Source organism: Calypte anna, chromosome 1 (genome assembly GCF_003957555.1).
Source record: "Calypte anna isolate BGI_N300 chromosome 1, bCalAnn1_v1.p, whole genome shotgun sequence".
NCBI lineage: Eukaryota > Metazoa > Chordata > Aves > Apodiformes > Trochilidae > Calypte > Calypte anna.
In genome coordinates, this window is record NC_044244.1 from 45,505,967 (window position 1) to 45,567,169 (window position 61,203).

The following is a 61,203-nucleotide window of genomic DNA, read 5'->3' on the forward strand; positions in this document are numbered from 1 at the left end:
CTAATAATAGTGGACGGGTCCAGAAGACTGGAGTCATTTGGGGTAATTTATCCAACAGCATTAAACAGACAAGGAATGTAGCAAAACGACTGATCATGCCAGAACCCAAAAGTTTATAAAAAGGTAACTAAGAGTCCCCTGACTAGTAAGACAAACAAGAGGCACATTGAAGCGTAAGAAAATAGGCTGCCATTTTAATAGGGCTTGCAGTCAACTTCCCCACCCTGCCTTAGTGATGACAGAGAGACTTCTTCAGGCTCCAGCCCTTTTCTGTTTCACCCCTGAGCTCTAAGAGCATCCTTCCTTTTTTGAACAATTTACAGTATCTGGACTAGCAGGCATCAAATATTGTATGGTTTAATATGATCAAACTACAAGCTGCTTTTATACTGAAAAAAACCCAAAAGCTTGTCAGCATCAAACTTTTACCAGTTCAACACACCAGTACAAGTTAAACTCACCAACCAATATAAGCACAATAGTGTATTTATTCCACTCCTTTTCCAGTCTGGCTTGATGTCTTCCCTAGCATACCTCGAATTAAAAAAAAAAACCCTGATGTCATTACAAAAAGTGACTACAAGGAATCAATGTCTTGCACCACTGGCAAATCCACTCTTCCAGATCATGATCTGCCAGCAAGAGATCCATCTTTGAAGTCTACCATTCCAGCAATTTATCACAAAGCTTTTAGGTAATTACACGTTAATTCTCTTCGCATAGGATTAAGTTCATCTGAACAGTTAAAGTAGTTGATCTCACGTAATACAGAAGATACATTTTATACTGCCAAACACATAAATTTCTCTAGGCACTGCTTAAAAAACTGGTTTGAAAAAGTAAACAGAACCTGCCCCCTTCTTTGCAGGAGGCTTAGATTAAATGGGCTTTCCTTCAACAAAATAATTTTTTTAAATGCGGTGGGAAAAAACCTAAGAATTAATAAAGATGTAAAAATATCAGATGTAGACTATCTGAACAATAATAAAGTTTTGAGTCTCAACTTATTTTCGAGATAGATTTCTGAAGAAAGTTGTGCATCAGTGAAGAAGTTTCTCACCAAAAAAATCCACAGTATCACATTTGTGTTGTATTTCAGCACTTCTAAGTGTGGCTACTTTTCAGTAACACTTTTAAAAAGAAGCAGGGACTCCTGATATTTGTGGTGAACAAAAGCAAAATAATTTTAGATGTTGGAAAATATATTTTTATATCCACTATTAATGAGCTGAACTAACATCTCAAGCAGTTATGGATATAAAGAGGGTTGTAAGAAGCACATTCTCTCTCTTTTCTCTCCCTCCCATTTTTATGTCACAATATTGATCTTGGGACCAAATTGGGACCTTGGCTCGGGCATTATTTGGACAGAAATCCTACCAAAATCTGCAGGCACACCATGCCTAGGTGAGGCGGTTTGCTTCATCAGGAAAGAATAAGCAACCATTGCCGGGAAGTTTACTAAACCAAGCAGAAACAGAAACCAGATCTTCTGCCTCTGAAGCCTTTGCTGTCACTGGTGTCTTGGGAAGTTCCAGTGGAGCTGAGCTAGAGGGAAGGTGAGTCTGAGGCAATGCAGAGAACTGCAGCATCAGTGAAACACATGAAGGATTTTGATCAGTGATGTTGTGACTTACGACATCCTATGAAGAAACAAGTGATGGACACCTACAGAGGGTGTATATTTAACTTTATTTCCCTCTCCCCCTATTTGTCCTGAAAAACCTCCAGATAGAAAAGCTCATTTAGCACTGGAAACCTAATGAAGGTCAGCCTGGCAGGTCAGAATGGAAGGAAACTGGCAGACCACCTTTTTTATGCTTTTTATCTGTGAAACATTTGCTCCTTTTTGCTGTGGGTGCTCCTTTTCTGCGAAAACACAGCAGAGCTTCTTTTGTTGTAAGATAGCAAAAAAACCCTCAAACTGAAGCAAACAGGGGGGGAAAGGAAGAAAGCAAATGCAAGAGCAGCAGGATATGGTGACTTGTGGATTTTTACTCTTAAAAAATACAATCACTCGCAACACTCATCATCTGTGAGACTGACAGCTAAAACTTTGTCCCCTGTTATAAAAGAAACTGATGAAATACAGATGGCCGCCTGTGTATTGAGTTGGCTGCTTCATAAACTGTAATTATGGTGGATGCAAAATGGATCACCTCATCCATCTGGTATAAAAATGGGATAACTTGGCAATTTGGCTCTTACAGGACTCGCAAAGTATCTTGCCCATCTCTACTCTTTGGCATGGCAGGGGTTTAACAATGAAAGAAAAAGTACACAGAGCCCAGATTATCGTTTATTTACAGAAGAGATAAATTAACCACTGGAAAGATAAAACCTGCCCAAGCAATCATTTCTCCTCACTGACCTCATGCTTAGGCACTGCTTGGAATGAAATCAGCTTTGGAAAAAGTAATCCATAATTGAAAACAAATGGTGACAATGCACGAAAAAATATACACCAATAACTGACTTGTCACTTCAAGACAGTTTCCTAAGCACCATGAAAGCTTTAACCTTTCCTAACTAAGCAGCCAGTATCTAGTGACATATTTACCATCACTTGCCAGATTACTGTCATGTGCACATCACAGATCCACCTGAAAAAAACAAACTAACAAACCAGGAACATTGTGCTCCTTTTAGTTGTAAACACTATAGCAAAATAAATCTCACTATAGTCTACAGTAGACCATACAAAACAGCAAAGGACCGCAGAAACGTACATAATTTGGACTAAAATCACATCAAATGGCATCAGGTTTTGTGATACACATTCAAGTAATAACTTAGTTACTCAGTGTTTGCTTTTGTGCTTAATTTCAGGAGGTACCTCAGAGATAAACAAGTAGTAACCCAAGTTATAAAACTAATGTTCTAATATATAAAAATTAACTAGTGATGCCACTACTGTTGGGGGCAGAGAGGAGGACCACACAGAACAAAGGCACCTTACACTTTGGCATGGATGCTGACTAAATAGTTTGTAGGAACAGAAATAAAAAACCTTGCATCATGGATCCCAACCAAAAGAATCTGGTTTCTTCTGTAGCTTCTGATGAGCACCTTGCCACCTGGCTCATTAGAAAACAATTGACTTTGCACACACATGGCAAAACAAACAAACAAACAAACAACCCACCAAAAGACCCCCAAGATCCTGTGACTCATATCCCACTATCCCAATTATTATTTCTAGTTTCATTCAGTTCATCATCCAGTGCCTTTTACATCATGGCAGAACGAGCACAGAAATTCTACACTTCTGCTCTGGCAGCATCTTGCACCCATTGTGGATGACTACTGAACTGAACAGCAACACTGAATTTGACTCAACAGATTCTTCCATAGCTGTTTGCCAAAAAAATACAAACTCACGTTTACTAACTATTAAATAAAGAGCTGGATCAGCAGAAACAGAGATAAGAGGCTGTAAAAGAAACTGCCAGCTTACCACCTTCTCCATGCAAGTTTTTGCCACAGCAATAGCAAGACTGAAGTCTGGGTCAAGGGATCACCTTCTCATCACACTTACCTGCCATTAATATTCTTGCCAATTCGTAACCTTTTTCCTGTGACCAGGAATTGGAAAGTATGACCCAAGTGCTGATCTCTACTTGAGACTACAAAGAGTCTAAGACTACAGCCATGAGGACAGAACAACAGAAACTTGACAATAACATTGTCAGAGTCCCTAGAAAACTTCAGAGAGGGTGAGGAGAAGCTGGTTGCTTTCTGGTCAACTGCTGAATGAAGAAAGAGAGCTGCAACCAAAATATTTGGGATGAGGTAAGGCTTGGATTCTAGAATTCCCAGGTTGAATGTGGAGCCCCTTCACTGCCATGTTGTTCCACATCTGGCCACGCAAGGAAGTTTCTAAAACACCAGCTTAAGATGTCAGACTTGAAACATGGACAGACAATGTATGTCAGCAGCTCTGTATTCACTGCATTATCTTGCAAAAGATGGATGCAAAAAGATTCCCTTTATAACTGGGAAGAGAACTGCATTGCATCATTTATCATTTACTAGAGGATGAAGGTTATATGGGTGATTACTGCAAAACAATAGATGCACAACAAAGTATTGGGACACCAAAAGCCATTAGAAAACTTATACTAATGAAGAAATACAGCAGAAAGCCAACTGACTGTCACCACCTTTTAGAAAAAGTGCTTTCTTCAGAGAAGTTCTACAAACATCAGCACAAAGGTTTGGTACATCTCGCAGCCATCATTTCAGTGCTGCTGTTGAACAATTCTGAGGGAAATTCAAGTTCTGAGTTTATAAAATTTGATCGATTCTTGCCTTGTCTGTAGCTAGTCATTTTATGGACAAAAAATTCATTTTCCATCTGACAGGACTACTCAGATGCAAAAGAAAGAGTGATCCTGAATCTAGTAGCATTTTTATTTAATTTCCTCAAGTAAATACTAATTTGAAAGGGTTTGCAGTTGGCAGGAACTTAAAGCTGGGTTTTGTCTTGTTTTTAAATCCATGCTCAAATTGCCAGATTTTTTCACTTGGGAGAGGGAAAAAAACCAAAAACAACCTAATGCAATTATCTAAACAAATAAATTTACTTAGACAGTACAGAATTCTGCAAACATAATTCCAATCATGCCCCTTCAGAAAATCAGGTGGTCAAAAGTAAAATCTTGGGCACCACTGACAAAGAAATGGTAATTAGAGAAGAACGTGGCCAACCCCCATAATTACCCAGCCACGTTTTACAAAATTTAATATTCAAGCTTCTCAGCACTTAGATAATAAAAGATTTCTTTATAGCATTTTCACTTTTAGTAGTCATTTTTCTTAAAAGAGAAGGCAGTTTTGGATCCCCTCTGCAATACCCAAGCGATACAGACCAACCAGTAAGATAGAAGATTTTTAAAACAATAATATATAATTCCATACAGTATCAACAGAGGCAAGAAAATGCACATAAGGAGTTTATGGTTTAGAAAAGCAGTTATACACCAGAAGTAGTATCACTACCAAGTGATATATTACATTTATGTAGAGTCATAACGTGGTAGATTGCTGCCACCTTTTGGTTAAAAATTGCAATGAAATTAAAATTTGTACCTTAAAGATGCCTACAATGAAAATGCAGTGCGATGCAGGGGATCCTAGCATCCTGGAGAGAAGTGGGGTGGGACAGGAACAACATTCATGCTTTCTGAAAAAGGGAGTGTGTGGCCACACATCTTGGTATCTACTTGCAATCTCCCAGCTTAAAATTCCTTTGCATCTTCTACTGCTGAAAACAGCTACCATTGGAATGCATGCAAGGGTTAGCAAATTATGAAATACCTTCTAAGATTAAAATTGACAAATGTATTAGCCAAGAAAAAGGCAAAGAAGGACTCCAAGGATGTAAATACATCAGAAGCTACAATATGCAGTTTGCACAGCTTGGATTAGGTTACCCAGACGAGGCATTAGGCAAGGTAAGTTTTTTGGTTTGCACTTTTCCTCCACAATAATTCACCTGTGAACAATAACTGCAGTTTCTTCTAAGACAGAGGTGACCTTTCTTCCAAAAACCAGCTCTATGCAATTTTTACAGAATACATTTGGCTTTTATCTTCCTTTTTTTAATTTAAAGCTATTACTAACCAGACAATAAGAAGCCAGCCACACAAAAAAATTACTGCCAGCACACATTTGTTCTAGGCAGCCTATGTTACAAGTTAAAACTAGGTATATAACGTGTTAGCAAGCAAATCCCAAGTTTTACCCACAAGGAAAGTTATTTCCAGACTCTCAGATCTGACTATAATATAAATCCTCTCAACAACTGTGGCGGGAACAGCTACAACAAAACTCACAGATGAGCACAACACTATTAAAACTTCTTCATATCCATTACCCTCCTTTCATAAGGCTGTACAACCCAACCAAATGTTATCTGAATGAGACAGCGTGTCTGGTCAGTCAGGATATAAAATTCACAGATGACTGCACATCACTATGAAAAGGCAGCAATATCACATGATGGCTCCAAGTCCAGAGGCAGAGCAAAATTTTTAATAAATAATTACACATGAACTTGCTCGTTGTCAGCAGAAAGTCTCCACATCCTTTTATGTTCCCCCACCTCCCCACTTGTTTAAAAAGAAAGAATCCAGCTGCAGGCAACTGCTAATTAAATACTTTGGCTTTCAGCTAGAGCTGCTGTGTGCACACATCTGCTGCGTAATAAACACTGTTTTAAGTGTAATTGATATATTTTCCATGCTCTAGGAGAGACTATTTATGACATGAGGAAAGAAAAAGCAAGAAGGGTCCAAGCCCCTGCCTCCTTTTCACTAGAAAGTAAAACCTGCAAAGTATTTAAAAATTAAAATTGCTTAAAAATGCCTTTATTGCTTAAGGGTAGTCTTTCATCTCACATTCTGTTTTGCTCGCAAAAAAACCCAAACATTTTTTCTGATTTTTTTTGGCCTTGACATCATGTAAATCCAAACATATATTTCAGTGCCCAGACATGTTTAAGTGGATCATGTTGAGTCTTTTGGCTTAAATGAATCACAAGCAACATTGTGTTCCATTCTCCCCGATTTCACAATCTGGGTTTCAGACAAGAGATTTGAACAGAAGCAGACAAGTCAAATATCTGTAATGAAGTCTTTCTATAGTCAGTGAGACACTGGCCAGACTCCAGATGCCTGGACAAATCTCACTGAGCTATGTAAGCTTACACATAACATGACTAAAAACATGACAGAACAATGACATTCAGACAAAGGTGGTATTTGAGCTTGGTCAGTGGCATTAAAGGCCTAGTACTATAATAGAATTAGCTTTTAACTGTAAAGTTGTGCATTCCTAATACTGAAATATTTCAAAAGTCCCTTTGAAACTTACATTGAAAGATCTTCCATGCCTTTTCCTGGATACTGGTGAAAGTAGCTGTTTCCACAAGCATTACAGAAGGAGGAACATTTCTACTTCGTTTCACCTATCTCCTAGTACAGTAATCATCCTCCTTAAATAAAATGCAACCACACACTTTCAAGTAAAAAAAACAAAGAAACAAAAACAAGAAAGCAAACAAACAAAAAAAACCAGAAGAAAAAGCAACAAACCACAAATCAAAAAACCAAAACAAAACTGATCAGCACTAAGCTCTCATCTGGGATGAAATGAACAGATTAATCATATTACTTATTATTTGTTACTCTACTAGCATGAAGGATTTACACAAGTGAAAAGGGCCATTTTTTAAATTAGTAAAAACAAATAATGTAGCATAAATCAGAGTGTTTTAATCTTCACAAACAACTGCAAGAGTTGAATTTATCCATAACTGGCTGCCAACCAACAGCTCACTTCTCACATACCATCAACACAGTTTTATTCTCTTTGCATTTATAACTACATTTCTTTATTTTCTCTGAGTTACATTATGACAAAGACATCTTGATTTTAACACTTTTCTAGAAAAAGAATTAGAGGTAGAAGTACAAATACTTATGTGGAGAGGAAAGGGAAATGAACATGAGACACCTGATATGTAGGTGACAGGAAAATTGCACTGGATTTTCTGTTTTCCAGTATTTCAAGGAGAAAAAAAAAAAAATATTAATTAGAAGAGTTATCTAGACCACAGTTTCTTCCAGCCTAGAGATGAGCACAGTATTACTAACTCTAATTTTCAAAAGCTAACAAACTTAAAGTAGCTCCTTCTCCTTTTGTTCCCAGTCAGCACGGAAGGTGGAAAGTTCTCCTGGTCCGAGTTACTGTACTAACCCCAAGGGGAGAGCTCAGCCCAGTGAACCTTCCATGTATCAACCTGTAACTCCCAGTTCTGTTTTCACCCCTCTAAACGATGGTAAGGTGCTGTATGCTGGAACTGATACTTATTTTTAAGTCATTTCAGAAATTACAGACTCAAGTTCTTTTAAAAGAATATTAAAAGAATATCCTGGTCTTTCAACTGCAAAGACATTGATTTGATGGATGGACCACTTGGAGGATAAGGAATTGGCTGGATGGTGACACTCAAGGAGCTGTTCAGTGCCCAAGCAGCATCACTCAGGGGTTGGGACTGGGACTGGTGCTGTTTGCTGGTGACATGGACAGAAGGGTTGAGTGCAGTCTTGATCTGGTTTTTGCTTTGTTTTCTAGTCTGTTAGCTATAATCAGGGAAAACTAACTTATCAGATGTTTTTTATAAAATCCTTAACCTTCTAGGAAGGTTTTATTGTTGGTCAGATTTGAGTTCATCTTAATAGCACGAGAAGAATACAGCTATGAGTCGTCATTCTTTTAGTCTTTTTAGTTCATATAATTCCAAGCACACAAAAATTTAGAAAGGGGTTTTATTTAAATTGTATAAATAAATGGATATTCTTGATTTTAAAGTATTTTTTCTATTACATTACTTAGAACTTAAGTGCAGATGGGGCTTTTTTTCACACAAAACACATAATTCAGAACTTCTTATTTATGTTGAGGCAACAGTTTACCAAACAATTGTCTGGCTAAAAATTACAATATCTAAGATTTAAGGGCATCTTTAATATAAAATCTATGTGACATTAAGACCATCTTCTGCTGCTAGAATGCTTTGTTTATAGTATTCTGTCTTAGGGACCAACCTTTATTTTACTTTCAGTGACATGTGCATACAGGAGCCATGCACATAATTTTTACTTCACTTATAGAAAATGACTGAAAGAAACCACAGCTTAAGCTTCTTTTCTAAAAGCCTGCTTTCCCAATGGCATGATTCTGTTGCAGTGACAGGAGAAATAGTTATGACAGGATGCAAGTTTAAAATGTCAAGGCAAGAAAGTGTTAAATAAGGATATATGAACAAAATCAGCTGGAACTATTAAATAATACTGGTTTTCTATGATAGTTTAATTCACATGCTGCATTGAGAGGCTGAAACGAAGATAAACCAGACACTTAAATTTCTATTATTAAAATCAACGTAGATATAAACATAATTAACCTATTTATTCCCAAATGAACCTAGTCCAGCTTAATACATAATTTCAATTGCAAACTACTAACATAATCACTTAATAGAACACAGAAGTGAAGAAAATGAGTGTCATGTATTATGCAATTTAACCAAAATATGAAAAACTGCAGTAACTTCAGAGAAAGTTATATGTAATAGATTTATTTTAAAAGAACTGATGTTTTTCTGTTCCATTTCTTAAAGTGTTTTAGTAGATATAATGAAATACAGTATTAAACCATCAGCTATATTCTATGTCCAAATGCTAAGAAGTCTCCCCAGACAAAAATTTCTACCCACTTAACACAAAAGACAGGGATGCTCTTCATTCCCAAAACAGGACTCTTTGCTTAAAAGTCCTGTTATTCAGCTTTAGAAAACTAAATTCAAGCCAACACATACCAAAAGGACTGGTGATTTCGCTGAAAACCCTTCTGGTGTCACCCAACAGCAAAGGAGAAAACATTCCATCCCAAGCCCCTTTCTGACCCATATTCTCAAGCATAAGCATCTGCCTTAAGATGATAGCACCAGTGTAGTTCAAGCAGGTAGACGGCCAAAACAAACATAGACTGAAGCCCCAGTTACTGCCACAGCTCATCTGTTTTCAATTCAAGCAGCCCAACTCGAGTCATGGTCTATGAATGTATGAACAGCTTGCTAATGTGCTCTACATGTAGCTAAATGTGTCCTCCTGACTGAGCATGTGGGCTGGAAGTGAATGCTTAACTTGGTCTCTAATCACAGAAACACAGAACTCTAATTACATTTGTGAGGGACCTCAAGGGAGCAGCATCTTGTCCAATCTCCTCAGAGAAACACTTAACAACACTGAATCCAGACCAGTGAAAAAAAATCTTCCATTTCAACTTGCGACCATTGACTCTGATCATCCTACTGCGCAGTTTTAAGTGAGCAGTTTTGGCTCCACCATCTTGGTAACATCTTAGGTATTGGAGAGCTGCTCTTAAGTTCCAACAAAACCTTCTCTTTTTCGAGCTAAATTTATCCAGCTTCCTCAGAGGCTGCAACAAAGAGTAAAATAACTACAGGTTTGTCCTGCTGCCATTTCTCTACAAACGAAACAGACACTCCAGCTGGGAGGGAATACGTTCTGTAGCAATTTGCAATATCTATTTAAAAAAAAAAAATTCTTGAGGAAGACAGGAGAAAACTTTTGTGTTTTATCCTGAAAGAGACCATGGGACTACTCAGAAGTGGAAGGGGTAATTATTTCATTAAGACATTTTAAAAATAACCATCAGAGCACTAAGGTTTTTTCTGAACAAAGTGACCAGTGCCTCCCAGTATGCTGAGCCAGCTCTGTGTATCTAGTACTCTGTTAACAAATGGAATTAATTCAGGGACACACAAAAACTGAAACACAGTTTTTAGAAAGCCATGACTGTCATCTGAAACATGAACCATCACCAAGTAATTCCATAATTTGTAGAATACATACAACTTACAAGCATCAACAGTTTTAGCAATTCACTTTGACAACTTCAAGGTGAAAACCAGCTAAGAATCCACTTACCTTTTAACTACAATGGAAAGGTTAATTAATTCAAATGTATATTTGTTCACAAATGTTTTGAATTTAAACTGAGTTTTCCTTTCAAGACAGAAGCTGTGTCATGAAAATGGCTGATAATGCTTTTCTCAAACCCAAGAAAGTTAGTTTACATCAGCACAACTTGAATCCATTGATTCCCCACCTTGTTATGGTATGCATGTTACTTACTTTCCTTAGAGGAAATAAACAAGTAGTGACATTTTTTAATTTGTCTTTGAAAACATCATTGAAATCTTACAATTTTGAAGCTAATGCGGTTGGTTTGCTTTGTTTTATTAGAAAAAATACTCAGGCAAGGTCTACAATCATCTGTCAATAATAAATGACTTACAAGAAACTCATGAAGCAATAAAATTAAAAAAATACAAATACAAACTATATCTGAAACACTTCTATTTGGCAATTTTATAACAACTTAAAAAAAAAAAAACACAAAGATTACGGATTACTTTATAGGTACAGAAAAAGCAGTAGGTGAAGTGCTCAAGCAAAAACAAAAACAAAAACACTGCATTTTTTAAAAAATAAAAGTCACATCACTACAGATTTTATGAATAATACCCTTATTAAACAACCATTCCAGAACATCTTATATTAGTGGTGCTTTTAATCTGCACTTCATTTTGTTTGATAAGATTTTTCTTGTGTGTATATAAGTAACATTTTTAACCCACTGGAGCTAAGCAAGACTCTCATGTCAGTACCAATGCAGAATGCACTTGTATTATATTAGGATATGCTCACTTCTGCGACCAAAGGGTTACATTAAGTTTAATTTTATTTAATAAAAATTTTGTGTAAAAACTGCTGGTTATTAGTTCACTGTAGTATATTCCTCCCCAATAAGGAGGACTAACTCTGCAGTTTGACTGCATATATCCATACAAATTTTACATATTAGTTCCTTCTAATAGTAAGGAAGAAACTAATTTCATGTTCATTATTAGAAAGGAGTGCCATGAATTAATTATGGGTACTATTCATCCCTCTAAGATTTCTGGGAAGGATGTTCAAGGAATTTTTTTTTTCTTACAACAGATATTAACAGTAGTATATAGTCCCTTAGGTATGTAAAAGAAGATTTTTTTTATTGTTAAGGAAGGTGCTTTTTTTAAACAATTCTTCTGGCAGCACTAGTGAATTAACAATATCCTTCAATATTATTTCTACCATAATATATACATTTTAACTTTCATGCCTCTAGAAAAACATCTACAGTACATTTCATAATATAAAAATATATTACAAATCTGCTGAAATATTTACAAGCAATGTCCTAGTATCTATATGCGACATTTTTGTCTCCATACAAAGACTAACAGGTTAGACACATCTCTATTTGTCAGTTAAAAAAGTCCATGGCTTCTTGCTTATTAAGCAAGAAAATGATTTTACTTTATTTTTCAAAGCCAACTTTGGTGCATAAAGGATTGAATTTCTAGATTATTATTTTTTTTAAAAAATACCATTTTCTTTACATCTAGAAAACATTAGGCCAAATAAAAAAGTATACTTTACAAGTGAATGGGGATCCTAAAAGGGTCAAAAAAGTAAAATAAACACCAATAACACTAACTGCTTAGGTGGAGGTTTTTCAAAAACCATCCACTGATATGGAACACATAAAAGCAGATCTCATTACCATACTATACTACTCCTGAAAAGGGGGTCAGACATACTGCAACACTCTTAACATCTTTAAACCGTACTATATGTATTCAGAGTTGACTGGAAAAGACAAGCATTCCATCAACATTTGTTTAAACATTATAATCCAACATACTTCAGGTATCTGCAAAAGGACACGAGATTACAAATGACAAATGATTACGATTCACCATACTCAAAGGGCAACAGCATGATCCCTTGGTAGCTGTCTTATTGTCTGGCATGTGTTATATTTAGTTAACATTGATAAGAAACCAAATAGTTTTTTTTAACAGTTGTCCTGGAGTTGTGTGTAAATGGTGATGGTTACTTTTTCCTTTCATCAAATATAAACTACTGTATTTGCTAAAGAAAAAAGCAGCTTAAAGAAGCAAGCATGCAAAGCCTTTTAGTTGTTCCACTAAGTTGCCAGAAGAGTGTTTGCCCAGTCTCCCACTGTACCATTCCATGAAAATGTGGATATACAGTAATATATTAATATATTCCACGGAAGCATCAACTTCATTCACAGAATGTTTACACTAAGCATAAATATTTACTAAGAAAAAAAAAAAAAAAAAGGATGGGATTTGACTAATGTGCAACTTTCTTTCTAAATCCATTGTCAGTGACTAAGACTGCAGATGTCCCCACTTGCTTGGTTTTTACCTCTTCAACCTCTTCTGGGGCATTGTTCTGTAAAAGAAGATAGTACAATTTTACACAAAGACTCTGAGATATAAGTTTGAGTCAAATAGAGTATACTATGAAATCATGACTACATAAAATCTACCTTCACTTAATTTGATTTAAACTGAAAGCTATTTTGGATAATCCTGTATTAACATATATATCAGATTTTCTATTGGTGTTGTATTAGCACAACATTAACAGCTGTCACTGAATTCCCTTAGCCACTTTTCTCCCTTGCAGAGTTCTGGTTTTCAGCTTTATTTCTTTGTTTTCATGCACTTGGTCCCAAATCCATACTGATCTCTACTGCTAAAAATGTAGTATATTATGTAAGGGGACCTTAATCTTATTTGGGAGAGTGAGAAAGGGTTGCTCATATTTCTCCCGAGGACTTAATTAATAATCCTTAATTATTATTTTTAAAGGCGATGTTTTCTGTTTCAAACAAAAATAATTTCTACAAAATTCATTGATAGAAAGCAATTAACACCTAAATTAGATTATAAAAGTCACTATGTTAAGCAATTTTAAAACACACAAACCAAATTCCTTTTAACATTTTAAATATTTCCTGTTAACATCAGTAATTCAAATACTAAGTATTTTAAATATTTACATTTACAAAAATAGAAGATATGATTTATTTTCATATTGTAAACCAAGTTTTCATTAATCTGATTAGTGAAATAAACTGAATATTAAAGGTGAACTGAAAGGCTTAGTGCATATCAAGACCTCAGATTAGTGTTCTGGTTACTTCTTTAGACACTAGGCCACTGGATTTTAAGGAAGAAACAGACATACTGAACTTCCATTATGGAAGAACAAGCATTTTTTTTCCAACCCACTGTCATGAATTTTTGATATAAACCCATAAATATGTGTATTTGGACACTCAAAAACTTAAGAATGAACTAAGCATTTCAGATTACCTTTAAAAACCACAGAACTGTGGTACTGACAATTATGTGAGCACATTAATAAAGAGGGAGTGGAAAATCAAGAAATTATTAGAAACAAGATGGATTAGAAGCCAATCATTTTTGTGTCCTAACAACACAAATGTGAATGCATCTTAAAGACAAGTAACATGTACTGTCCCCTTCTGTCCCCTTCTAAAGAATCTTGTATTAAAAAATAACAGTACTTGCATACAAGTACAGATTTCCAGGTAATACTGCATGTATTACAGTTGAATGTAAAATGTGTAAAGATAAATTTGGACTTTAAAAAAATTGGTATACAAACCAGTATGTGATCTTAACAGAAGTGATCTTTCAGGATTCCACTGTATGTACCTCCTTTACTAGAATTTCTGTACACCAAGCACAAAAAAGTAAAATACACTTGGTAAATACACACATTCCCCATTTCTCAGTAACTAGAGTTCAGTTCAAGAAGTTAAGCAATTCTGAAACAACTTAAGACCTCAGAACTTAACTCCTGGACGCTGACAGGATCTTGGCTCCCTGGGTCTAGTGTATAGTGCATTAAAAGTCCTGATTTTCCAACGTCAAAAAGTTAAGTGAGGCTTAAGACTATATTTAAGTATAGAAAATTTCAAAATTAGGACCTCACCTGTATATGTTTGGATCCAGAAGCAAGGCAGTATCTTTTGGTAGTTTTGATAAATGAACTACTTTAGTTTTTAACTGATGTCGCTCACTTTCATTTACCCACACATCAGGCAGACTATGAACAAATAAATAAGAAAAATATTCAAAAAAGATGAACCATTTTTCTTACCATAAACCTATGAGGTAAACTAGTACACATGATAACCTCCACATTTCACTGGTTAAAAAGGATTGTCACTGGAGTGAGAAAAAGACAGCAAATCTTTACACAATACTTCAAAGTTTTTCAAGTTCTCAGTATGAAAAAGATATTAAACAGAACTTAGATGATTCTGCAAGAACAGAAAATCAAACATACAATTATAATTACACTACATTCTCTGTTTTAACAATTTAATGTGAAAATAGGTAGCAGGAGGAAAAAAAAATCTCTGAAAATACTTTACTGAGAATAAAATTCTTAGATGCTGTCAAAAACGTGAGTAAAGGGCAGCATACACTGCAGGCACTGAGCTTTGAGCTACACTTATTTGCTTGCTCCAGGTTCAAAGCTTTCAATCTCAAAATGTTCCAACTCTGATGAAGCTAGTAATCTGATTATCTTCTGAGAAAATCCAGGGAATCATCACAAAATATTCTGGCTATGTAACAGTTCTAATTGTGAGATGGAATCTAACATTAAAGAGAATCATTCCTTTCCTACATGAAATTGTACAAACTTTTGCCAATTAGTAAGCTGAATCTCTATTTAAGTTAGCTGTAATTCTAAATATATTTCTTGCATAAGCCATCCAAAAAAACTGAAGAACTTCTATCCCAGTAGGAAGAAGAGTTTCTCCAATAATGTGTTTACCTTTTCAGATGAGGGTGGAAGAAAAAAAAGAAGGAAAAAAAAAAAGAGGGCGAGACATGGGATGGACCCAAACCACCAGAGGAGACAATCCATATCTCTACTAAGGTACAAGTTGGATCATGAAAGGTGAAAAAAACAGACTTCTTTTTAAATCAAGTCAAAATCAGAAGCAACATTTGAAAGACATTTTTAGTAGAAGCTTTATGCTGAAGAAAAAAATTAGAAAACTTTTTACATTCAAAGACTATTTGAAATACATACATACAACAAATCAGTAAACTAAGAAGTACTGGCACAAATTAAAAATTCCTGCTCTAAAAAAACTTATTTTCCTCTTGTATAGGAAAAATATTGAAAACTAGTGTATGTTTCCTTAAGAAATGGTTAAGAGTACAGATAACCTGTATCAATTTATCAATTTCTCAAGATGACTCCAAGTAGAGAAACTCAAATCATTATTAATTACTCAGTCTGAAAGGCTGATGAACAACCCAGCCCAATGGAAATTATAATCATGACTGCGTTCAACTTTTCTAGAAGTGTGAGGACATTCACTGGCTGAGACAGATTGATGACATGAACTATGATACCTTCCCACTTTCTCTTTTTAACTGTACTAACCAAGGTGTAACTTAATCTACTGAATACTCAGTAAGTCAGAACTACATCACTCACTGCAGGAAATATACACTCTACCTAATCCAGCCAAGACAGGAGAAATAGTAATATAAACCACATCATTCCTTTGACCTGACCAAGCAAATCTACATTCTACTGGGGATGTATTAACTTGCTGAATCCTAAGAGGCAGCAAAAAGCTATGATATTTTCTACAGTATTTTAGTTATTCTTTCCCAAGTCAAATTAAAACTTGCAGTATACAAGTACCGCAATGAGCTGGCAAAACTGTATACAGACACTTCAGAATTGCACCAAATTAACAAAAATGGATGCAGGTAACTTACCAGCAACCCTAGTCCTCTGCAATTTAAGTTAAAATAGGTACACACTGCTAATAGGTCCATGCTACTGCATGAGACTAATCTGGGACACTGCAAACCTGAATAATTTAATCCACTTTACCAAAGCAAAGGTAAATTCTATTATGCTAAGGCTTTACATCACCATCCCATGCAGTCACTTAAAAGCAGTTCTAAGATCCCCTTGTTCTAAAAGTCATTTATATGAACTGTGACTGTTTCATTTGAAATTTGGATGCTCTTAGGTAATTAATTCTACCAGGTTAGAGATATCGTCGTTCTGGTAAAACTGAAGTTCCTTTAAAGAAAGGGCCTTTAAATCTGGAGTTCCTACATAATTATGCAGCTATTCAGCTTAGTGTGAGCTAAACATCCCAGTGACTGCAGGACTAAGGATCCAGGAATAAGATCAAAATATTTACATACAAATTATCTTCAGTGTCAGAAGACAGAGATGATATCTCAGCTATTTCAAAGTAACTAAATTTCTAATGTACACTTCCTACTTCATACATCCCATACCCACCCGAGGAACATACTTTTGTCTTGAATTGCACACAAGTGTACTCATCTGAAACAAGGTGGAAGTTTGAAAAAATAAGAGAAAAAAAAGCCAAACATGATGGAGGAACTTTACAGGCTTCAGTGAGAGAATCCAAAGAAGTGGCAATATGAAATGGGTATGACCAACTGTGATATTATACTGTTAAACTGTGGCACCTAGTCAAAGTCTGTTCTACTTCTACTGCTACACTGATGACTGCACATTTTTCAGAACCTGAAAGTATTTAGGGATCGTGACGGACCAGTAAATAAACTAAAGATGTATCAGTGACATCTTTCCTTACGTATACATGGCTGGCAAAACCAATCTGAACTCCCCATTCAATACAAAAAGCATCAAAAATACAACTTCAAATTTACCTGAACACATATCAGAGTCTAAAGATTGAAAGCTTAAGTAAAAATAAACTAAAGCACTGCCCATTATTTTTTTAAACTTCTAAATTAATTTTTTTTAGCATTTTTTTTAAAATGTGAGCTTTAAGCATTCAAAAACCTAACATAATTCAGTGACAGCTCATTTACCCCGCTGTAAATCCTTCCTTACTTAAACCCTGTATCGTAACACTAGCAATATACTCACATGTCCTCTGGTGTCCAATGAAGCAAGAGTTTTATTTTTCCAGAATCTTCTTTTCTTTTAGCTATTACCTGGTAATAATTACATAAATCATAATTAAAACAGAACCTGCAGATATTTTGCTCAAAAATTATCCATGTTCAATTTGGTCTGAAGATAGAGATGCATCACATATATTACTCCATAGGTATCCTTTACTGAATGCTTTTCAATACCTAAACTGAGCACTGAATGAGTTGATGGCAAAGGCCACTTGGGAGAACTGGCAGGCTTACACAGATTGTTTAACACATACATAATGGGGACCTTAGCACTTGCTACTATTGTTATGTGAACTACAAATCAAATGAAATGTCCAACCCTTTCAACACCTGACATAGTTTAAGCAGAAGGTATGCACTGGGGGGGTCCCAGACAAGAAATGAGAACTTCTGTCTTGTAATACCATAGAGTAGAGCAGGATGTAAGACACTCCCATAAGTTTTTAGGTGCAGGATCCTGAAGCTAGACCCCCACCTTTAGCTAAGATCAAAATAGAAAAAAACATAGAGGAAGAATAAAAAGGAATCTGTTCATTCAGGTAAAATTATGTTAAAACTAACATTCCAAAGCCATCCTGAAGACTTACAATACCCAGAAAAGCATGGAAAAGCTATTTGCTCCCTCTTCTACTGATCTACCCTCAGCTTCTCCTTCACTACACATCCCAATGCTTCATACAGATTTTACTATTTGCTTTGAACACCAATTCTCCTACCTTCTGCACCTCTGAGCATAAAATGCTTACTAAATCTTTGCAAGACTATACACAGCCACTGCAGACACTGTGAACTCAAAGAAAGGTCTCTAGAGAATCTTCAAAGCACAGAACTACAGAAAGCTGACAAGTGATGTTTATTTAAAAGGTTAAATTAAAATGTAGCATACTAAACTTAAGTGCTGATTTCCATAATCTGCATCAATCAAAGCAACTTCCCAAAACTTAATACTATGGCAAATTAAACTTAGTCTCAGCATTTCAAGAATTCATTAGTTTCTTTAAAGTTTTATTTTTACAACTATACAGTGATTCTCTACACAAAAATGATGCGGCGAGAAGTATCCATGTATTTAACAGCCAGATTATTAATATGAGCAGATTTGAGATACCTGAAAGTTTCAATATGCTTGTAGATGAGAACTGAAATATTATGTTTGCATGGCAAGCTTTTGGTAGTGGAAGGCTACAGGGGTGCCTTCTGTGAGAAGGCACTAGAAGGTCCTTTCCCAATGTCCGACAGAGCCAGTGACAGCCAGGTCCAGATGGAGCCACCACTGCCAGAGGCTGAGCCCACCAGAGATGGTGCTAACACCTCTATAACAACATATTTTAAAAGGGGAAAAATTGCTGTGCAGCAGCAATCAGAGACAGAAGTAGGAATATGTGAGAGAAACAACTCTGCAGACACCAAGATCAGTGAAGGAGGGAAGGAGCTGTTCCAGGCACTGGAGCAGATACTCCTGCAGCCTGTGCTAAAGGCCATGGTGAAGCAGGAGGTCCCCCTGAAATCCATGGAGCACTCCATGCTGGAGCAGGTGAATATGCCTGAAGAAGGATGGGACCCTGCAGAGGGCTTATGCTGGAGTAGGCTCCCAGCACGACCTGTGACCCCACTGCTTTTCCTCACATGTCTCTTGAAATTTTATAGATTTATGAAAACTTTTATGTTTTGCAAATTATATTTTATTGCAAATTATATATTATTTGCTTTTATCATAATTAGTGTCAGGAAAATCTGACCATATCCTAGGCAGGCTACAGTCAGAAACACAGCTGTGACACAGACAAATGCAAAATTGCAAAAATTTTGTAAAAAAAAAAAATTGAAAAAAATATTTGCTATTTTGACACTAATAATCAGAACGCTACAGTTAAGTCTGCAAGATTACACTTGAAATGGAAGAAATCTACCATATTTGAATTAAGGATGCTCTGGAGACCTAACACTTTTGTTAAGAACTTAACCCTATTTAGGTTTTCCATTTAAAAAATACCATTCAGCCTGTAGGTGAATGCTCAATGCAGCATTGTCTCAGAAACAAAAGAGAAATTTAATTTATTTCTGTGACAGAAATGTGCATCAAAGTTGTCTCAAATCAGAAATGGAGTTCTGCTGACCTCTTCTGGAAAAAGAAAAAAATGTCATCCTATAAATTGCTACACACCTCATTTTCACCATTTCAAAGTTTTCAGATTTCAGAACACGTATCAAAATGGGACCATTGAACTGAAATATCTTACAGAAAGCTAAAACCAGTGAAGAACAGTTAAAGTACTTGATTATTTTAGAGAATTATTTCTATTTCTAACCATTTCAAAAAGCTGGTGGGAGGTAGTGCAGGGGCCTGGGTAATCTATAAGCTATATTTTTACAACAGAATACTATCTGTTCTTTAAAATGGAGATAATTGACTTTTTCCGTGTGACATTTCAGAGAATCAAAGAACCATGAATTGTGACTTCAGTAAAAAATGAGGTAAATGAGTAAATGAGTAAAATGAGTAAAAACTGTAATGAGGTCAAAAGTGAACTCTGGATGGCAAAAACATTTCTTCAAAAAGATTTTCTTGATGTCTCCATTCCATAGGTTTCCATATACATACGAAGAAAAGGATGAGTTTCAAAATACAAAAGGAATGCTTTTTCCAGAGGAGATGAAAGCTATCTACAGTGACTGTTTAAAAATTCTCAGATTATTAATTCTTGACCAGAATATCCACCCAGTAAAATACTGTAATGGGTTCACATTATTCTTACGCTGCATTTAAAAAAAAATAACCTACATCATTTATGTCAGTTTGCAGGTGGCAAGACAGTTTTTCACCCTTCATCTCACAGAGTAATGCCCTTGTGTAAATAATTACACATATTTTTGATCATCTGAAGGTGGACCACGCATAATCACATAATGCTCACTAGCCATCTCCATTTAAATTTAATGGCCTATTGCTTAAAAGCTATGCAAAATGTTCTTGCATCTGAGGCAAACATCATCCACCTCATTGTAACAGTACATTCACACAACTTCTTTCTACTCTATCTTTTCTTTTTAATGCAGATTTCAGACTGAGTCTCATTAATACAGATGACATCCAGCACAAGCCCACACAGCTGTAGCAGCACACTAAAATAAAGTAGCAAAGAACTGAAATACATAGAACTGTAATCTTGGAGCAGTTCTCCCACTGGTATAGCTTCTCCCACAATTGAGGTCTGACCAATTTCTGATCTAATCAACTCCCTACCACCTCAAGAGATTTCATGCATGCAAGGATTTTCACCACAGCCTCCAAGTTAATTCAAACCAGTTTTAGAGTATGTTCCAACTCCATCTCCTTATGAAATTATTCCAGCAGCCAGAGGTGAGTTTTCACAACTGAGTAGTCTGTCTGGACTAACCTTTCAGATTAAAGCAAGCTGTGAATTGCAAGTGAATCTGTTTTTCCCACAGCACTGTAAAAATCTGTGCTGGCTAGGAAAACCAGAATGAGGTTTAAATACAGGAACAGCTAAGCTACCTGCAAATCTTTAGTTGCAGATAGTGCTCAATGCACACAAAAGTTCAGGAGTAATACTTTGGGGAAAACTTCTAATACAGGCCACAGGTATTTAAATCCTCAGTCTTGCAAAAAAAGACAAAATATGTTTAATGCACATAAAATCATCTTTATGGAAAGAGAACGACAGTTCAGCAGTTCCAATCACATGTTACTGTTAAGCCGTAGCTAAAGACCCAGCAGACAGCATTCCTTCCTTGAACTGTATCCTGGTTTGAGAGGACCAGGGTAGAACAACCTGCCTGGTATCCCCAGAAACTGCCCCACTCTTGATGTGCCTGTGATAATGGGGAGCAGACAATTAGTCAGATGACCCAAATGGACCAATCACAGTATGCCTTCCTGGGATGCCGAGTATAAAATGGCTCCCAAGAGCTCTGGTGGCTTCTCTGGCTGGTGTGCTTGCTGGTTTCCTCACTGGAGGAGATGATTCACCCAGACAGGTCACCTCCTGCCCTCCCCAGCAGGGGCTGCCTTGGCTGCTCTAGGACTGCTGCAGACTGAGACCCTGGACTTGGGCACCACCATCTGCTGCCCAGTCCAGTGTGGGACTCTTCCAGTTGGGAAATAATTACCACTTGAAGAGGGCAAGCTCCATATTTACATATTTTTATATACCTTTCTAATTTGCAACTACTACCTCATTAAATCTAGCCAAGTTTTTTGTTCCAACCTTAAAGTCTCTCTCCCTTATTGCCTTCTTCATCTTCCCCTGGGATGGTAGTGGGGAATAACAGAGAGCATCTGTCATCTGGTTACTGTCCACAGCTGTGACAGACTGCAGTTCACCTTGTCCTCGTCTGCCAATTTACAGAGCACCCCCTTCTCCTTTTGCCACATCTCTTGATTCTTTTCTTCATCTGAGCCTATCTGGAGAGTTTATGTGCCCATATCTCCCAATTTATTTTTTTTTTAAAACCAGATTATATAGTTTTTTAACTTGATCCCTATAAACAAATTCAGTGTTTTTTCCCATTTTTTATTTTTCTCAATTGATTCTGATGTCTATCCTATCCAAACACAAGTGAAATTAACAAAATAGGATTGGAAATACGACAAAAGACCAATCCCCCACCTGGTACTTGCCTCCTAGCAAGTCACTTTCATTTTGGTGCTAAGTTCATTAAAATTTTAAAGAGGACAACAATGCATTTATTTCTGATTATGTCTTTTAAATTGAGAAGAAAAAAACCAACAACAAACAACAACAAAAAAGAAACAAACCAGATCAACAACTTCAAATATTCAATTATACAATTACCTTCAAAATATTCCTTGTAATAAATTAGCACTCTCACTACTGTGGAAATGCCATCTAAATTACTTTATTATTTAGAAGACAAAACCAAATTTTTCTGCAACACATATTTGCTGTTAGGTATTTCCCAAAGTGTATGAAATAGGAAATGTTATAAGCTAGAACAGCTACTAACACTACTTTTAAGAAGTTACCTTGCTAATAGGCATGGACGTATTAACAATGTAAATATCCACTACTACTTATTTCTGATTAAACACCCACAGCTGTGAGAGGAAAATGAAAATCTTTAAGTACTATATTTTTCAGACACATAGGTAAACATATAATACATGCATAAAAGGCATAATACATATACTTACAGTACTATGAAATACAACACTGTGGCCTTTTCCTAAACTTTCTATATGTGCTGAGAGGTTAAAGCAGATGGCTCGATGTCTTATGGCATCCAGTGTTTGCGCATCAAAAAAGTCATGAGGTCTTGCTGGAAAAAAAGGAAGAGAGATTCTTGGTGTTGAAAAATTGAAAGCATTCAAACATATTTAAGCACATAAGTGTAATTAGTAAATAATTGTTGTGGCAGTAGCACTATCTTGTCTGAGTTGCAAACATTAATTTAACTAAGAGGAGAGACTCCAGAAAGAAACTCCAGACTCCGTTCATTTAAACTTGGTCAAACCACACCCCATGTAGATTAAATAGATATTCTGACAAGCTGAACTACAGTTTCTCACTTTTTAAAGTTTCTTCTCTCTTAATCTTTAAAATTAAGAATTCATTAATTTTGCTGAGTACTTCTGGGAACACCCATCTCTTACAAAGACCTCATTAAAAATATGAATCCTAATTTAATGCAAAGGCAGCTCAGTTAGGTTGTGATGTTTATGGGACAAGTCATGCACAAGTCATCCTTATAGGACAGTAAGTTCAATGTTACTTATGTGACTCCTTAAAAATTAGTACTAAAGGAACTTCAAAACATAACACTGCATACAAGCAGCATCTGGAACTGAAAACAAAACTGCTTGGTACTGCAGTGCTTTGCAAAGCAAAGCATTAAGAATTATTGCGAACATACAGAAAATACTAAATCACACATTTTTCATCTCCAAGCAGTAATAATGCTGAACAGTCACGTGAAAAACTCCACACTGCTAGATGTATTTCTTGTTGTGTACAAGTTGTCATTCCATTTTCAAGTATTAGCAAACAGATTCCAGATTCTTTTCTAGCCAAGAAGCATCAACTGCATTACATCTATGCTTCAATTTATGAGTACAGTGCAATTAACATCCATCTTGTATTTTACAAGTAGTCTAAAACCTGCAGGCATCAATAAATTTTTTTTCCTTTTAGAAAAGGGCTTTTAAAGTTAACTGCTTCTTGAACAGTAAACAAATTATTGAATTTGGATCTGGAGTATGAAGAAGGTCTATTAATTCTACAACAAAAGCACTTTAACTAAAAAATAACTGCATCTAAGTACATATTTGCTTACTCCTAGAAATACTTCACACAAACTTGAAAGAAATTTACCATATTGTAACAATAATATAATTACAGGAGAAAAAGTATGAATGAAAGTATTCAGATTTTTAAGCCTTCAGAGTACTAATCCTTGAAGTAACATGGTGAAATTAAAGCTAAAAATAGGAGTCGATACCACACTATCAACTATATATCATCCTGTAATCTGCAAAAACAGTGATTCAGAGTTCTATTGTCTTGATTTAAAGCACTTTATATTACCTCTTCACCAACATTATCTATCCATTATTTGAAAATAAAATATAAATTTCACTTAAAGCTAGTGTTTGCTACACTCGTGGGACTACCTGTTGTCAAGTATCCATCTGCACATTATGTTCTGTACTTACTCCATCTCAGTTCCATACTGCCAATTAGGCAGTCATCTCACTGAAATGTTTTCTTACTCTGTGGTAACACAGAACTGCAGCTCATGCTGCAGGTTGTCAGTAGTGCAAGAATATAAATATTTTATAAATAAATATAAGTGAAGAAGGAAGGGAGCGTAGAAAGAAAAAGACTATCCTAAATTTTTACTTTTGGTTTAATACAGCAAAATTCTTCAGGATTTACCGCTGTATAACATTCAACAGATGGGGAAGAAAGGGCACAACTTGTCAATGACATATGAATAGTTTTACTTATCCCTTATTGATTGTTAATCATGAATCTTTCGTACATCTTAAATCTATTGCCTCAAAACTAATTTCAGAGTAAGGTACTTCCCTTCCTGCTTAATTCAAGTTCCAATTACAGATCAATTACTGAAGTCAAATAAATTAAAATCTTCATAACAGTGGCCTAAGTGAAATCCTTAGTCTTAAGCAACTAAACCATTCTTACTATAAATTCCATGAACAGTAAGCTACCTTATCTCCCTTACACTTCTCCACTGAACTCAAAATCATCATGCTTGTTAACAGCTATAGTCTCATCTTTTCTACTGGAAAAGCAAGGGACAATATTGTAAATATAATCTGAGGCTCTGCAAAATTAAAGTATCTTCGGAATAGCAATACTTTGACCAGTTTTAGAAATACACTTGCACTATATTTGGGTCTATACCTCTCTATGGACTACATGGAATAGTGAAGGCCATCCAGAAGAGAAAAAGTTATTGACTGTACTCCTGAATTATTCTTCAACATCAACATTTACATGACAAATCATATGGTCTATACAGCACCACTAATGTAACCTGCTATAAGAATGTCTATATTAAAACATGCTTTCATCATAATTTCCAAACTTAAAAGAACTTGTGCTGCTTACAAACAGGTGAAAAAATGCAAGGCAGTTTAAAAACAACAAGATGTTATAAAAGAAAGGAAAAAAAAAAAACACATCAAAAACCAGTGACAGTGAGAATTCTCTTTATGGTCTAAGTTAGAATATCATGTTCTCCTCACATACAAAGGCACATGAAAGTCTCCTTATTTTATTTATGCCCTGATGTTTCTCAGAAGTGTATTAGCCTATAGATATAAAACAGAAAATAAATGTGTTGATTTGCTGTAATTAAACTATTACGAATTAATAGTATTACTATTAATAGTAATACTATTAATAAAATAGAATTAATAACTATTACGAATTAATATGCTCAAGGATGCTTCAATAGCAGCAAACAATTACCAACAAATACTTAGTACATCCCTTAACCAGAAAGATCATTTTGACAAAATCTTTTTGGAGAAAAATTGTGATGCCAAACTAGTATTTTATAAAGTGATTATGTGAGAGCAATATAAACATACAGTATCAAACTAGCATCTTCCTTTACACTTATTTGTCATAACTTCTTGTAATCCAATTTGCAGACTACCAACAATATATGTGCTTATGTTCAACACCTCTCCATTTCAGACACAGAGTAAATATAAAGCTATTTTCCTATTTCTATATACTCTAGACTTAAAACACTTAAATGCTGTTAGTTTGGCTTCTTAGATAATGCTCTTTGCCCTTCCCTATTCTTCTCTTTGAGACAAAATACACCAACTGGCATGGTTCGTTCTTTAATTAAAAGCAAAACTAAGCTAAGAAACAGAAAGAGAAGCAAAAATGTTTCAATCCTTAGTCAAGTTCACCTAAGCAACAATAATCCACACTAAGTTTTAAAGAAAAGCTACTAATACTCAGCATTATCAGAAAATGCCATCAACTTCAGATACATTTCTGGGTCACATACCCTCTGGAGAAATACATTACAGTAGTCAGTTTGCAACTCAGAGATGATTTTTGCCTGAAGGTAGAACTCTACAGCCAGCATTGCATTTGTCTCAAGAGGCAAGAAGATTTAAAAATTGCTCAAGCAGCTGTCATTTTTCTTCCTGCACAACACTTGATCAAGACACCAGACCATTCAGGTACTACAGCCTGGTCTTTAATACTCCCATACTATTTACTACTTATATTTTTTGCCATAAATTAATTCAGGAATTCTCACACCTACAACTTCTTAGCAGGTAGTTTGAAATTTTAACTATGACACTTTGATCTGAAACTTCTAAGTCAATTATTTTCAATTACTAATAAAATGCCAACCTGAAAAACTATTTCTGCATACAGTGGGGGGAAAAAATGAACAAAGAAGCCTTGAATGCTTCTGAGTCTTCTTAAAACCAAAAGGGAAGAGTACTAGTGATGGAAAAGCAGAACAGCCATTGAAAAGAACAGGGGCATTGCCAAAGCATTCAGAAATGTAGTTAGAAAAAAACCTAAAAGCTCAGCTCAAGCTGAAGTTGGCCAGAGATGTCAAAATTACAAGAAAGGGCTCTGCAGGAACATAAACAGAAGGAAAATACCAGCCCACTGTTAAACAGGAGAGGTGAATTAGACACCAACACCACTAAATGGCAAGAGGTTCTCAACATATTCTTCACCTCTGTCTTTAACAGCACTGTTGGGCCATAGGCCTTGTCAATGGAAACACAGATGCACAATCAGTGAAGGGAGAGCTGGTATGTGAACTGGTACAAGGGCCTGAACCCTACAGACCAATGGGCCCAGAAGCTATCCATGCAAGGGTGTTAAGAGAGCCAGCTGATGTTGTTGTTAGGCTAACTCTCCAGAATTTCTGAGAAGTCATGAAGACCAAGAGATGTCTCCCTCATCTTCAAGAAAAGCTTTAAGGAGGATCCAGGAAACTACAGACCCTTCAGTCTTAATTCAAACCCTGGGAAAGCTATGGAATGAATTCTTCTGGGAGCTAACAGAAGTCAAGCACGTCACTGCGAAAAGCCAGCACAGGTTCACCCAGGCCAAACTGTGCTTGACAAACCTGAATGCCTTCTATGATAAACTAACCTGCTCAGTTGATGGGGGACAAGTGGTGGACACTGTCTACCTGGATTTCTCCAAGGCTCTCAGTACAGTCCTCCACAGCCTCCTCCCAAAGAAACTGGTATGTTATGGTCTAGACAAGTCACCTGGGCCCAATACTATTTAGTATCTTCAAGCTCAGTGTAACTGAACAGTATGGTGCAAAGAATGCCAATAGGATGCTGGGTTGCATCAACAAGGGTTCATTTCTGGTCCCAAACATATGAAAAAAGTTGTGGACAGGCTGCAGCAGGTTCAGAGAAGGGTACCAAAGAACTGGGAAGCCTGCTGTATAAGGAAAGACAGAGAACCAGGTTCGTTCAGCTTGGAGAAAATAAGGCTTAGACCTCATCACCACGTCCCAGTACTTGAAAGATATTAAAAAGATGACAGTAACTCCCTTTTTGCAAGGAGTCACACAAAAAAAGCCAAGGGTTAATACAAGTTACTTCTGGGGACACTCTTATTGGACACAAGAGAGAAATTTTTCACAATAAGAACTGACCGTTGGAATAATCTCCCCAGGGAAGTGGTGGATTTCCCAATATTGGATGCTTTTAAAGTTCAGCTGGACAGAGTGCTGAGCTGTCTTGTCTAGACTGTGTTTTTGCCAGGAAAGGTTGTAGCAGATGATTGCTGAGGTCTCTGTCAACACAGTTCAATGACTGTAGAATAGCCACCTAACAAATTCACTATTTAGAAGCAAGCTAAGATGCAACTCAGGAATTTGTGAAAGTGAAAATTTTGAAGCATTCAGTCTTAGCCATCTACATTTTGTTTAACACATCCAAAAACCCAAGCTAATCCTTTAGGAGCCTGCAGCTATTTCAAGACTATCATTATATCTAAGATGAAGTAAAAAGAGACTGCAAAGTGACCATATAACCCTTCACTGATCAGCCTTCCTTCCTTTAAACTTCTCATTTACACAGATTGCTACAGCAAAAGGGAAAGCTCTTTGAAAGTAAAATTCTAAGAAGTAGCTTTCCACCTTTGAATATTGCATTAGTGTCAAAATTAAGAGGATTACCTGAAGTTTAAATTAGAACATTACACACATCTTCAGAGTGTACTCGCATTTTAAGAATACCCAAAAATCCCCCTCTTGCCAAAAAAAAAAGTGAAAGAAAAAAAAAATCATCACAGCATGTTAACAGTGGCTCTTCTGGCACTGAACTGCATACCTGTTACACAGTGTCTAAGACAGACAAAGGAAACAAATTTAGCAGAATTCTAGGTGAATTACTTTAATTTATTACTTTAAAGTTCTACTTTAACTTTCCAGGACAGGCTTCTCTTCATTAAAGGCAGAAACATGACCACTGCTTCATAAATATCACACAGGTGAAGTATTAAGAATAATCACAAGAATTTTTTATTGTTTTGACTAACTGTAACTATGTCTTCAAAGGAATCAAAAGATCAGTACAGCTAGGTGTACTGCCACAGAAGAGCTCTGGAAAAATAAGACTGCAATTGCTGATCCAGCAAAGTAACATAAGTTCTCCAGTTCTCCATCATCACTAAAATCCTTCCAACCAATCAGGACTCAAGACTGAAATAACAGCCTGCTTATGAACAAAACTTCATTTCTCTGATCAGTATGAGATATACAGGAGCAGGTTTATTAAAAAGGTACCCTTGTGATTCTCTCCAATGCTGTAAGGCTGACTTAACATCAAAGGAAAAATTCAATGTTCAGTTTTTTCTTCTGCTGTTGACATACCAGCAAGAAAAAAAACTAATTGGATTTTCACATATCGCTGAATGCAAGAACAGTTTAAAATTAGTAAATTATCAGTTCAGTACTGGAGTTCCATCCAAAGCAATCATAAAACGAAGTCAAATTTTTAAACAAGTGCCTAGCCTTTCCTAGTAATTTCTGTATAATACAATCATAAATATGACACGATCTGGTCATGTCGTGGGATGCTGGGACAACTCAGGAATCAACTATACGAAAATGGAGTAGAAAAGGTACTGGGTAAGTGATTACAGACAATTCTCACTTCAAATGAAAAATCACACTTCTCAGCACAATGGTTCATTCAGAATTACCAAACATCAACTATTAAAAGAAATATAAAAAAAATGTAGCAAGTCAAATATGTCTGCAATTAGATCTTGGTTATGCTCATAAAATAAACGGAGCTAATGAATGTTGTGCTCAAAAGAGAGCTTACATGATAGGCCTTTCTCTCTTAATTTTTATGAATCTGCAATCTCTGTCTACTGTTCTGAACTTCAGATCTGATCACTAAACAGAACATTTTCTAACAGTAATAAAGTCAGTCAACAAGCGACTCTAAAATGAAAAGCATCTTTAAACTGTAAACTCAAACTGTTGTACACAGAAACTGATTCTTTCTACTGAATACACTGATGCCTTTACCTAAAAGGGAACACAAACAGCATCTAGAATAATTTTCCTCCCATCACAAGGAATGTCAACAATAGAATGCTAAAGATCACCAATCTGACCCAATCCACAACTTCAGATAAACAACCACACTGAAGAGGAACTTCCTATTCAAGACAAAACTTTGAAGAACTACTTCTGGAAATACTTACGTAATGATCGTCTTCTCTTGTTCTTTAGCTTTCTTCTTTTATTCATTCCAGCTTTAGATGGAGATTCCTCTTTGGCCTTTGGCTGGCTGGCAACTTTTGAAGAATTCTGCTGGCTGAAGTGTGTGGGCACATGACGGGCAAGTCCTCCCTGAGATGCAAAGCTCGCATTGCAGCCACCAACTACACACTAATGAGAAAAAAAACAGACCAGTATCAGCATGCTGTATGATACTCAATCACAGGACTTTGAAAGGTCTTTTAGTTAGACTGTCCTGGCTCAAACTCCAACACATTAAAACGAATTCTTAGTAGCCACACAATTCTTAAAAACAGGAGCAATTTGAAATAATTTTCTATCTGAACACTTTAACTACCAATAATTACACAATAATGTTTGTATGCTATATTATATGTTGTAATACTGTGCTGCACAAAATCAATTTCAAACAATGCTCTGAAAAACTCTTCCCACAGAAAATAAATGTTTCTGAAGAACTTTACTCTTCACAGATCACCATACCCTTGGTCTTTGCAAATACTGTAATGTTATTCTGTGTTTCTCAACAGCTGTCCAACCTTCTGCATTTGACAATACTGTTCTCTAACATCCTCCTTTCTTCTCACAAGGCAGAATTAAAAAAAAAGAATTCTTACCCACATTAAATTTAAAACAATTATAATTTTTGTAAATGCTAGGAAGTAATGAAGTTACCTTACAGTCTGTCTAAAACTTTAATGTCAGTAACTTGAAATCTGTATTAACAATTATTTATAGATTTATTTTGGGATGATACTAGTAATTCAGAAGTATTTAAGAAAAGTTCAAGTTTAAAGAAAATGGCCTTTCTCAATCAGAAAAATAAGAAAAATTTCAACAATAATTAAGCAGAAACACAGAAATTGCAAGATACATGCAACTAAGCTGGTACTAGCTACAGCAATGATTGGTATTTTTTATAAGGATTTGGTTTAAATTTGAAATTGTTTCAATTGCAAAATATTTAAATTTAAAATTAACTGCTGGGGAGGGAGGCCCTCTCCAAGCTTACAAGGGTAACAGAAAAGTGATTTTAAAATACACATTCTACTGTTGGCTGCAAAGAATTGTGTATACACATGATCCATTTTTCTTCTTTCCAGGGCAAAGGAGCAGATCTGCCAGTAGCAAAAAAGCCCATCACCACTCCAAACCATTGGAAATTTCTCCTTTCACATCTGTTCTGCTGCTCCCCCTCCTGCCCTTTTCTCAGCTCTCTCACATCTGTACCTCTTCTCCAGCAACTCCCTTCACAGCAAACTAATGAGGCAGCTCCAACAGGAGGTTTGGGAATAAGTAATGCTGCTTCTATGTACATAGTGCTAAGTTTTCTCTGAAGAATAAAGATGAATTTGCAAGCTCTTACAGTAATCTGCCCCAAGCTTGAACATTTAATTGAAAGACAAGAAAACAGCAGCAGAACAGCACTCAGCATGTTTTGTCCCTAAAACCCAACTGTGTTGTTTTCCAGCTGCGGCTGAAGAATTGAACAGTCTATTTCTGCCTCAGACCTAGCAAATGGTTTTCCACAATCACCTTACATCCATGCACTTTCCAAGAGAAGAAAAATCTGTTATCCCCAAGGACTTAACACTTGCTAAATAAAAAAACAAAAAAACAACCAAAACCAAACTGAACCAACCAACCAAAAATAAACACTTTCATATATTTCAAGATAGTAAGAATAGTAAAAGACAAAAACTAGGACAGAATTTTTCACATTTTGCCATGCCATGCCCCTACCCACCCCATTTTTTTTCGAAAGGGAAAAAAACCTCAGAAGGTAGCAGTAGTACCAACCTAACTAAAAATATGTAATTCCCAGACAAAAAGCTTTAGGATCTTTCGCACTGTATTTTTCCTCCCTGTCTCCCACACTAGTAAGTATCTTAAGGATTGAGAAGATTTTTACCCAAAAACCTACCTCTGCCTTTTTACTTTGCCCTATAATTTCCCATGTTCAAACAAAAGCAATACCATATACTTATACTGTAGTGACTTACGTTGTAAGACATCTCAAAAGGTCTATTTTTCAAAACACTGAAAAATCGGATTTATACTACAGTAACTCAAAGCAATATTTATTACTTCAAATTAACACTGAAGATTAAAATTTACACTTACAGAATCATAAATGGTTTAGGCTGGAAGGGACCTTAAAAGTCATACTGTGGGTAAGGGTACCTTCTACTGGATTAGCTTGCTCAAAGCCTCATCCAACTTGACCTTGAATCTAACCCACTTACTTGTATTGAAGATGATGAAACTTGAAACCAGCAGATACATGGGCAAAATAAATCCATGCACGAGTTCGAACAATTTTTTATTCTCTAGTTTCTAAGCCCTTGAAATAGCCATCTTGCCCATTAAAGGAGTTTCGTAAACCTAAACTAAGGAACTAAATCTAAATTCAGGTTTAACTTTCATTAAGGTGCTCCTGAATTCAGCTTCCTGCTTTCTGATCCTACAGAGAAAAAAAAAGCCCAAAATACCCATACTCAGTCACATTAAGAAACTAAAATTCCAGTCTTGCTAATGCCTGCTAGAGATCAAAAATAACTTCAAGTCTTGATGCAGTGCATGCATTACCAAGTTTATTAAAGCATACTGTCAAAAGGCAATACTTCCTGAAAATAACAAACTTTGTGTCAGGTATATTTCTAAAACTTTTTAAAACACAAGTTTGTAAGACTTAATTGTACTTTTCATCAAATGTGAAACATTGTTTTACGACTAACTGCAGTTTGATTCACAATGTTGTACCCTGATTGTTGTCTACCTGTGTACAAAGAAAACAATTACAGTGATTCTATACAGATTACCTACAGAAGGTACCACCACTTATCTTGCTCTGCCCAAGTTTTACTTCCAAAAGCCCCAAACCAGAATCACCAGAATCCTTAAATATGTAATACATAATACTTGCAACTAGAAGTTACCTTGTACCAGAAAGCCTATTTACAGTTTACAGCCCCAGTATGAAATATTTGCAGAAATCATTACATTCAGATGTTCTGTAGTTTGAGACTACCTTATCATGTCATCAAATAATCAATAGCTGACACATCATATATTCCTTTGTAGTAGATAGGAAATAGTAGAAGAGGAGAAAAATCTTACCTGTTTTCTTTCCTTTTTTTTTCTCTAAAATAATATATCCAGCAATCCGTTACTAATGGGTAAAGTTTCTTCAAAGATAAAGGAGCAGTTCAGGCTGTCACTTCAGGATCTCTGGACGGTAAGTCACACTAAATCAGCTTCCCACCAGATAATTATACAGGTCTAAAGGCCTTCTAATAAATCAAACTCAACTATTATGCACAACTTTAAACCAATCTCCTAATTTTTCCCCCAAAAAACCTAAATCTCAAAATTTTGCATTCAATTTTAAATATAATAGATTGGGTCCGGATTGGTGGATATGTTACTTCAAGAGAAAATAAGTCAACACGTAAGAAGTTTAATTTCTCCAGTGTACCCATACCCACCATTATTAATGGGCAGTAATGACCAGTGACTTTAACAAATAGGATACTAAAATATCTAGGAATACAGGTTTCTTTCTAAATTCAAAATAACTAAATCTCCTTTTTTGAATACTCAATGTATAATTTTCCCAATAAACCTAACTAGTGTTTTAGACATCTGGATAAAGCTTCTTAATGTCTCAATATCTAAGTGCTCATGCACAATGCCTTTACATTTTCTTTAGGTATCTGTAATACACTAGTGTACACAAAATATTCTGCCAAGAGAGTAAGAGACATGGATTTCAAATGAGGACTGAAGTTGCTTGGCTGTGTTTTCTAGATTTCAACAAGTGTTACTCTACTGAGAGCCGTAACAAATGAAGCCATCCCTAATGAATTCTGGAATATACAGGTGGTAGAATGAACTCCAAATTTCATTTTTATTATTACTTTCTTCCCTCTTTTAAACAAAGGATGAAACTCTCCAATGAATGTACCATTGTTCATAGTTACAAAGCATTTACCCCACATGAGCAAACCAGTCATCTTAAACACTAATACAGCCACTGGAATCAGCATGTGAAAGCAGCTGGAAACATACCTAGATGCAGCCTCACATTTGCAGATTGCTGTATGTAATTATTTTGCATAAAATCTCCCACTGTTTTCTGCTCACACTACCATTTGTTCTTTCATTATGCCTACTACTTTGTATATGGTCACCTAGCCTACATTTTAGGTGTTCCTTTGATATGTCTTCAATTAACTTTCATTATCCTGTACCAGAATAACCCAGTGTTTTGATTATTTTTGTTTTGTTCTTTCTTTTTTTGAGTACCACAAAAACCATGCTAGAAATCCCAGGCTGCCACAGCACTTGAACTATTCAAATACTTATCATTTGTACCAGCCAAGTTTAGGGGAAGTCTGATAGAATTTATTTATTCATTTTTTCTCAGATTTCCAAAGACAGTTACTGGTATCAGTTTTCTACACTCAGCAGATTACTCTTCTAGGTTCACCTGTCTACATGTTCTGGAAATTTTTAAGTTGCTGAACCCTCAACAGGACCACCACTACAGCTTGATGATGCTCCACAACATTCTACCAGTTTCTAAAAAGCTGTAAAAATCATGTCATAACAGAACTAAAAACGTAATAATGTTTATGTTTTTCTCTCTCAAATCTGAATGCAAAAACACACACAAATACACTAAATGTCTTCAGAGGAACAATTACATGCTCTGAGAATACTTATATTAATGTCTACAGTGACACACACATACAAAAAAAACCCAAAAAAACCCAAACCAACAAAAAAACAGATGGCCAGAATCAGACTGAAATAAGAAAAAGAGAAAAATCCCACAGCAGCACAAGAGCAATGAACTTAAGGTACTGAGAAGAACAGCCAATCTTCTAAAATACCTAACAGTATGAGGCCAAAAAGGCTCAATCAAAAAAAGAAAAAAAGTTCTGTAAAACCACTCTGTTTGTTTGCTCCTCTTGACAAGAAAACCAAATTCATGCAACGGTGTTTACCAAAGGCAGGATTTGAAAATCACACTGCTTTGTGTGATTTGACCATGGACTGAGAACTAGCTGCAATTTAATGAACACTTTTCCTTTGGTGGAGGGATTGGTGGAAGTCTTAGGAATAAGACACCTCACAAGTTACTAAATACAGTGGTAATGGCCTCAAAAAAAAGCAAGGAAAAAAATCCATCAATACGTTCCACGTGGAACGCAGGGCCATCAGTATTAAAAACCTTAGAAAAAAAAATGTAGAGAATAAACAGTATAGCAATATGATGACTAAAGGGGAAGTGATGTCCTGAATTCTGCCCGAAGATCTAGGGTATCTTTTTGTCAGATCTTTTTAGTTCAGTAGATGACTCGGATATCAAATGTCTCCCTTCGGAGCTGGGCATACACCACTGGGAAATTGCCCCACATAAAAATGAAGCTACCAGAACAAAGGTCTCAAAAACAGGCATTCATAAGGAAATCTAACTTCTCTGTGACACAGGTTTTGCTGAGGGGGGGACACTAAACCTCACAAACAGAAAATACAGGAGAAACTTAGGAAAATACAAAACATTCTGCCTTTGTAACTTAGAAGTGGGTTCACTTCTGTGACAAATTAACTAGTCTTGTGTACTTTATATAAATGCATGAAAAAGTTCAGGTTAGCCCCGAAAAACCTTTTAATATTAAAGCACAGCAGCTCATTTACAGCTGGATATAGATTTTAATCAAAGGACACAACCACATGCATCACAAAAATAGATAATTAAATTCAGTGGGAAACTATGTCTATTCTATGAGTCCACTTGCAAGCAGAAGGGTGACTGTAGAGGGACATATCTTTCAACAGAGTAGTTCTAATGAAAAGAATAGGTTTATGCCAGAGATAATTCAATTTAAAAAGGTACTTTTGTCTCTCATTTTAGCTAGAAATACAAGAACATAGCACCCTGCCACATACTTACTACCCTCTTCTGGTCAGTATATGATTATAGTGTTCTTTTACCTTTACAAAAGGTAAATTTTTCATGCTTTTAATTACTATCGTCCTAGCTAACATCTTTTTCCTAAAAACCATACTGAACAGCAGTTCTTCAGACAACAGCATACAGTTCTACTATTTCCATTACTGCCTTTTACAGCTCTCCTCAAGAATCCTGGCATTTATTATTTTTTAAGTAGAATACTGAATGACCAAGTATTTTCAGCAAGTTCTCTGAAATGACAGCTTCCTTCCTTTTACACAAGAACTCAAGTATATTCTTATGAGGCAAAAGAAATTTCATTTGTAATTTAGGTTTTGGGAAATATTTTGTCTGCAAGAACAAGAGGTCCTCAATCCAACTCTGACTTGGAAAAACCTGGCTTTCCCTAAAAAGTGAAGAACTAAGATTTATAAGAGCAGCTAAATGTAGCAAATGGAAATATTTGCTAGTAATGGCTGTTCTTGGACTCATCAAGACAAATATACAACACTTTAAGTGTTTTTGTATCAGACAGCAGAATTCTTGTAGAAGAAAAGAAGCAAGTGATGAAGCAAGTACGTTAATTAATAGGTTGCTATCACAGACACATATATTCCTGGCTACCTCATGCGAGCTCTGAAGCCTATATTCAGCTAAAATGACAGAGGAACAAATGATGTGACCAAATTCTACTCAGACCATTATTATCCTCCATTCAAAGCTCCCAAGAACAGACTGAGAAATACAGAGATAAAAAACAAAGAGGGACCGAAGACAACAGTAGAAAAAAAATACTTAAGAGACTGAGCCACAATAATTAACTACTGCAGTCCTGGTCTGTGTTTTGTTCTTTCCCCTAGTATGACCTTAGAACAGAAAATTAGCTAGTGAAACAACACATATTTAACACAAGCTTATTATTATTATTAACTGACTGTTCTAAATTTAGGACTCTAATTGCAACCAGACTAGACAAAAATTTAGTTAAACTAGAGATAACTTTTGCTGACTTCTCGAGGCAACTGGTAGACTCAAAAGTATTACTCACATTTCTCAGCTATGCCCACCTCTTTTAAACCCCATGTCTTGAAAATTTAGTTTCTTTGATCTAGACCAAATAAGTATACAAATTACCTACTGACTTTTCTTCAAGATCAAAGCTTGCCACTAAAGTTTACAAAACATAATTCCAAGCCAAAAAGACCTAAAATATGGGTTTTCTGATTATTGACATATTTTATTTTACTTAGGGATTAGCACTTAAGATTAGATCTGTTGCTGAAACAATCATACCTGCAAACTTTCAGGGATCTATGATCCTTACACTATGCTTCCAAGAGCATGCTAACCTTATTCATTTGAACAAAGGGTACAATAACCTTAAAATCGTTTCGTTTTGCTATTCACTCTCTCAGTCAGAATTCTGAGACTAAACTGTACAGTTCATTATAGAAAATAAATCTAGCCTTTACAAGTTTTTTTTCCAAATAGCATAATGCCCCATTTTCACTCTCTAGATTTTTGGTTTTGTTTTGGTTTTGGTCATCATTACTTATAAGCTATGCAGAAGAAGTAACTTTGTGTAACACAAAACGTATTTTAGTCATAAAGCTGCCTTAAAAACAAAATTTAAAAAAAATTTGAAAAGAGAGAAAAGGAGAAGATACTACCTAGGAAAAGAGAGAAGAGGGAAGCAGAGAAACAGTGACTAAAACTTGAAAAGGATGGGGGATGGGGGAGAGGAAAGCATAAAATGCTACCTAAACTGAAAAAAACCCAAACCCAAACCCTCATTCATTTTTATGTCCTGCACGGAAGGAGAACTTCAGTCTGAAGTAGTGTGGGTGGGACTTACCATCAAGTGATCCAGGACTGACAGCTATGAACTGCCCCAACTGTATCCATAAGAGGATGAAGCAACTCATTAATAACGGATTGGTGGATATGGGAATGATAAACACTACTATACCTAGAATTGCAGGTACAGATTAGGGGGAGAAAGAAAGAGAAAGTTAGAAAATACTATGCAGGAAATACAATCAGCTCAATGGTCCTGCATTGCTGACTTTATTATTCTCAGAGAGGTTAACCATAGTCACTGACTGTGTTTCAACTGAATTTGGTTAATAAAACCAGTTCTTACTCAAGCACAGAATATACACCATCGGATATGTTCCAAAGTTTAATGTGGAGGTGTAAAGCATGAGACAAAATATCTTACTCTAACACTTCAAGCAACTCAACTGGAAAACAAAAAAATGGAAACTGAACTTCACAGATATTTAGTTTTACACTCCTCCACCATTTATAGATTAAAATAATTGGGGACAGAGACACAATGGCATCTTCACCTGTTCTCACAACAGAAAAAGGTCCTTTTGGTACTACTGTTGCAAAGACCAAGGCTCAGTTCACTGGACACTTCTTAAGAAATCCTCCTGTGATGGTATTTTTCAGCTCACATATTGTAACAGGAGAAGTATACAGAATTCCTCTTAAAATAGGGGATGACATATTACAATGAACCTTACCTTGAAAGGTTTGTCCCCACTGTGTGTCAGCATATGCCTCTGCAACCAGCTTTGACTTGTTGAAGGTGTATTATATACTTTGCAACCTTTCCATAAGCAAACAAACACCTAATAGAGTAAAAATGCAGTGAGTTTACACAAATCAAACAGTAAAAAAAGACAAACAGATTAGCAAAGAAACCTGTTCTCACAATACAGAGTACTTCAAAGATTTCTGAACAATAGCCACTTATTTTGCAAACTTCTTGTATTTCATCAAGATAATTACAGCCAGAACTATTCAAAAAAAGGTCACTAGAATGAAGTATCAAAAAATAGTCTCCTGCAGATAAACACAACCAAGAGCCACAGCGTCCATTTTAAAGAATTTGTGTTTGCACCCACGATCTGTATTCACCAGATACTGAGACATAACAGTTTTTATGACAATTTTACATTTTCTGATTAGCAGATACAGAAATAATACTGCTTGCTCTCAAAAGCTATTAATTTTATTCTTTGAGCATGAAAATAAACACTCTTAATTACAATATGGCTGTTTATAGATACCAGAGTTTTTCAACAGGTCTGTGTGTGTGAAAGGAGGTACAGCCCTAATTTCTAGCAGCAAAATACAGATACCAGAAATAACACTGGTTTTCAGACCTGCAGGAAACTAGTTGGATATGAGCTGCTTGTTATCTTTCAGAGATTAAAAAACTTCATCTTCAAAAGATTTCATTTTCAAAACAAAAGAGCAGCCACAAGAGTGCTACATAGTTGCTGTATAATACATATATGACCCCCCTTATTAATACAAAGCTGGAAAACCCTGAAGGTCTGTATGATGACCTACTGACACAGAAGGCCCACCCCCCCCTAAACATTTGATGTCTGCTCCTCGGTTTTGAGATCCCCCTGAAGACACAGAATTGGAATTTCCAGGGCTCCTGACCCTGCAACAGCTCCGTAACTTCCAATATTTCCATCAGCAACTGCAGACTGCAAGGCACTCAGCCAAGGAATATTAGTATGAAGTTACAGATTGTGGAAACAGAATCCCTCCAAAAAGCAAGCACTTGGTTTTAGAGTAACCCACCAGAGGTCCAGCTAAGGCTTCTTGGCAACCCTTATCAAAAGGCTGCATCCAAAATACTTCTGAAAAAAATATTTTTGAGAAGTAAAGCTACTTTGTCAAAAGGTTTCCTGGGTTCTTCATGGACTTATCTAGTTTGGAGCCATTACTCATATTAGCTTGAAAATATACATTTTACCATACTTGTATACTTATATTTTTTTTAAGCTCTCAGTAAGCAGTTACTACTCCAATTCAATACCTGAAATCCAATCAAAACCACAAGAATATAATTTTTACCACCACCTGAGCACCTCACCAGCAGGTGGCAGACAAATCCTTGAAACAAAACAGCCAGCATCAGTCCCCTTCAATAGCATAGTTGAAGAACTTTTTTAAAAAATAAAATGTAAGCCAGTACAGATCCAGTACAGGAATAAAAAAGATGTAACAAAAAAACACCAAAAAACCCCAAAAAACTTTTAAAACCCTCCGGTCCCTTTTTAAGAAATGGATGAGGCTACAAGGATCCCCAGAGATGCAGTTATATGAAAGCCCACAGGATACCAATACATGACATCCATTTCATTTTTTTCATCCAGGATTCATGCAATGCTTTTATAAGCCTAAGAACAGAACTAGAGAAATCACCTCATGGGAGGCTGAAAAGCCAGCTCACTGAATGGATGATTATGCTTAGAGCTTGGACTGAAAAAATTCACCAAATACAAAGCTAGAAGTTCAATCATAACAAAAGCATTAGCTAAATATTACCATAGTCACAGCTGTCTCAGTAACACAATTACACAATAAATTATTTACAGTAAGGCAAATTAGTATTTTATTTAAGTCTCTTATTCACTCAGCATGAAGTGTAATGGCCTAATGTTTTACTTCTGGAGAAGCAGCAGGACAAAAAATTAAGACAATGACTGTTCTAGGTTAAGAGCTGATACTAGCTTTTCAAGAAATTAAAGCATTGCAACACAGTCAAAAAGCAGACAGATTGCTTATGTTTGATGTAAACAAACATGCCATATTTTATATATAAAAGATAATTTGGGAGGTTGGAAAGGGCAGGTAGTTAAGTACATATCTGAAACTACTGGAAGGTGTTTTGAAATATTAAAATCATGAAACCAATGGAAATTGCATAATTTGATCAGGGCTTAAACTGAAGTATACATGATTATATGTGCATTTTAATTTTAAAACTAATAAACACTAGATACAACTGTATTGAAGGTATACATGTCACCTGTAGCACAGCTGCTTCGGTAAGACATTGTGCTCGAGTCAAAGTCTTATGTCTTTCCTTTTATGCATTCTGCATATATTTTACCTCTAGTGAGACTCCACTCATAAAAATAATCAAGACTTAATTCAAATTCACATGCAGTAACACATACACTAATAGTTTTAAGAAAATTAATTCCAAGTGTAAGCACTTAAAGATATATCAACAGCTCCAGGATGCTGAGAAGTTAGCACATTCATCCAATAGCCTCATGCCATTTATCTAAAAGAACTTCACACATTCTTAAAAAGTTAGTTTAAGTAACCAATTAAACACACAATACCAAATCAAGTGAACTATGCAAGACAGCAGCTGACTGCCTAATACACCATGACTACTGAACGCCCAACCTGGGTTGCCACTAGCTACAGAACTGAGACTTGAAAACACACAATTTGCTACAGTCATTAAAGGTTGAAATACTTGCTACAAAGAAAGAGGGGGGGAAAAAAAGTAACACCAACCCCTCCTCGTTGACCATCCACATGTATGGAGCGAATGTGATCTGCCAAATCTGGGCTGGAGCTGAAGCAAGCGTGGCAGTGGTCCCAACAACAGTTGTAAGCAATGCTTTTGGCAGAGGAGGCAGGAACTCCTTGTCCATTCATCATAACTGGAGTTGAACGCCCACTGGAAATTGTGCTGTCTATGTCCATAATAGTGCTGCTTATGCTGCAAGACAATAAAAAAAATAAAATACACACACTTATAATTTATTGTGGTTTGCCACTTTATAATAAATGTACAGTCAGGAAATATTAACTGGCAGTATAACTTCTTCTGGACACTGGCAACAAAGGGGAGGGATGGAAAATTCTTCCATTCACTGACTTGTCGGAAAAATAACTCTCACATGATTAACAAAGTCATTAAGTCATTTTAAGCTACTTTAAACAGCCAACATTTTTATTCCCCAGAAGAGAAGGGGAAAAAAAAAAAAAAAAAAAAGCTTTAAAAAAAATTCTTGCTAGATTAGATCAGAGATGATCTAGTACAGCATCCACTGCTAACACTAGATCCTTAAAAGAATTGTTTTAAGATACTCGCACTCTTCCTCCAGCACGCATGAACTAAAATAATGTTTTTTGTTCTGATTTTTTAACTCTCCAGAGAAGCCAGGAGCAGCAGTACAATACACGGCCGGCAGGGGTCATTTCAATCAGCAACATCACAGAACAGCTCATCTCTGAAAGGACCGCAGAACACGAGGTGGTCAAGTTCCCTGCTCCAACAGGAGCAAGTGACAACAGTCCACTTGTGGTCTTGTCCAGTTAAGTTATTATTATAGATACACTTTTGCTAATATAAGCCAGTCATTTTTACATAGGTGTCTTTAAACATTCTTCTAAGCAAAGCAGTGCAAAGAAAAGAGTAAATTAAATTTCTAATTAAGTTATTTTAACATTTTTTTAAAATCCTGTTCAGCTCAACGAAATATTTAGAATTTCTAATTTTTATCATATCCATTATCTTGCCCCCTTCCTCTACAGTTTCTACACATTCTGCTTTTAAAGGTACAGGTGCTGTCAAGATTTTTAAGCATCACTGTTCATATAACCACTATTTTTGTTTATACATTTTGAGATAGATGAAACAAAACCTGCATTATTGTTCAAAATTTGAAGATATCATTATCATGTTTGCTCTTTTACACTAAAAGCCTTTCCTTACAATTTCTCACATTATCTGTAGCTTTTAAATCAACTCTGTGCTAGCAGTTTTTTCCAGTGATAGATTTTGAAATCATAGGTATTTGACTTCATATTTCTCCCCTCACAAACCATGTGGATTCCAATGGATTTACCAAGGAAAAATTTCTTGTCTTTACTAAAGTAGTACTTATTCTCTTTAGCAATACTTTCCATTTAAGTTTTAGTTTTAACTATCCTGAGTAATTCAGTTTCAAAACCAAACTCAAAATGATAGCAGCAATGTAACATTTATGAAAATACCCAACTATCATATCCCACAGCTTTAAAATCTTAAAAAATCTTCCAACCTATTAGTCTGTCCCTTTCATTAAAATTGACTGGTTATTCTCTCACCTTTGTCTTGCAATTTAAAAAGAAAGTTTTAGAGACCTTTTCAGCATTTTTCTCTTCGATCTAAGTGTATCAAATACTTGCTTCCTAAATGCTATACAAATACCACAAGCCTTTTTTGCCCCCTCTCAATTTCAAAAGAGATCTAACAATTTACAAGGCATGACTTCTACCTATGAAAGCAGAGATTTCTGTGGCTACACAGCATTTTTTTATGTGCCCATTATTTTAATTTCTCCCCTTCGCTATACCCTGGACACACACAGCTTTCCATGATCCCCTCCCCCTCTTCCCTGCCCCCCCAAAAGTTGTCTTGGTTCTTTTTTATGACACACAAGCACAAAACCTGCCTGTAGCAATAGAGAAAAGATGGCCAACAGAAGCCTACAGATAGTTTTGCATCTGTTCTGTATTTGTCTTTCCCAAAACGCTCATTTTACATTCACCAGAAGCTTACATAAATAAAAAAAAAATAGAAATTAAAAAAAAAAATTAAAAATAAAAAATAAGAAAGCAACCAGCACTGAGCTGAAGCTGACAGTCCCAACAGTGGTAACAATCACTGACTGCAGCTATGGGTAATAGTGATTTAGGATCCCTCCAGAAAACAGTCAGAAGCTTTACGTGCAAAATATGTTGCAGATAATCCAATTTTTTTCTGCCTGCAGGGCTCACCACAGACGCAACTAGGGCACTGACATCCCTTCCTTACCCGGTTGATACCTAAGTGAAAAACTATTGCCAAATGTAAAAATCAGTAAAACTGTCTAACAAAGGCTAAGTTTACCAATGGGAAGATAGGAAAATTGAATAAATAGATGTAACCCACACACCAGTTTGAGTTATCCAAGTGCAGTTTTCTCAGAATCACTACTAAGCAGTAGTGATTAGGTTTGAATGCACACAAGATGGCACACTGCCTGACCATTTGTCACATACAGCAATGTTACACGGATGAGTGGTTCCAACAGGAAGTTATCTAACCAAGGATGGCAAAGCACTTCAGATGCAGCACTCATGCAACAGCTGCCTCAGACCATTCTTCTTGAAGTAACTGTAACTTTCTCACAGATGAAAGGTACTAAAGTACGGTATTCTATATATACTTTAAGGAGGAGCTCAAGCATCCAAGCTATTTACAGACAGTCTGAGTTTCCACATCCACTGACAGCACTGGTACAATTCTCAAAAACCCCACAAAAAAGCATAAGCAGATTTCCAACAATGAAGGGGTGAATATATAGCTGTTCTCTCAAGAGTATCCAGTATTTTTACAGCCTGGGAAAAGCAATGCCAAAACATAACCCAGAATGAGTTCTCTGAAAGAACTGAGAGGGGAAGGGTGGTGGGGCAAGAAAAAAGTGGGCATTCATGTGGTTTCTCCAGTTCACAGGCATGCAGTCTGGTTAATCTAAATACCAATGAAAAAGCCCCAAACTGATGAACCTGTAGCATGGGAGTTTATTTCATATTGCAAACACAGTGCAACATATCCTGACCAACTTGTGATACAAAATCACAGGTCTCTAATTTGACAGCCTAAGGAATGCAAGATACTTCAGCTTTTGTGTTTTGTCAGGTGTTTTGCTTGGTTAGTTTTGGATTCTTTTTTGCTTTTGTGTGTGAGGGTGGTTGCTTTGTTTGATTTTTGTTTTGTTTGGTTTGTTTTCTCTCTTTTTTAATATGCTATGCTGCCTGTAGAAAATTACTCCAATTTAGAGAAAAATATGTAAAAGTCAACTGACATGAAAAAACAGTAACACTTATAAAGCTGATTTGGATATAATGTTTTACAAGTTTGCTTGTTTTTGTTATAATAGCTTAAGTGCTTGCTAAGGGCTAAAAGATTAGGATTGCAGAGATGGTATCAAAATTTAGTATCAGAGGAAATGGAATAAAAAAAAAGGTTGCCCATAGCACTTAAAACCAAGTAGCATCATATAGAATTTCTTGGAAGTTGAGGATGAAGTGCTATATTGAACCATGATTCTATAACCTATTCAGGATAAAATCTAAAAATTGTGGGGGAAAAAAAAAGTAACTCAAATTCAGTTGAATGATAAGTAGTATTTACTTAGAAAGGAATGCCTACCCTTCTCCTGGTTTGAAGAACTGTGTAAGACATTAGGAAGTACAGACAAGTACTGCTGTAACAGGACAAGTCCTGCTGTAAGAGGACAAGTCCTGCTGTAACAGGACCTACTAGAGAGATGGCTAAATTACTTATAAAATGAAACAGCCAGAAGCTGCACAAGAGATCGCTGTTTTCTGACAGTTCTCTTCATAGGCTCCACCAAAGTCGAAAAAACTCACTGTCCTGACACATCGCTTCTCCAGAAATAACTCTTTAAAATAAAAACATTGAATTTTTTTTTCTTCTGTTCCTTCAAAGCCAACTTATTTTGGTGTGATCTGGTGCCTCAGTACTGAGAACCTAGAATTAGTTTCTATCTTTCTCACAGCCTACGGAAGAGGTAAAGGCTGTGAAGAAAATATGTGAAAGCCCAGCAAAATCTTTCATCTTTGTCAGTGCCCTTGCAGGTCAAGCATGCATACCTTTTCTCTAGTATTCCATAAAATGAAAAAAATATCAGGAAGCTTTGCAGATAAAAGTCTGTAGTATATCTATAGCATCAGAGAAGACACTGATTTGAGAAGTCTCTTGCCCTTGACCTGCTATTTCGAGATGAAGTAAAAAGATAATGATAAGTTTTATAGTACAAGCTGAGGCTGCTGCTAAGTCTGTGAAAACTTAACTACAACGTGCTGATTCACCAACTTTTTTGTTTCTTGGTTTTTCACAAAGTGTATGAGAGTAGTACATACAGGTGGGTAAGATGTGCACACATACTTCACCATCTTACCTAGTCCAGTTCAGTCTTTTCCTGACCAAAAGTGTGGATGCACATCAACTAAGTCCAAAAAGCGCTGGACTATCAAATAGTCTCTGTATACCTTTCAATTTTTGAAAGGGGCTTTTCAATCTGATTTTCTATCTGTCTGGAATGATCCAAGAGAGGGAAAACTTCTTTAACAAAGGGTAAGCAGTAATGGAAATTACATCCTCCTGCTTTCCCATCTGAAATCCACAAAGCCTGTAAGTGGGAAAGTGATAATATGTATCAAAGAGGTGATAACAGTAAAAGTAAGGAGAAAACAAACCTTCTGGCGAACTACTGATAAGAAAGACACTGAAGCACATTTTTAGCTAAAAAACTTAAAGCAAGTTTTCTTCCTTTTTCTAAGCCCTTTTTCCCTAGCTGGGAGATCTGTTTAAATCCTGACTGTCACTATCAAAGCAGAATGACTCGAGAAGAACTTAAGCGCTTGTGGCATTCCCCTATTGCTAGTGACAGACAGGACTGGGTTTGCTCCCAAGCTGTAAGCAGGCTCCAGCTCCATTGTAATGGATCTATAGACCATAGCCTGATGAAGAACATTAGACATTTGAGTTTCACAGAGTTCAACTCAGGGGTCATCCCAAACAATAGAGCATCAAAAACAGTCACTGCTGGAGACAGCTTGCATACACAATAGCTGTTTTTAAGAAGCACCACTCAAAAGACCGACTAATTGCTAAAATTTAAAACTGTTACAGCAAGCACAACATAGTCTTTGAGTTTATGTTATCCCTACTTTCATCCTAATCCAAGCACCAGAAACAACTCGAGGTAAAAATCACAGCTCTAGAGGCAAGAACTGAACGCCTTTCTAAAATACCTTACTAAACCCACATCTCATTTTACCAAGTCCACAAACACTGGCAATCAATGCCTTCCAAGCACAGCAAGGTAGAACTGAAAACAGTCTTTTTATAAGAGTTAAACCTCTTTCCACCCTCCTCCAATTTTTTCCTCTCAATAGCTTTGAAAATATACTGACATTAGAAGTGTATTCATTAAGCAACATCATTAATGCAAGCTTAAATAGAGGAATCATTACCTCAAAGGCACTGTTTCAGGTCTTATTTTCATCCATATCTACTTTACCTGCAGCTAGAAATAATTCATCTTCATAAGGATGGTGATTAACATTTTTTAGCATCACTTTCATGTTAAAAGGTTAGTAACTGCACAACATACATGTGCATGTGGACCAAATACAGTCAAAATTGTATTTAAAAACAATCCTGAAACAACAATAAAAAAATTGCTCAGGAGCTGCATGTCATTTTCACTTAATAGAATAAATAAATAAAAAGTTCCTCAAGCATTCTAAATCCTGGATTATTATTTTCTTTCAAGAAACTTAGCAAAATTAAACCACCAAGAGTCAAATATGAATACTTTCTTTAAGGAAAAAAATTAAATTATTCCCAACGTAAAATACACAAATTTCAAACCATATAATTTACCGCATATGCATTTGAGCATTAATTGTTGTGTACAGTTAAATGCAAATGATAATATAACGACCCTGTGATTTAATGCATTAAAGGAAATGGTGTATTTCACATCATTCCTGACACATGCTTGGCTCTCCAAGGAGACCAACTTCCTCACTACTGCAAGTAATCCCTTCCATTGAATTTAATGAATGGAATGCCTAAATTTTTTTCTTTCCTCTTTTTTGTTAATCTTTCAGAACAGCAGACAGTAGCAGTCTAGAAGGAATATCAACACAAAAGAAGAACAGCATAATTTTTTACTTTCCCTGAACCCCCCATTAGCAACTGTCCACTCACAGTAATAACAGAGGCAGGCACTAAACACATGCACAAAAGCCCAATCAATTTGCTATTATACTTTTAATGTCTGCTAAACATACTCCCCCTAGACCTTAACTGAAGCAACCTTCCCTCAGGCAAAACTCAGACCTAACAGATGGGCCTTATACCATGCCCTTGAGGGTCAACAAGCACTACTTCAGTCCGATCAACAGGAGCACATTTCAGAGCTACAGCACCTCCGCCGAGAACCCTCAGCTTCCAGCCCCCAGATGTTCAGTAGGTAAGCAAAGGACCCAGATGATTTCAGCTAACACCAAGGGAAATGACTGTGACAGATCCTATAATAAATAACCTCATCTTGTAGCACATTAGATTAAAAACGAGTAGTGAATGAAGTGAATCCACATTGCATTGCTAAAACCAACACTACTGAGTAGCCATCAAGCTGTACCCTTCTCTAATGCAAGTGAGAAATCTTCAGAAAGAGTTTCTTCTGAAGTACACGGCGATAATCCAGTCATAAAACATCAAACCCACAGAAGATTGCCTCTGGCTAGATGAAAAGCATAATCAACATTCAAGAACCCAAATACTACAAAGGTCACTAGAAGCAGGTGAATATTTTAAGGATAAAAAAATACCCTGTTAGTTTCATTAGCTTTCACCAGCCAATACCTGTCATTTCTGCTTGGAGCTTCGCCTATGGAAAAGTTGCACTCTAACATCCAGATAAAATAAATTCAGAATAATGGAAACACTAAGTAACAGTTACTTCTCACAAGAATTTCAAGGGCTAACCTAAAACACAAAAGAAAAGGTTTTACAACACGGCAGACCACAACTAGGTATGATTTCCAAAACAAATAGCCTCAACTGCAATCATTCAATTACAAAAGCCAAACCAGAAAATTGGAAAAAAAAAAAAAAAAAAAAAAAAAAAAAAAAAGGGGGAAAAAAAAAAGATATGCCTAGTGACATAGCTCAGAACCTCATTATTTTCATTTCACAATGCAAAGTAGTGAAAACAAAAACTTCACAAGCCTCCTCCTCATTCCAAGACAAGGGGTGGAAAATTCTGGTGTGTAGCTCTGGCCAATGGACCAGTTCCACAAAACCAACCTAGCAGTTTTACAGGTTTTTGAGGCCATGAAATTCAAAGTGATTTATACTCACTACTGCTTGACATATCAACGGTCAAGTGATGGTAATTTTCACAAAGATTGAAAATCATGAAATTATCAACCCTCAGCTCCCATCATGGATCGAGAGCTCCTCTATATCTGCTAGGAATTTTCCCTTTTTGACAAAATCTCCATCAGTTCTATACACAGGACCTATTTAATCTTCTCCAAAAAAGCATCACATGGTTAACTTCTATTTCTTTACACTCCAATCAGCAATTTGACCTCCAGACCACAGCTGTTTAAAAGCTGAGGTAGGACAAATGTCCTTGCTCAGATCTGAACAGTACAACTGAATTTGATACAACTTATTAACAACAGAAATTGCTACACTGGCTCCTAAATGAAAGCTGACAAAGAACAAATTCCTATGTTCTAGAATTAAGATTTAACTTTTGCTGACCTTCAATGATTATTAAGCAAAATTTAATGCCAGCTTCCTTATGACATCGCTATCAGAACATCTGCATTAATGTGCCAGTATGCAATAAAATGCAATGCCCAAGGCAAATACATACAGGTGTCCAAGCAGATTTTAATTTATCTTAGCTGTATGCTATCCAACTGATCATGCCAATATAAAAGCGAGATTAAAACAGATCCAGAGAAACATGAAGAGTTTGCAAAACATGAGCAACCACTACAAGCCAGCAAGAAGATATAAAAGATTAACATTTGCCAGATCTTTTTTGTTCCTTTCACCATCTTCAGTGAATTTGGTAGCTTATGATGCAACTACATTGGTAAGAGATATATTCCTACTACCAAATCTCTGTGATTTAGTTCCCCAAATCAAATATTTATGTTCCACAAGGAAAATAGTTCACCTGATTTTAATGGCTGTAGTTTGATTGTGGTGTGAAAATGCTGTAATGCTTTCCAGCTCCTACAGTTTCTTTTCATCTAACCAGCAAGTAAGCCAGACAGACTCTTCAGTGTAGAAAATGACTCCAGTTACTTGCATTTCTGAGGGTTTGGGGTTATTTTTAACAAATTTCATGAAGAAACCATTTGTCTTCAATTTAAATAGAAATTATGCAAAATAATTTAATGACAGATAGCAATCAATTACTGAATTCAGGAAAATCTACCACCAGTAAGAAAAAAGTGTTTGTGTATAAACCACCATCAAAACCAAAGAGAAACATCACTCACATTGCAACAAAAATACCTGGATCAGGACAGTAAGCCAGAAATACACAAAGTGAAAGTCCACCACTGTGTTTTAAAGGCAGAACCTTCTGTCACATCTGCTCTTGGCAGCTCCTATCCACAAATAGTCCTGAGAGCAGACAACACAACTGATTCCATGGCTTTTCAGAAACAAAGGAGGAAAAACAGGATAGGCAAAAATTACTTATGTCTGGAAAGTTACCAAGTCAAAGTGAGGAATAATCAACATAGCAAATAAGAGATATACTAAAAAGTTGAGAGGGATAAAAAAGGAAAACAGTATTTTCCAGAAGCACCCACGGGTTACTTTTAAATAAGTGAAAACAACATTAAAGTGACTTCTGATAAAGAAAAAAGATCATGATTTCCAGGACTGCATGATTTCCGAGAGCACCCACTTCTTTGAAAGCACCTGAGCTGCTGAATTGCTTAAGCATTTTTTTTTAAATTAGACCTACTCTTCATACAAATTAAGTTATAGTAACAAAAACCTCTCAAAATTAACAAGACTCCAAAAGTATTCATATATCATTCCTAAAAAAAAAGTCTACAAACCTCTTTATTGATTATCTTCCTACCTATACAAATAGTAAGAAATCAACACAGTAGAAAGTAGATGTGAAGTGAGAGAATTTTACAGCACATGACAAGTGACAACATTAAAAGTGCCTTAGAATACTTTTTGAAGCAGCAGCTTACTTTCCAGTAAAGCTATGCCTAGACTAGGAATAAATACCTAAGAAAGAGAAAAACACCTTAGACACTGCAGATTAATAATATAAAACAGGGGTAGGCAGGAAAGCTCTTCAAGACAGAAATCAAAGGAACTTAACAAACATGCACAGGAAAATAAGACTGAAAAGGTGTGTTATGAGTTGTCACCTTTTCTAGAGCTGCTTCCACTCTCCCGAATCACTCACTTTGATGATTTAGATTGTTAACCCTAGAATATTTGGGCATATAATATTTATGCAACACAAACCGAGGATATCACAGGATTTGTAGCACACAGAGGAACAGGAAACACAATAAAGAAACTTGGGATGCCAAAATATCAGAAAGGTAGTGAGAGTACAGCTAGTTAAATGTGCAAACCTTAGACATACCACAGCACAAAGACTACATATGCAAAAGGGTTACACAAATCAAGAAACTCTAAGTGGTTCTGCCTCAAAGATATATAGTCTAAAAAGAAAAACAACTTTCATTTCTAGAAACTAGAATAAGTCTTCAACTTATTAAGCTCCTTAGCAAGTTAGGGAAAGGCAACAAGTGAGTCTTAACTTTCAATATTCACTGATAACACAGTATGTTTCCTGTGTTAGCACAGTTTGAGAGGCACATAAGAAACACATTCAGTTATTAAAGATCTGCCAGATTTAATTTTTTTTTTTTAACTGTGCTTTCCATTCTGACAACTATAATCAATTTGAAGCACACTAACCAGCACTGGAAGTTAACAGCCTTCAGGCACAGCATCAAAGAAACTGCACCCACTCTAAACGTTATCCTCCCATTCTTCTATCCTCAGGGACACCTTCCTCACCCAGAACACAAAACTCTGAAAACAAGCAGAACACAAAACTACCAAAGATGCAAAACTCCCACAGGAGACCTGGTTTTGGTTACCATCATGTTAGGTCCAACTTAATAACGAATAAAAATAACAGATAGGATAACATTCTATTGAGTGGGAGTTTTCCCTATTCATATCTCAGTGAATAGTTGCTTCTTCAAAGTATTATCAAAAGCAGAGAAACCAGAAAAGTAAAACGTAACTAAATTCACAATAGAAAGGTCACAAATTAACGCCCTGGTCTACTGGACACTGAATCAACTACTACTACTTGTAAAAATTGCCTGATCTACAACTTGGCATGCAAGTTTGCTTCAGGAAGTCTACTTAAAAACACATCAAAAGTAGATTTATTTATTTCAAATAAAAAGTTTACATTTCTTTGCCTACTATGTATATAATGAAAATATTTTCTTTGCACCTTTAAGATTTTTTTATATACCTGGAATTCAGGTTATGATCACAGCACAATAAAGTATGATCAAAATAAGGATTTCACCAAGGTTTTACTGGGAAAAGAGTACTTCATACAAGATGCTGCACTAAGATCAATAAGAAGAGGAAATTCTTTTATGCTTTATTATTACTTAAAATTGTATTTAATAAATTATACTAGCATTATATGTGCAAATAATCTTGTCATTTACAAGTCCTGCAACTCAAATAACTTAGGTTTGTTTTATTCCCTCAGACATTACACAAGCTATTGGAACTAGAGCACTCTTCTGCAATACAACAGTATAAATGGGACTTGTAAGGTCACAATGAAATCTTTTGCTTTTCTATCACTACTTAAAATATGCAAAGAAATTTGGTAATCTTTTATAATAAAAAGTACCTATTAGATGCTAGCCACTGAAGTTCAGCAAATTATACTTAAGATCTTAAATTCTAGTACAAAGAAGAAAATTAGATATGGGAAAAGAAAGCTCAGGTGGTTTTTTGTGGTGCATTTTGGTTTTCGGGGGTTTTTTGCTTTTTACCATCATGAAGGGAGAAAGGTACTTAAAACACTTTTTCCCTATTTATTTGCTTTTTAGTTTTGCAAAATCACATTCTGATAACTGTAAACATTTCAGTAGATAACAAAACCCAATAAGCAGCAAGCAAAGCATAACATGGAATATTTATATTTAACTTTCTAAAATAAATTTATTTGAACACGTTCATATTCTAAGCACGAACAAATCCAGACAGAGCACACAGAGTTATAAAAAGGAATCAGTTACACAGAAATAACAAAGAATTCTTTACCTTAAAGAAATTTCCAATTCATGCACTTCTGTCTTTCTGCAAGTCATGTCACTATATTTTTTAATAGCAAATGGGAGAGTGGATAAATTCATTTTTCACACAAAGGAGTTACTCTCTTCTGTTCCCTTCTCCTCCGCAAGTTAACTGGAGATTATATTCCCACCTGTTTCAAGGATTCCCTGCAATTACATGGCTCCTTTATGGCAGAGGCCAATTTTTTCACTTCCTTTGGGTTAAGCTTCCACTTTTTCCTCAGGCTATATTAAGACACATTTTGCTCCCTGTCATACCAAAAGTTTTCTGTGTGCATCTCACATTTCCCCCTTGCTAGAAACCTTGATTACTCCATCAGCTCCCTTCTGTGCCATGCCCTGATTTTCCTACCCAACAATAGGTGGCTCTTCAACTATCCCAACACAATGTGTTCTAGGTGTACTTCCACACTGCTGTCTTTCATGCTAGCCCTGCCTACTGCTCATTCCGTCACTGCTAGTCTTTAACTGGATAGTATTTTTCAAAAAAGATATAAATATAGTAAAGCTAATGGAAAGCTGTGCATATGTAAGAGTGGCTATTGAGTCACTTGGCATCACTCAAGAAAGTTAGTTTTATCTGTGACCAGCTCCAAACATGCATGATGTCACATCTCCGCCAAATTAATATTCAGGCAGAGATAACACCTGGTTTAACTAAACTGGAAAGTGTAAAATAAAAATCACAAACAAACAAAAAAGGAGGTGGGGGGAACAAAAAAACCAAAACGACAACAGTTCTTTCCACTACTGCCTAGAAAATTCCTTTAAACAACATGCCCATCAAACCTCATATTCACAAGTTACCAGATTTAATGTCACACACTTAAACAAAATCATGTAAATCTGTGTGGATTTAAAAAGCCAATATAAAAGCAAATTCCTCTCTTACACTGAACAGGAAAATTTTCTCAAATTCTATTAAGTATATTTACATCTTACTACAATAACTATAACAGCTCATTATAACAAGCTCTTTCATCTAGTTCACAAAAAGACCTCATGTTAACCACTCAATTATAGCCACCAACAGCTTTAGCAATAAAGATACTTGCCATACAAAATTTCTGGGCTGTTTTGTCTTCCCATCAAAAGCTATTTTCTTCAGTGCCAGAAAGGCCTGAACGTAACCATTACACAATCAAGGGGGTTATTTTTCAATTTAAAAGTAAATAACAACAACAACAATAAATGGAATCAGAAACACTGAAACTATAGTTTTCAGGAGAATTTGGGGAACACAGGTAATCTTCTACATAGCCTCCTCTGACATGTCAATATTACACATACTCTAAAAAAAAAAAATTAATGCCTTAACCACCTTGCTGTAAGTGCTAATGGATGATTCTTCATGTCCTGAATTGGAACAAGTGAGACTATGCAGCAGAGGCCTGACGCACTTTTTAATTTGGTCACATGGATACATGAAACACACCTATTAGTACCATATGCCTTCCTGATTGTATTTCAAATTTGCTATTCCTCCTTCACAAACATCACTCATACAATTCATATGTCACTGTCTCGTCAGTCTTAAATTCTTCACTTTTAAGAGTTCAAAAACTCGACAGAATAGATTGTATTTAAACTTTTAATTAAATAAAATTTTTAAATCAGCATCCATACTAAAAGTTTTAAAGGTCTTGATTTAAAGAACATAAAAAACCCCTCAGCCTAAATCCTGTTTTTTTTTCATGTCTAAATCTTTTATCTGACAACCTGTTTGTTTCATACTGCATTTCACTCAATAGAAAGAAAAATTACACTCTGAAGCACAAAACGATTATTATTGAAAAGCTTTTCTGAAACATGTTTTCAAAACTTCTCATTTATTACACAGGAAAAGAATAACAATTTTTCTGAAACATTCTAGAAGTCTAAAGTAGTTATGATAAAAAGTTTCCCTGAGTATTATTGAGTACTCTTTGAGTCAGTCAGGCCCTCCCAATAACCAATTCTGTTGGTAACACTAAGCATGAAAAGGCTCAAAAAACAAAAAAACACACACAACACAAAAAGAAAAAAAAAAAAAAAGCAGCCTTACAAGTTACATGAAAATTGCCCACTTGATGAAAGAGAGGGACATTAATTAGTGCTGTGCCTCAGGGAAAGATTACTACACAGGTCCATGGAAAACCTGCTACATTTGCCCTACCAGCACTTATCTACTAGTCAGCAAGACAGCTGATACCTCCAGCTAAACCATATTTTTTCTGTGTTTCATGCCCAGTCAGTAAAAGGAAGCAGCAAAGGATAAACTCCTAAAGAAGGGTAAAAGGTGATGTAAGAATGGGAGACCAAGGATAATTCCTAGGTGACAGTACAAAGACACAAAACAAACTCACAAGCTTAACAAAGAAGCCCTTCATGCAGCTTTCCTACTTTTATTTCTGCTAAACATCTTGCTATAAGTGCAAGATCTACCACCTTTCTCTAAATCAAACAAAATCGGATTAAGAAACTATTTCAGATTGAAGTATACATCCAGAATAAACTTTTGGGCAAACAAATGTTTTTATTATTTCAGTAATCTAACACTACCTCTAAGTAAAAATTGTAGTTCAGCAATAATACACCAGTGAGCTGAAGACACATCTTCACTCCATTCAAGTCATCCAATACACACCTGAATCCACGTATCTGTTCAGGTCTAGCTTCAGTACCTTTGGCCCAAAACTAAACTCGGTTGCTGTGTTTATAGTTAACTGAACCATTATTTTTACTTTTCAAGTAGTATCAAATGTTTCTCAGCATGATAAGACCAACTGCTCACAAGAGTTCTGGAGAAACACAGCCATCCTTTCAGTACGTGTCTGGAGAGGGAAAGGCACATGAAAACTGCCAACGTTCACATGCTGATAACAGTCTGTTCTGACTGTAAATCTGGAGGAAAACTAGACTTGAATAAACCCTATCATTGAGCCAGCTGATCTGTGCTTGCTTGAAAGTTGTTGACAAACTTCAGCACAGTAATGAAAACTTAGCACAATTCCCAGGAAAAACATGAGATTACAGATCAAGAGTTACTTACCAGTCCTAAAGTGACTGCGCTCAACTCTCTTTACTAACATCATTGAGCTGAAAATGCCATCTGGTTATCCTAGGTATCAATTTGGGCTTTGCTTTTAGGTTTCTGGGGTTTTTTCAGGGGAAAGAGAAATATGTTTTTAAACAGTACGGTTTGTCTACAGGTGTGGAAATAGTTGGTTAAAAATCACTCTAAGTTTCAGAGCAGATATTCAACACTGTATTTGTTTCTTGTGTTGTTATAAATATATATAGTTCTATACTAATGCCCCAAATAATTAGCAAACACTCTCAAAATATATTCAAAACATTAATCTGAGAAGTTGCTGTACAGTAGTTAATATTTTGTGATATGTAAACTTTTCCTGTTCAGCTGTTTTACTTGTAGGTTATTTTACATTTGATATCAATCACTAAGCCAAAAATTAAGGTGATACCACATTGATAATTCTGGAGAATAACAAGACAGTATACAAGGAAACAGGAATTTGATCACTCATGGAATTCAGGCCCTCTCACCACACCCTCTTCTCTATTCAAATTTTGTAAAGAGGAAACAAGAAAAAAATCCCAAGCCTAAGGGCATGATCTGAATGTTACCAAACCTGCCTACATCAGGAGAAACGTTACCAGCTATACCCTTCTTACCAGCTTCCTCTGTAGTAAGCCAGGGACTGTAAATTCCAGCACATTAGTTCAATCTCTTTTTTTCTCACTTTTCCATTCCACAGGTAATCTTACTGTACAACACACTGTTGAGAGGAGAAATCAAGTTCCTTAGGACTTCAGACATGAATAGTCAAAGGTCACCAAGTACTGTAAAATGTATTCTTTTGTACAAAATATCCCTAGTAGAATATAATTCTCTAATAGTTTCAAAACTTACATTTTAATGCAGAGGTGAACAAATCAGTGAATGATTTCAGAATTTAAAATTTTATCATAAACCTACACCTATAAGCCTAACATATTCTCAGCTCTTTCCTGGTATTTCACCCTCCCACTCCACACACTCTTTAGCTCTCTGGTACATCCCCTGTCTTTTGCAACCGTTTGTCTGCCTGATCAACTAAAAGGCAAAATATTATCTTGCATCACGCTTCCAACCAACAGAAGCATGGGGATCACTAGATCAAACAAGTGAGTTGCTGGTCTACATGTAGTAAAAATAATAAAGCATTCTACCATGCAGCAAGGAGTGCACACAAAACTAAATCTTCATTTGGCGGGAACAACAAACAGTAGCCTTGCTCTTTTCCTACCCAACTCAACAGGCTTTGAAATTACAGCACAAAATTCCCTCTCAGCACCCCAAGTTTTAAGCCCGGCAGTTCAAAATAAAACTTTCCAAAGATGAAGACCTTATTTCAAACACTAACGGCAAGTAGTCCCACTCCTGCAACTGAGTCTGTAACAATGGTACTGGGAAAGAGAAATTATAAGTACACATACAGAATTAACTGTATGACTATAGCACAAGAACCACGAGAACAATGACAAAGAAAGTAGCACACTAGCTCCGCAGTGCACAAGTGAGTCATTATGACACTGTACTTCCAGAAACCCCCTTCAAGTTATTTCTGTTATTTCCTCTATACTCAGATTAACGTGTGCTCAGATAAGGCAAGGATTAGATTTTAATTTGATGAAAAACAAGAAACTATTGTTTTGTAACTCCATGATGTACCTGTTGTTTTTCTTTAACTCTGCTCCCCATTTGTGTGATTTCACATAAAATCTCAGCTTTTGAAAAACAAAAACAAATCTCAAAACCCACCTGCCCCTCCTTCCAGCTCGGAAGAAAGATAATGTGACTCCCTATGGGTTTTAAAGTCAGATGGAAACCAAAGAACTGTTTTGGTATTTTTCCCCTCATCTTCAGATTTTTAGAGATTCCCCAAAAACCACTTACATTGTTTTAGGAAACTGACTCACCAGGGTTTTGTTTGCTTGTTTTTAATACTTGAGGTTACTTTTAGTGATGCTCCACTTCTGAAATAAGGGCATTTGTATAGCTACACGGAATTTGATCTAACATCTATTCACAGAACATTTCCAGAACATGCCACATCATTCTTCACACTCAAGAACAAAAAATTACATGAAAATTACGTAACAATGAAAAATAAAAATAAATTGCAATTGTTACTCAACTGTAACTTTAACAAGGAAATCTGATACTTTTTAATGCTAAACAAAAAATTAAGAATAGCACAAGTTTCTTAAACTATTTAAAAGGACTAATTAGCAAAGAGACCTACAGAATTTTAAGATGGCTCTTATGTCCATTTTCCATTCTATTTGCAGTTTGTCAATTAAACCACAGTACACAACATGCAAGACAGATACTACATAAGCCACGTTCTTTTAAAGTCTTGCCTTAATAGCCTAAACCAGACCTGAAAGGTGGAGTGCGTGAAAATTTGGTCGTGCTTTTCCACAAGAATCAAGTTAAAGTCTTGGTAAAATGAGATGCGTACCTACTACATAAAAAAAAACCAAAAACTAAAAGGTAATCTTGACATTTACTATCCTAGAACTCATCCAAAGCCAACTTTGAGCCTCAGATTACCGAGCCTCGCTTAATACTCTGCATAATTTTTACTTGTGAGCTACTAATAGGGGAAGGCTGGTCTCCTTTTTATTTTAGTAACTAGATTGATTTCTCCCCCCCCCTTACTCTTTAAGCGGTTACCGCTCAGCTTTTTTCCCTCTAGCGCAGAGACCCTACTGCGGGTGCAGGCAAAGCCACATCTACGGATGATTTCCCCTCCTGAAGCTTTGGCACACCCTGACTACGCGTTAGAGGAAGATACAACCCTGAAGAACTCCAAAAGCACCATCTGAAAAAAAAAAACCAAACCCAAAACAGCAGCCATCCGAGGAAAAAGCGGCAACCAAACATCGCCACCTGAACGGGCAGCGCCCCGTACTCTGATCACAACGGGGGCCGTACCGGGACTCGCCATTTAACGATGAACAGCGATGGCTCCAGCCCTAGCAGCCTTCACGCGGCCTGCCGCCCGGTGCCGGGCCGGGGGGGGCGCGCCTCATCCTCCCGAAAGCAGCGGGCAGGCCTCCGGAGAGGGCCTCAAGGAGCAGAAGCCGCGGCGGGGGCGGAGGAGAGCCCGCCGCGCCGCCACAGGCCGCCCCCAGCCCCGCCCGGCACAAGTTGGCCTGAGAAACCTGTGGCTGCCCCCCGCCGCTGCCCTGACAGCCCCCGCAGCCGGGAGGGGGGCGACGGGCGGCCGGCACCCGCGGAAGAGGGGCCCCTCCGCCGCTGCGGGCGGGCTAGCGAGCCCCCCCCCGAGCGCTGCGAAGCGGGGAGGCGACCGGACATGGCGCCCGCCGGCCCGGGGACCCGAGGCAAAGCCACCCCCCTCCGCTGCCCGGGGAAGGGCAGAGGCGGGGGGCACGGGACGCGGCACTGACCTGTCCTCCGAGTCCATGCGACTGAGGGGCTCCCCGTCCGAGGACATCTCCAAGCTGCCCCGACGACCCCCCGACGTGGCGCTGCAGCTGCTGCTGCCGCTGCTGCTGCCGCCGCCGCCGCCGGTGCCGTAGCCCTCGTCGCCACCGCTGGACACGCTGCTGGAGCTGCTCCCGCCGCCGCCGCGGCCCAGCCCGTCCTCCTGGCTGCCCCGGGGGCCCTTGAGCTCCTCCTTGGCGTCGGCCTCGCTGCTGCCGCCGGGGCTCAGCGAGCGGGTCTCGTCGCTGCAGCAGCCGCTGCTCGTGCTGCTGCTCCCCACCAGGCTGCTCTCCTCCTCCTCGCCGCCCTCCTCCTCCTCCTCCTCTTCCTCCTCCTCCTCGTCCTCGTCCTCCCCGTCCCCGGCCTGGCTGGCGCTCTCCGGGCTCGGCTCCGACATGCTCTCCGCCTCGCGGTTCATCATTATCAGCGACTCTGTCTCTGTCGCAGCCGCCGCCGAGGACGAAGGCGACGACGAGGACCCAGCCCCAGCCTCTTCCTCCTCGGCCGCGGCGGCAGCCACCGCTGCCGCCTCGCCGGAGAGCAGCCCCTCCGGCTCCGCCATGTCGCTGCGAGCGGCCGCCATGGCGCCTGCGAGTCGCTACGAACGGAGCGGAGCCGAGCGGGGCCGGGCGGGCGGGCGCGCGCGCGGGGCGGCAGCGGCGGCAACCGGCGGGGGCGTGCGCGTGGCCTGTGCGCGCGGCCGCGCCCCGCGCTCGCGCTCCCGCCCCCGCGCTCCCCTCCCCTTCCCTCCCTTTGCCCTTCTCACCCGCACAATCGCGCGGCGGCGCGAGCCACGGAGAGGAGGGGCCCGGGACGCCGCCGCACGCGCTACGGAGCGCGCCTGGGGACAAAATAGTGGCGGGAAGGGCGGAGCGGTGGTGGCCCCCCCAGCGGCGGAGTGCCGGGAGGGGGTGGGGGGGGGAGGTGTCGTGAGGGGAGGGGCGGCGGTTGGGAGGCAGTGGCGGGAGGGGGGGGACTGATCCCGAGGGGCGAAGGGAGGGACAGTCCCGAGTCCCGAAGGAGCAGCCAGGAACGGGGAATGAGGAGTTTCCGGCCAGGAACAGTCGCACCACCTTCTCCCCCCACCCCCCAATCCCCTCGACCCGCGGGAAAGCGCAAACGTCCCCGCATCTCAGCTGCGTTCCGGCTGGTTGAGTCAGAAGCCGGGTAGCTTGAGGTCTGCGAGGTGCCCGAGGGAGGGGGCAAAGCAGAACAGGGGGATCACGGCTGAGGGAAACCTGATGGCGTTTGTGTCCCTGAGAGGAAAACGGGGGTGGGGAGGAGGCTGTAGGAGTCCGGCGCTGACTGGACTCGGAGTAACTAAAGGGGGAAAGGGAATCCAGAGCCTACGAGAAAGGGTGAAGTGAGGCTCCTCAGCAAAGAGAACTACAGAGTGCGAGTCACGATGTGACACTGCCCTGGGAGAACTGGCAAAAAAACCCAGTTCAGCTGAGACACAAAGGAGACAGAAAAAGGTTTTCGGCGATAGTGACAAAAAGGAATGAAAAAGGCGTCACGCTATGCAGTGAGAAGCGCAGAGAATAAACTAGATGTGGCCTTGAACCTCCATTTGTAGTAAAGAAGCACGCTGGCTACAGGGCAAAAGCAGAACGACTAAATGAGAATGCAAAATAACGACTAAATGAGAATGCAAAATACAGTTTACTGCATTTAAATGGAAGTAAAACCAAATAGTGTAATGTGCTGAAATTGAGGAAATGGGTTAATTTTTTTTCTTAGCCCACATGCCATTCTGGAGGCAAAGGGTTAGGTGTCTGAAAAATCCAAACTGTGTAGAAGGGAAAAGGTGAATGGTAACAGAACGAGTGTCCCTCATATGCAGAATACATTTTGAAAAAGTAATTTTTAATTACTGTAAAATGACACAAAGTTTACCAAAGGGAGATCATATCAGTCTGACGTGACAGGCTTTTCGACAAGAGTCTTATCTACATGGACATCAAGAAAGCGTTTGATAAATTGTCACATGGAAGTGATAAGCAGAAGTTTATAGGATGGGAATTAGCAGTAGAACAGGATGGTGGGTAGACACTGAAACAGAGGTGAAATCAGATGAATCGCTTGTCAGAAACTGACGAATTTCTGGAGGGATGAAGAGGGCAGCTGGAAGTGTAAGATGCTATTCCACATGAATTTAAATGTCGT

General features: G+C 37.2%; 1 protein-coding gene across 2 annotated transcripts; it reads right to left on the minus strand.

Annotated features, from left to right (window-relative positions):
• Positions 1-10,814: 10,814 nt before the first annotated feature.
• AEBP2 (AE binding protein 2) lies at positions 10,815-59,647 on the minus strand. Of its 2 annotated transcripts, none has more exons than XM_030469091.1 (8): positions 59,001-59,647; positions 41,079-41,286; positions 38,264-38,371; positions 29,734-29,920; positions 22,671-22,795; positions 17,457-17,524; positions 14,478-14,591; positions 10,815-12,902 (listed from the first exon to the last, which is right to left on the minus strand). In XM_030469091.1, exons 1-8 carry the CDS (start codon positions 59,618-59,620, stop codon positions 12,872-12,874), a joined length of 1,461 nt encoding a protein of 486 aa, XP_030324951.1. In that variant the 5' UTR covers positions 59,621-59,647; the 3' UTR covers positions 10,815-12,871. The 2 variants fall into 2 exon arrangements, with proteins under 2 accessions (XP_030324951.1, XP_030324950.1); XM_030469090.1 differs by lacking the exon at positions 10,815-12,902 and adding an exon at positions 14,148-14,214.
• Positions 59,648-61,203: the final 1,556 nt, after the last annotated feature.

What these genes read in the sequence shown, in the direction of transcription:
- AEBP2 (XM_030469090.1), bottom strand. Translation starts at nt 59,620, where the DNA reads ATGGCGGCCGCTCGCAGCGACATGGCGGAGCCGGAGGGGCTGCTCTCC. An exon ending in TGGATGGTCAACGAGGAGGG is followed by an intron (nt 38,372 to 41,078) that starts GTTGGTGTTACT and finishes TTACTCTATTAG; the next exon opens with GTGTTTGTTTGCTTATGGAA. An exon ending in GTGGGGACAAACCTTTCAAG is followed by an intron (nt 29,921 to 38,263) that starts GTAAGGTTCATT and finishes TTTTCTCATTAG; the next exon opens with TGTGTAGTTGGTGGCTGCAA.